This window comes from Periplaneta americana, chromosome 8 (genome assembly GCF_040183065.1).
Source record: "Periplaneta americana isolate PAMFEO1 chromosome 8, P.americana_PAMFEO1_priV1, whole genome shotgun sequence".
Lineage (NCBI taxonomy): Eukaryota > Metazoa > Arthropoda > Insecta > Blattodea > Blattidae > Periplaneta > Periplaneta americana.
This window is the reverse complement of record NC_091124.1, coordinates 150,715,141-150,787,229: the sequence shown is the minus strand read 5'-3', so window position 1 is coordinate 150,787,229 and position 72,089 is coordinate 150,715,141.

The window sequence follows — 72,089 nt, the reverse complement described above, 5'->3', positions numbered from 1 at the left end:
GTTATTTACATTTGACTGAGGTTCTGTCTGATATTATGTACGTCTATTATCAGGCAGTACAACTCACTTGGCAATATGTGTTAGAGGAATAACAAATTATTTTATACATCTCAAGTCTGATTAGTGTCATATGTAGATAGTTGGCGATGTATCCAATGGAGGGGGAAAGGAACTGGTCACCCTACCCAATTATCTCCTGGCCTAGTTGCCTCAAAAGTGGTGTTGGTATCACTTTTGAGATTCAGAACTGTTTTCAGACAGTTGACTGAACAATAAGTTATTAAACGATTGAATAGCATATACAAGACAAATATGAGCAGTAAATATTGATGTATTTCTCATATAGGATATCTATTTGTGAAACATACTGTGGAGTCAATATGGATGGTGCCGACGTGTGAATTATGACCGAAGTTTCTCAGATGCTTCCTGTCCTCCCAAAACCGATTTCATTTCCACTTAAAATAGAAGAGGCGCCCATTTCCGGTCTAGAATCACGGCTCACCGCCATGGAAAAGAGCTGACTTTGCTAACACGTCGACACACGGCAAAATTCAACACTCCTCCGTCTCTAAAATGTGTTGTTATTTTAAATATACGACAGGAGAGGCATTTATTATTAATATATGTCCAATCTGGGTAACCCTATTTTACTCGAAGGTACATTAGAGTTTTAGTTTAAGCAGTGAGGGAAGTGAAAAAAATTAAAGGCGATATGCTACCCCAAGATTTTCCCTCGTCATACCCCCGCCCTTACAACATACACATACATGATGTATACAATAAATTATTGCTTCATGCAAGCAATAAAGCGAATCTTTGAAGTTTACGCAACATATTAAATTTCTTAATAAATAATTTCAAGTTACTTCAGTTATTTAGGCCTACTAAATTATTTTGCAATGTCCATTGAGACTTATCATTTAAAATAATGTTAAAGCTTCAAAGTTCCTTACTTAATTATTAATAAAAAGTGCAACAATAACAAAAATGACACAGGCACTAAATTGGCAACAATGGCCACCACAAGCTACAGACCACAGCCTTCTTTACTTGAAATACTACAGTTGTAAGCATTCCAGGTGTTGAGCTCATCAAATAAACGTGTCTAAATACACGTTGAATACAGTTCCAGAAGGCTGTGGTTTAGATTTACGAAGAAAACGGGTAGTACTCTTTTTTGTGAAGAAATATATAAACAAATTTTTATGGATCACATTTTTTTCAGTGACGGTTTGTCGTTTTCACTGAAGGTATCTTTTCGACCCATAGAAACCAGTGGCGGTATTCCATACCGGCGCATACCGTCTCACTTCACTCACTGATAAGACATTGTATCAATTTATATTTGTATACATGCTAGTGAACCAGTGCTGGTCATCGGAGTGACTACTACCGCGGAGGAATCGGATATTACGAATAAAGCTTTCCACCGGTGATCTCCGGTACTATCGTAGGTGGAACAGGAGACATACGGAGGAATGCGGTGGTTCGGAGCGAAGCGACAGTTAGCTCAAAGACGACCGGCGCGTACGGACTGACGGTAGTTGTGAGTGGAATAAAATGACACCAAATCGGATATCCGTCGCATGGAAATTCTTTAATTTAGTTGAATGTAATAATAAAGTCGCACATTGTTAACTTTGTGGGCAAATTTACTCTATGGGTGGTGGAGCTTCGAATTTGTTAGACCATTTGAAGCGATCGCACAAACGCGAACTTGATGAAAACAATTACGCAAAACATTTGATACGATTTCTTTTTCAATTGTTTAAGTGCTATTGTTCCCAAAGGCCCACAGTATAGAAAAAAAGTCTTGAAGTTTCTCTTAAACGTAACTTTCGAGGCAATAAAAAACATATGAAATATTTAAAAGACGACTTGAGTTATATTTTACTGTTTGGATTAAAATACTGAACCCGGGTTTTCAGCTCTACGTGCTGATGCTTTATCCACTAAGCCACACCGGATACCCACTCCGGCGTCGGACAGAATTATCTCAGTTTAAGTTCCAACTATTGGGTTCCCTCTAGTGGCCGCCCTCTGCACTACGTCATAGATGTCTATGTTCCATTACTCTTTCATCGTATGATGACGCAGAATATCTACATGGAAATATCATATGTACTTCGGTACATTAAAATAATATATATAAATTAGTCTTAAGTTGATATCAACATATATTTTTATTACAGAGAAAGAGTGGCGCGTTTTAGAAGAGGCAGTTCAAATACTGACACCCTTTAACACTATAATCACAATCCTGTCCGGTGAAGAATCTGAATAAATTATGTTGGACAGTAAATTTTAACCCATTGATAGCCCACGTTTCTTTTGTTCCATTCTGAAGGTCCCTTAATATATTTTACGTTAAACTAAACCGAATAAAATAATAATTGACAAAAACTGTTTGCGATTAAACGAGAGTTTCTAGGAGAACTACAGTATACATGTTTATATTAGCTACCGAAAAGCTTTACTTCTGCGTTAGTTTTGGAGTTAGATTGAATGTTATTAATTTGATCAATGACATAAAACTAATACGCCTTTCCACATAACTATGAATTTTAAAACTAGAAAAAAAAATCTGTCAGCTAACGTAGCACTTCAAGCGAAATAAGAAAAAAAAAGAGCCGAAGAAAGAGAGAGATTAACATAAAAGAGAGAATAAACAACAACAAATTACAACTTATTTTAAAAAATACGCGGACGTCAGCGAACTCGAATCACTACCCTATCCGAATAAAGGAATGCTCAGCGGAAAGAGTATGCCTGCGCCACAGCACATATACAACATGCCCGGCATCAATCGGAGGTAATCCGGAAGTCTCCGATTGAAAGCGCGCAAACAACCTCTCCGGAAAAACCTATTCATAAGCAGCACTATAGTGAACTAAACTAAACCTATGTGAGAATGCGAGAAAAGCAATACTAAAATAACTAACGCATAGGTCTATAATACACAAATGAGTAAGGTGAAATATACTGGATAAACTCTAAGAAAAATTAAATTGCTATACTTTCAGAGTATGTTTCATCCAAATACGAATATGGTTCAATACATTACAATGCAATACAAAACAACATGATATAATACAGCAGAATAGCCAGTGATCGAATACCAAAATTGTTTAGGTTTCTATATAATACCGGTATTACGAGTACTTATACCGCTGTATTTGATATTATTAAAAGCTTTATTTTTACCGGTAAAATAGTCGAAAACGTATTTATGGGTTAAATAACTTTATTTAAAAAACTTTACTGACAGTTTGCTACAATTACCAAAATATTTATCTATAAATGTTACTGTGTACGTTCCAGAGGTGTGGAGAAAGTATGTATTAAAGGATGAGAAAAGTCTTTGAACAGTAACATGTATTGAAGGAACTACCTACTAAAACTACAGTAGCTACCTTGTGCAATAGTAGTCCAAAACATTTTCTTTGGATTTCAGTTGGGGAAGATCAGAAACTGCGAGAAGCTGGCACGAAAATCTACAGCAGGAAAGGAGATTTCGATGTTATTTTCTTTTCTCTCTCTAAAGCTTGCATCATGCTTTCAAATTCATCGGTGTCGCAATCAGTGTTGTCTTACTCGTCGTGTGAACTTGACTGACAATGAAAATGTATAATTATTCCATGTGTTAAACAAATACTACTTAGCTTAGTCAGTTTCTTCCTGAGAGAAGACCTCGTTGTATCTTAAATCGAGGAACATTCCTGCAAGGAAAATGTCGTTCTCGAATAGATGTCTTGTGTGAAAAGAAAGTCATTAAAATCCTTTCACTAGTTTACGCGAAAAACTGGCATATATGTCTCAGTGTTTTCAGTTTTTTCAGTACACTTTTAAGTAGTCTATTTTATTAAAATTATTATACGTTTGCTAGAATATTAAACTTTTCAGGTTATGCTCAATAAAATTTCCTTAAGCTGACTTAAAAATTTCAAGTGGATAGCTCTAAAAGTTGGTAATGTGGGATACTGTATTTCATAGCAAATTTATTTCCCTGTTAACTTAATAAGTAGTGCTTTAGAAGCCTCAATCGAAATATCCCTAGTTTAAGGCTCGATCCTTGAAGTGATTACATAACCTTAGGGCTATTCCATCTCAAATCGAACGAAATACAGAGAAAATTGACCTTGCAATTTTTAAATACAATGAAACTTTTTCTGTCCGTTAACAACTGTGATACAATGCTTTGTGCAAAGTTTGAGGCATCAGAACTTCATAGTGTTTAAATTAAAAATATATAAATTTAAATTAGCAACTTTAAACTGTTGTGGCTCCGAAACCCTTTCACCCAATGATCAAAATCATGGTTTATTTTGATGCTGAGAAATTAAAGTTTATATTGACATGTAAACAATTTTTTTTACTTTTTATGGAAATGGAGAAATTTAGATTTTTCTTCATTAAGACGCCTTTGCCCACGAAAAAATATTTTTGAAATATATTGTTAGATTCCGCATTGAAAGTACAAATAAACACATATTTTGTACTGGTGCACCGTTGATAAGAAAATATTGAAAATATCAAGTAAAGAAAATAAATAGTACGCGCGTGAAGTAACCAGCTGACTGTGAGGCGGGATTTAGCCCAGACAAGCAAGGCCAGGAGACAGACACGTGATGTTTCGTCTAGTAGCGCATAGCTGGGCTAGCTTTATCACAAATTTTCATAAACAGAGGAGTAAAATGACGCCCAACGCTCGCTTATCTTCAGCTCTCGGCCAGTGCTTTCTGTACTAGGCCGTTCAAGTCCAGGCGTGTGAAAATAATTTATTTAATACCCTCCAAACTTATTGCCGAGCCACTAAGCAAACAATACCTAATCCCTCTTAATAATGCAAGCTTTTTTCTCAATTCTTTTTTTCACATTTTTACAAATGGGCAAAAAGCCTAAAAGTAAGTAAAATCAGATTATCTGTCTCTCTGTATACAATAAAACTAAGCATTACTTTTTATCATAACCTACCAAATATCAGCTTGAAAATGAGCTCCCTTTCAATGTTCTGCAGTAAATGATTCCAGAGTTCTGAACGCTGAAAGAGGCTTGTTTTTATAAAATACGCTAAATTTGTCGCTCAATACTACGAAAACCGTTTGACTTTCGATAGTATATTTTTGAAAATGTACTGTCCTTAGCACATTGTATAAATAGGGAAAAATTAGAGTATTAAAAAAATGCGAGGTTTTTTACTGACCGATTTCATATGGAATAACCCCTTAACACCTCTTCAAAATCTCAAAATATTATTATAAATTCTGGCAGTAATATAAGTAGTAATGCTCTGTTTAAGATTCCTGAAATTGGTTCCTAGACTTAAAAAAAAAAATTGAAAATCAGTCACAAAATCTGACTCGAGTATGGGATTCGCGAACGTGTTTGACGAAAAACCAGCGGCTTCTTACAACACAATAGAATCGCTGATAGGACGTGAATAGTTCAATGTTTGTTGTGAGGAATTAGGATGAGTTTCTGCAACACTGATCGGAGGGAAAAAAATCTTTTGCCGAAGGAAACAAGTTAATACTTCTCTTTGTTGAGATACAATAGCGCCTACAGCGGTTCTAGAAACCAATAAACCTTGTCAAGTGAACGATATATCTCTCGCAGGTCAGAAAGTTAATAACCAAAGACGACGTAGAAGTTAAAGTTCCAGAAATGTGGGCTAAACCTACTTTAAGTCTGTTCCATTCATCTCTATCTTACAAAATATAACACAATAAATTTGTGGTGTTGAGTAAACGTAAGCTAGTGTTATGCCTTCATATTCATGTTGTCTGGGGTTCGATGTTAGAAGTGACTGACTCAAATTATTTTAAATACCGATAGTAACACCCGCAACGCTTAAGACACAGTTCTAATCCTGCATGGAAGCCGCAGTAATCCGTCCTAATTCAATGACAGATATAGATTTATATCTGTGGACAATTATATGTTCTGTGTTGTTTTATGTGAGAGCTCAGAGTCGTGCTGAGAGAACCATCGTGGGCCCTTCAAATGTCAAGTTTAGCCCTGTAAACGGAGTTTATCTACACTATTCACGGTTTGTAAGCGCCAATGCGTTTCGCGCCGTAGAGTCCCGTTCCAAGATATCATGTCTGGATTCCATACGCCTTAGTTTTTCTGAACCGACGCATGCGAGATTCAAGGCCCGCCTCGCACGAATCCGGACTACACGAGAGATTGTGAGTGGTTTCTACTGCCTGTTCAGTTCAAAGTGTGTCATGGTTTGCTGTATGCCGTCAATAGTCGTCGAGCCTAGAGAATTCAATCTTCCTATACTTCCGCAAAGGCGTATTACCTATGTGACAGAGAAGTCGCCTGGCAAGTACGGCGTTCATTCTGAAGAGTACTTACCGATACGTACGGTAAGACCTGTAGTGGCAGGAATGTGAACTGTTTGGAAACACGTACTGAGGTGAGTTTTTTTCTTACTGTCGGGATATGTGGAGAGGGTTAAGACTATTACTTACGTATTTGTTGACATTAAGTTCGACGGTCAACATGGACATTTGATTTGTGTTGTGGAATGTTGCCGTACGCAACCGATGATAACAAATATCCTGCGTACGACTTGCCCGCGCAAAACACAGTTCGAAAGAGATTATAGTAGCATACAGACTTTACAGACCGCCATCTGTTGCTACTTTGTTCAAGCTATACAGTACAAGTTCTCAAGTTCAGATTTAACGCCTTGATTAATAGGCAACTTTTCTGACATAAAAACTGAAACTCGCTTCAAATCGCTGACTTACAACAGTGATGTCATGACACAATTTGAAATGAACACCCAGTACAGTAGCGACCTCGCATCTCGCAGCTATAGCAATCACTCACTATCTGTTGTGTAGTCCGGATTTCTGCGAGACAGGCCTTGCACTTGGCACCTCGCATGCGTCGGTTTAGAAGAACCAAGGCTTTATATGGGGACAGAATTTTCTCATGATATTTCGGTCAGTGTATGGGACAAGTGCCATCCCAACATCGTGATAAAATTGGAGAGATAGCGTAATCCGGTTAAGAAAACCAGAAGTGAACGATCATCGAACCAGTATGGAAGTATCATGTGATCTCCCAGCCGTGCTAGCTGCATAGGGACATGAACTTGAGGTCAGTAGTAAGCTGGTCGTCCTTGAACCTTCAAAGATGGCCTCGGCACGGATGATGCTGAAGATTATTATTATCATTACTTACTTACTTACTGGCTTTTAAGGAACCCGGAGGTTCATTGCCGCTCTCACATATGCCCGCTATTGGTCCCTATCCTGAACAACATTAATCCAGTCTCTATCATCATATCCCACATTCCTCAAATCCATTTTAATTATCTTCCCATCTACGTCTCGGCCTCCCCAAAGGTCTTTTCCCTCCGGTCTCCCAACTAACACTCTATATGCATTTCTGGATTCGCCCATACGAGCTACATGCCCTGCCCATCTCAAACGTCTGGATTTAATGTTCCTAATTATGTCAGGTGGAGAATACAATGCGTGCAGTTCTGTGTTGTGTAACTTTCTCCATTCTCTTGTAACTTCATCCCTCTTAACCCCAAATATTTTCCTAAGCACCTTATTCTCAAACACCCTTAATCTCTGTTCCTCTCTCAAAGTGAAAGTACAAGTTTCACAACCATAAAGAACAACCGGTAATATATCTGTTTTGTAAAGTCTAATTTTCAGATTTTTTGACAGCACACTAGATGATAAAACCTTCTCAACCGAATAATTACAGGCATTTCCCATATTTATTCTGTGTTTAATTTCCTCCCGAGTATCACTTATATTTGTTACTGTTACTCCCAGGCATTTGAATTTTTCCACCTCTTCAAAAGATAAATTTCCAATTTTTATATTTCCATTTCGTATATTCTCGTCACGAGAGACAATCATATACTTTGTCTTTTCGGGATTTACTTCCAAACCTATCTCTTTCCTTGCTTCAAGTAAAATTCTCGTGTTTTCCCTAATCCTTTGTGGATTTTCTCCTAACATATTCACGTCATCCGCATAGACAAGCAGCTATTATTATTATTATTATTATTATTATTATTATTATTATTATTATTAAGCGCCACTGCAGGACTAATATTACTAATAGTTATAGCAGCAGTCACAGTGAAGGAAGTCGTGCAAACTGTAACATGAGTAGTAATAATAAAAGCTGTTATCAGTAACAACATCATATGAATAACAATAGTAGAAGTAGTGATACTTTATTAGTAGTATGAGTGACAATAGCAGTATCAACACTATGTATAGAAACAGAGTCCTAGGCATGCTATCTTAGACCACGACGTTACGGCGTAGGACTGAGGGACTTTGTACGAGAGCAAATACTAAGAAAAGTGTCCTTATTAGTTGCTGCGTAACATTGTTGGTCTTGCAATAATCCCATTGGAGATCGCTAAGAAAGTGTATGACAGGAGGGCGTGGCAATCGTGCATTAAGTAACGGTAGAAGCAAGTCGGAAACAAGACTAATGCGAGGAAGAGGAAATTCACTGCCACCAATGTCCCTCAATGACGCAGTAACCTTTTGCAGTTGCGCAGTACATAATTTGTGTTGTCTTGCTGCTCAACCGCTGTTGTTACGTGAACACGTATTGTAAAGTTATCATTTGTTTGCGTGTTTCAAAAACTGTTCACAAACGACTACAATAATATTTCTATTTTTAACTATTCTCCCTAATTCATCACTCAAAAGAACTTTATTTTATTTAGTTTCCTTTGACCCGATATTTGATATATTTGATGTCAACATTTACATCCATTTTGTATCCGGTGCCACAATTACATTCATTACAGCCTATAGGCTACCTTTTGTAGACGCTCTTCTAATTTAGATTCATACGTCTTACTTATATTCCCTCATTATTGTACCCTCCTTTTTCCCATACACTCATTCACTATTTACTATAATCTCTTACTTTTGTCCCCATCTAAAGTGATCCTAAAACCTAACGACTTAATTTAGATAATTAAAAATTGACACTTTCACAATTCTTTTCTTAATTTCCAGTTCACTTTTATCGAACACACTCTTTTTCTAATAATACTTCTTGCTAATCCTTACTGCGTCACTATCCAATCGGATTGTTATTATCCCTATTTCTTAATTGTATCACATTTTCTATCTCACTTATTTTTTACATGTTATGCTTCACTATCCTGGCTAGCCTCCGCCACCATCCTCCTCGCCTATTTTCATTTCCTCTACCTTCTCACTCATCTTCCTACTTAACTTCTCAAATGTATTATCTAATCTACTTACTATATTCTCAATCATCATTGGACCAGACACATTCACTTCACCCACTTCTGTCATCTTCTCTTCACTTCTCCCTATTTCAGCCTTTGCATTCACAGAAACACTTTCACTTCCCCTCTCGGCACTGACCTTCCATCCGACTAAGCTAATTAAATCACTTCCCGAAGTCACTTGAATTTTTACTCGTGTCACTAAACTTCATCGCACTTGTGGTACTTAAACCTGCTCTTATCTGATTTCTTTACATATGATTTCTTCTTATGCATTCTCGATCTCAGCATTTCCTGGTTCTGTCTCGCTTCCTCCGGCACGAAGTGCTTATTTTGAAATTCAGCAAATCTTTCACTCGATATAGCATTTAACATCAGTGGAGTGGACAAAGGCTCTTGCCCGCTTTAAAAATAGTGGTTTACAGTATCGCTTTTCAATGCGAAGTTAGCGATTTAGGTACTGGTAGGTTTGAAGTGTTTGGATCATTGAAGTGTCGTGTGAAAATTAACGTGGAAAGGAAAATGAGGGTCGCTGTGTTCTGTTTAATTCCAAGATTTGAGATGTGCAGTGAAGAACAAGTTCATCCATCTCACTATTCAAATGACACGATTTTTCAAAATATAGATTAAACAAATACAGATCATGCATTTCGTTAAGACACTCCCCCACTCTTCCTACAGACAATGGGTTAGCCTTTGCCTTGAACTTGGTAGACACACGCCCGACCTTTCCTTCTACTCCTACCCCCTCCACTGAAACGTTGTTTCTTTACTGCGCATCGCGAGTGTCTTGACGAAATGCATGTGCTGTACTTATTTAATCCATTTTATATAGTTTCTGTCAATTTCAATCATGTACCGCATTTCATTTGAGTTTTAAATAAACCAACTGCGCACTGTAATTGTAAGATAGATCTATGTGCTCACTTCGGTCGCCACGGAAAAACCTGATATACTAAGGGCGAGTTGAACCCGAAAAGTCTGAGAACTACTCTATTAATAACATATAATTGGATTAAGACAGCCTATATTAAATACGAAACATTGCCTAAAACAGCTGCAATGCTGGGTTGGCATTGCGATCGTTACAGATCAAATACTATGATGTGCACCCGACTGGCATATAAAATTCTATCATCTAATCCATTACTGGGTGTTATACATTGATATACACGGTCATTAAAATTATATATATCTTGCGATCCATTTGATGACATGTGAACGGCATACTAATTTCTCTCGCAACCTCGCAATCTGGGGCACTACGATTCTACTCCGCAGTTTATCATCCCCCAAATAAATTTGCTAACTGAATCGATAGTAATATGACACGCCAGAATTGCGCCTATTTCATAGAAAAACCGTTGCTGCATAAAATCCCCTTTCAATTTGCTTTAAGTTTTGGTGTGATCAGACCATAGAAATCATTAACATTCATACAAATACACAATAATACCAATTGTAATGCGTCTGGACTAAACATTATGATATCACATTTAAAATAGCGACAAAACAGAATTTCCTGAAAGTTCGAATGAAGCTCTTGTTCGATTTCAATTCCACTGCGGAAACGAATGACTGGATATGGTTGTTATGTCGCACAATATTCGCTTTGTGTAATATGTTTTAGGCCTTACTGTGCGAGGATTATACTGCCATTAAACAAACAGTAGAAAAACGTTTAATTGCTTGCGCAATATAATCATATAGACATCGGATTTATATGCAAATGCATATTTAGTTTGTTTTTACTTGTGATGTGGAATTAATTTTTGCAATATGTTTCATGTTCTTCTGTTTTTGTATGTAAAGCTTTACAGTGCATATCAGAGAGACGACTGTTCAGTAATCTCTATGAAGCGAGTCAAAGATGTCCTTTATCACCTACCCTATTCAACATCTACTTCGAGGATTTAGCAATGGAGATGCACAAAGGCGGGAGTGCCGCAGGGCTCCGTATTAGGACCACTACTTTTCTCTATCTACATTAATAACGTATCAAAGAACTTACAGTATTGCCGATATCACCTCTATGCCGACGACCTACAACTTTACATACATTCCAGACCCAATACGATCAATGAATCGATTGACAAGTTAAATTGTGACCTAGCCACTGTCTCCACTTGGGCGGCCAATTTCGGACTCGCACTTAATCCAAGTAAGACTCAAGCCATAATTATTGGACATAAGCGTTTAGTTAACTCCCTTAATAACAGTAATCTTTCAGTTGTTACCCTTAACAACACGCTAATCCCTTATTCATCTGTCGTAAAAAATCTTGGCTTCTTTTTTGATAATAATCTAAGTTGGAATTTTCAAGTTAAAGAAACGATAAAAAAAATCTGTTCCTCCATTCACTGTTTGAGTCGCTTGAGAAACTTCTTGCCCCAGCAACTAAAACTTACCCTAGTGCAAACCCTAGTAACGCCGCACTTCGATTATTGTGACGTTTTGTTAAGTGACCTAAGTTCTGAATTGTCAGTTAAGTTACAGCGAGCTCAGAATATGTGCGTCAGATACGTGTGCAACATCCGACGGTATGATCACATATCACCGTCCTTCGCAAGTCTCTCGTGGCTCCGACTTAAAGAACGTAGAACTTTACACTCTTTGTCTTTACTCTTTCGAATTCTGCACACTTCAACACCAAATTACCTTTCGTCTCGTTTCTCTTATCTATACTCTAACCACGACGTAAATACCAGATCACTTATCTGTGGCACGCTAAGTATACCTCTTCATAGAACATCTCGCGTCAATGGAATTCCTTGTCACAAAGTATTAGGGGCTGCAAGACAATAAACACCTTTAAGAACAGCTTAAAAGATAACCTTATTAGCATTTCACTCCAATCATACTGATTTAAACTATCACTGACTACATTGTTACTTTTTTCTTTAGACATCATCCTGATTGTGCTGTATTTTAATTGTCTCGTAATAATCTCTTTCTATTATCTAATATTATTTGAAATATATTAACATTCTATGTATTTTAGTTTAATTCTGCTACACAGTTTATTTCAGTGTTTAATTAATAGTTCATAGTATTTTGTTGTTTAATTTGTAAATAACTTTTGTATACATGTAACTCTCATCTAAATCAAATTGTTGGATTCTTTGTAAGTTCATGCATATGTATATACACTTTTTGCTGGTTGAGTGGAAGAGAAGGCCTTATGGCCTTAACTCTGCCAGCTAAAATAAATCATTATTATTATTATTATTATTATTATTATTATTATTATATTATAAACAACTGTTTTCAGAACATGGGAGGGGTGATAGTAGTAGGAACAAGAATAAAGTGCATAAGATTTCCTGATGATATGGCGTCTTAGCAGAACAGGAAATGATACTAAAGGATATTCTACTGGAGTTAAATGACATCAGTGAGCAGTATGGGATGAAGATAAATTCAAATAAGACGAGCATTGTCATAGGAAGAAAAATACAGAAGATAGGCCTAAACTTATGAATTTTAAATGAGGCAGTAATGGAAGTGGACAGCTTCAAATACTTGGGGTGCACTGTAAGGAGTAACATGAGCTGCTGCCAGGAAGTCAAAAGGAGGATAGCAATGGCCAAGGAAGCTTTTAATAGAAAAAAGAGCATCTTCTGCTGACCTCTGGAAAAAGAACTAGGGAAGAGACTAGTGAAGTGCTTTGTATGAAGTGTGGCAGTGTATGGGGCAGAAACATGGACATTACGACGAAGTGAAGAGAAGCAAATTGAAACATTATAAATGTGGATATGAAGGACAATGAAACGTGTGAAGTGGACATACAATAAAAAATGAAGCTGTGTTGGAAAGAATGTTGCTCAACCTAATCAGGAAGAAGAAAAGGAATTGGTTGGGTCACTGGCTGAGAAGAAACTGCCACCTGAAGGATGCACTGGAAGGAATGGTGAACGGGAGAAGAGTTCGGGGTAGAAGAATCAGATGATAGACAACATTAAGATATATGGATCATATGAGTAAACAAAGAGGAAGGCAGAAAATAGGAAATATTTTAGAAAGCTGGGTGTCCAGTTAAAGATCTGCCCTTAGGCAGAACACTAAATGAATGAATTACGTATTTCCGATGTTGCTGCATAATTCATAATTTTTCTATGCATCGAGCATATAAGACATGTATTTTTTAATTTTTAATTTAAAACTAATATTTAAACACATTAGTGACAAGATAACAAGGTCCTTACAATACAGGTATCCATAAGGAGCCTCTCTGAGCGCTACTCACAAAATCACGTGATGTTACTGGGGAATAACATTCCTATTAGCAGTTGGAAGCAAGAGAGTTCCCGAGAAGTGGCGTGAGGAGTTACCAATCAGTCACAGCGGCAGGAAGAGAGAAGATTATGTCACCATGTAAATGAAATCATGCAGTCCGTCTCTCTATGGAAGTGACCCGTACGTTTGTGCTGTTGCGAGAAAATAACGTGTTGTCCATGTCTTTATTTATATGCATCACCATGGAGCTCAAACCTCGCCCGGTGAAACAGTTAATTGTTCAGTTTTCAGTAAGGTTAAGTTCGTGTTATAATGTCAAAAGAAAAGTCGTCTAGAAGTTCGCTTTTAAAACGGTGGATTAAAGAATGTGGAGAGTCGGATTTCACTGTAGACAAACTCTATGTGTCATGTACAATAAACAAGTTGCAGTTGATAAAAAAATTTCATTATGCATCTTGATTACACAACTTTTAACACTACATCACTTCGGAAAACGTATTATTTGTATTTCTTGTATTAAATTTTATATTATCTTGTTAACATGTTTCAGCCTGCTATTGGCCATCATCAGAATTGGTTGTTGCTGGTTTTGGCGCCTTACACTACACAAACACACCCCCACAGGAAACAAAAGGCGCCAAGACCAACAACAACCACATCTGATGATGGCCAATAGCAGGCTGAAACATGTTAACAAGCTAATATAACATTTAAAACAAGAAAGGCAAATAATACGTTTTCCGAAAAAATTTCAATAAACTCAGCACACATCTATCAACAGCACATTGCACGTAAACAGAGAAAAGATGCATCTAACCAAACACTACTGATACACGTTCATTCAACTTCACAAAAAATTAATTTTGCAGTGATCTTATGTGAAGCTCTTGTAGCAGCAAAAATACCGTGGAATTCGCTTAGTAACCATAAGTTCCATAGGTTTCTGTAAAAATATTGTAATCGCGCCATTCCTGACGAATTTACTCCGAAAAAATTTTATAGAAAGCTATTGTCGCTCAGCAATTAAAGAATTTCAGGAAATTTAAAGGACTCTCTCGTGGTAGATGAAATTACAGACGCCTGTTGCCGTTATGTGGCAAATTTTCTTGCAGGCAAACTATGTGAACATGAGCCAGGGAAACCGTACTTGGTTGCTTGTAGCTTTGGAAAAAAAATCATTCTAATGTTGTTCACTGTGTGAACAATGCTCTGAAAGTACTGTGGCCAGAAGGAGGCAGTCAACACATATGTTGGGTTCTGCTTTCAGCTGCTGCAACTTACAAGTTGAAAGTTGCTTCAGCATTTAAAGTATTTTTTTCCAAGTCACTCATGTTACGAGTATTGTGCATGGACATCATAGAGTATCGGAAGTCATAAGGGAAAGTTTCCCTGACGTGAACACTTTGATATCCAACAAAGAAGATATTTTGTTAAAGCTCCATCCAGAGTTAGTGCTTTACAAAAAAAAATCTTCAGACCCACAGAGCTAATACTTTAATGCAGTCAAAAAATTCGTTGGTGCGCTAAATACAACTGAAGCCTTGTCAATTCAACGTTCACAGGATATTTTTAATAGTGACTACCACATTTCAAAGTTATAGCTGAAACCACAAAAAGTCTAAAAATGTGGTTTGTCTTTATATGAATCTTTATCAATCCTAAGGAGGTTCGGAGTATACTTCAGAGTGCTCCTTTAAAGTATGCAGAAAAACTAAGTCAGCCGCGGCGAAAATGCAACTCACGAGCACATTGTGGCTCGCAATGATAGCTATGCATTTCTACCTCCCACAACCCCCACCCTCTCACTCACTGGAGTCAAACACCGTTCCATTTGCATTTGCCTCTGATCTACGAGTGGCGTATCGTCGCAAAGTCTCTCTCCAATACATGTAGGCTACATCTACAAAAACGAAAGTTTCAAGTAGGATGGGAGGACGCATTTTTTTGCTGCCAATATGGTGAGAATATTAAATGTATGATTTGTTCGCAAGTATTACAAGGAAAATGGTTGTATATAACATAAAACGGCATTATACTACATGTCACCCACATTATGAAACATTGAAAGGTAATTACTGTTGTTGTTATTGTTATCATTATTATTACTACTATTATTATTATGATTATTATTATTATAACCCTATTACTATTATTACTATTCTTATTATTGTATCAGTCTGTATTTGCGGATGAATAGTCATACTCTTATTTCGCTAACAGGTCTAGACCGAGCAAATAGACTGCTGAAATTGAAAGAAAGAAATGAACCCCAGACTACTAGTAATACACAAAGCATGGCACACAAAAGGAACCACGCTAGTTGTTTGGTAGCTTGGGAAATTGAGAAGAGGGAAAGGGGAATTTCTAAAAACCTGTATGATTAAAATTGCTCAAGTTTTGTGTCCACAGGAGGCTCCTAATTTTTAAAATTTACATCTTTCTCGTCAAATTATCGCCACAAAAATTGAATTCCTTTCTAATGTCACGAGACAGATGGACATAAAACTCAGTAGTTTTGTATATTTTTCTCTTGCAATTGACGAGAGTACTGACGTCACAGATACAGCACAATTGGTCATATTTATTCGTGGCGTTGACGAAGAGTTATATGTTGAGGAATATCTTCTAGATCTAGTTCCCTACAAGGCAATGCTACTGGTGAAGAGATTCTTAATTCTTCCCGAATGAGTGTCGAGAGTCACAATTTAGATTGATCTAAGCTAGGGGCAGTGGCAACAGACGGAGCGAAACCAATGGTGGGCGAAACGAAGGGCTTTCTTGGAATATTGAAAAATGTCCTTGTTCAAAGAAATATACTGAATAAAGTTCATGCTATTCACTGTATTTTACATCAAGAAGCACTTTGCGCCAAGTGTGTCGTTGAAATCAGTTCTAGATATTGTTGTGAAGATAATAAATAAAATAACAGGTAGCGCGTTGAAGCATAGACAGTTCAGACAACTGCTTAAAGACCTTGGAGAATCCACGGAAGAAATGAAATATTTCTGCGATGTTAGGTGGCTTAGCAGAGGGTCGATGTTACGACGTTTCTTTGACCTCCGTGAAGTAGTAGCAACATTTATGCTAGAGCAGGTAATTTTAGTAAACTTCCATAATTTATTGTCACTAAATTTTATTATTTGCTGATTCATTTATTTACTTTCTGATAATTGTATAATTGTTTTTAGGGCATGGAAATACAAGAACTAAGCGACAAAACCTGGATTTATGATTTGGCTTATTTGTGTGACATTTGCGAGCATTTGAACAACTTAAATGTGAGACTTCAAGGTCGCCAGAAAAATGTTGTTGCAATGTACAGCACACTTCAGGCTTTCACAAGAAAGCTGACGCTCTTGATGGAACACTTAAACGAGTCCCAGCTCCAGTATTTTCCATGTTTACAGTCTCTTCCAAATATTGCTCCTCATAAATTAAATAATTACATTGAGATGCTGAACATTCTTAAACAAGAATTTTGTGAAACACAGATTTCATAATTTAAGAAATTTAGAGCATGGCATATCTCTGTACGTCGACCCTTTTTCAGCAGATGTACGAATGATGCAGTTAGATCTTCAATTTGAACTCATAGATTTACAATGTGATGTTGCAATGAACGCTAGATGTAAGGACTTGATAGATGTTGAACTTTTCAAATCTTTGTCAAAAAATAAGTGTCCGAAGCTTCGTTCTTTCGCTTGCTCTGTTGAAGCCACGTTCGCTAAAACATACGTTTGTGAAAAATTATTTTCAATATTGAAAATAGTGAAAACCTAATGTAGATAATGTGACTGACAGACAAACACCTTCGTGATCAACTACGTCTGGTAGTAAATGACATAATTCCTGATTTTGAAACTCTGTCGCAGAGACATTCTGAAGACAGGTAATTTCAAGTCGTGATAATGTGGCCTATGTTTTCTTGTACATTTCTCTTTTCGTTGTACGCACGAAACACTAGTTTGTAGCCTTGTACTGTATAAAATTATATTTAAATGCTGGACGTAAGGAAAATGAAAATCCGTTACTGAGTCAGACAGTTGCTTCACTTCCCCTTCGGGTGTCCGCCTCCCTCCACAGGTGCTATGCACGTTGCAGGTTACACAGTGGCTCGGCGCACGAACTCTTCTTCGCCACGGCTGAACTAAGTTGTAAATTGTGCAGTCTTTTAGAGAGAAATCCTAATATTAGCGTTTTGTGTTCAAAGTGAAAACGTAGTGCTTCCAGAAGAAATCTCCCACAGCTGGTAAGTGCTTTCAAATTTTCCCAATATCATCTATAGACGTGGAAAAATACTTCTCAGCATACAGACTTGTGTTAAATGATAAACGTCATAAAAGTTCCCTGAGAATTTGGAAAAGACAATCGTTGTGTACTGCAAATTAAATTACAGCGACCAGAATGATGTCTAAGAAAGAATGTACAGTAAAGCGTCTCGTTTAGGCACAGTGAAAACGCAAGCAAAGTGCAGGTAACGTGTGGGGGAGGAAGAGCCGTACGATAAACACGAGGGATGCACAAGGTTTCAGTTACAACATTTATAACGAAGCGTTAATTGAAATTATATTTTCCAAAAACACACAAAACAAAAGAACACAAATTCCATAACGTTATCATACAGACCTACACATTTTGACAAACAAGCGATAAAATTGTAACGTTGAAATAATTCAATATAATAAATCAAATTTTGCTATTTATATGATGTTGCTATCAAGAAGCATTTTTTAGGGTCATAAATTTCATTTTCTGTATAACTAACATAATATCACCGTCTTCTGTGACCGAATTAACAAAACTACAATATATTGATCTGAAGTGATAACACTATTTCCTAAACATAATTATCCCCTCACAAAGTGCAATTTATTCGGATACAGTTGAGACCAATATACTGTAGTTTTGTTAATTCGGCCACAGAAGACGATGATTATGTTAGTCATACAGAAAATAAAATTCATGATCGTAAAAATGCTGTTTGAAAGCAACATCATGTAAGTAGCAAAATTTAGTTTGGTATATTGAATTATTTCAATGTTACAATTGCTTGTATTTTAAATGTGTATATGATAACTTTATGCAATTTGTGTGTTTTTGGAAAATATAATTTCAATTAATGCTCCGCCATAAATGTTGTAACTAAAACCTTGTGCATCCCTCGTGTTTATCATACAGCTCGTCCTCCCTCCCCCCCACACGTTACCTGTACTTTGTTTATGTTTTCAGTGTGCCTAAACGAGACGCTCTACTGTACATTGTAAGTACGGTACCAAAATGCATAAGCCTAAAATTAAAAATTTTAGTGCATATTTTAGATGTTTTAGTGCATATAAATCCGATGTCTAATAATAATAATAATAATAATAATAATAATAATAATAATAATAATAATACATTTTAATACGTAACTATCAACTCTAAGTGAATTTTCAACGATTTTTCCACATAGAATGCGGGTACTTGTAGACAATGTTATTCATTATAATATAAACAAACTCAAACGGATTTGTTTCTCCTCATGAAGCATCTGGATATCTGTTACAGTACCTCGAAGTTATATACTTATAGTTAGATCAGGATTCCGAAATGAACTCTGGCATTTATTAGATGATCTACTGTGCAGAACGTGTAGAGACGCACTATTATATAACAGCGTTCTGCAGTGTTCATTAGCCCTGTGTACAGGCTCTTGTTAGCTAACTACTAATATCACCAGACAAAGACTGGAAGGGCCATTAAACGGGATAGCGTCATTGCTGATTCCTAAGCCACACACACATTGTAATACGCGACTAAGAATCTCATTATAATCTACAAAAATGTTAAGTTGTAATAGCCATCACGTGTATTCCACATACCGGAATCATTACCAGAGAAATAAAATATTATGTTTTTACTTGTAACTAATGGTGTTCGTTAGTCTTCATTGCTGAGAACTTGGCAGCAAAGATTTTATCTCATTTTAATTGCACAAGACTTATTTAATACCTATTTCCTATTTTGTATCCTCATACTAGTATTCTTTCTGTCTAGCATTACGTAGGAGAGGTCCGAAGCCTATCATTCGGTCTCTAATGGGCTTATTGTGCCTTATTACTCCGATCGTAATATTGATGTTTTGAAGTAGAAAGGTCGTACTCTTGTGATATCCTGACTCGGCTGTGTGATACCACCAATTTATTCAGCCTACTGGACTCTTTCCATCCCCCGAAAGGTTGCTACGACTTCCTGGGTATGATACATAACTCCCTTTAATAAAGGCTACAGCCAGCTCCACTGGCAACGTCGCTTGTCAGTCGCATACGTTCGACCGGACGGGCCGTACCATAGGTCGTCCATAGGCTACTAGAACTTTAAGATTACAGTAGAGCATCGATTATCCGAAACAATTGGGGACGGTGAGTGTTCGGATAACTGATTTTTCGGATAGCCGATCACTTACGAAAACAAATTGTACCGGTTCATAGGAGCAGTATGAAATAAAAAAACCCTGATATTAAACACAAACCTGTACATGTATATTTTGTATCACACGTCTTACAAATAAAACAGAAGTGACTAGCCTAGTTTGATAGTTTGACAAGTTCAAAATGGCCATTTAAGTAGGAAATACAGTTTAGGAAAAGAAGTCTAAAATTTTCTCTCCTTCAGAGACGAAACCCTCCCCCCTTTTTTTTCCAGATCTCGCAAACAGCACTAAAGGAATTTCTACGTGGCGAGCGCGCAAATTTGAATTTCGCGACTGGAACGCTTTCGGTTAACCGATGTTTCGGTTGATCGATATTCGGATAATCGATGCTCTACTGTATTTTATCTTGTAGATGTATTATTTACTACGGAAAAGTGCGTTCTGTAGTAAATGTGTAGATAGGTATGAAAAAATAAATAAAAGACCGTTTAATAGAATTCATCTTGAATCTTGCGTACACTACTTTAACACTTAAATATAAATGATTGATTAAATGGCAAACTTACTAGTGATAATTATATAAGCACGTGTAACTTACAGCTGTTTCGGTGTATACTGTACACAACCATCAGAGCCTACTAGATCTCGGCGTCATCTCGACATCGCTGCCTGTTGTAGGGGTGCGTTTGCGTGTCGAACAGTGGAGTCAAATAGTGTATGTGTGTTCTGAATATGTGTTAACAATTTGATTAGGGTGTGTTTTAGTGTGTCTGTATATTTCATATTATTCTAGTGTGTTCAATTTTTGGTTTTTGAGTTGGATGTGTAGGATTTCCAAGTCTGTATTTATGTTATAGTATGTGTGGTTAGCATTAGTTATGTGTTCGGCATATGTAGATGTATTGTGTCCTCTGGTTATTGCTTTAATGTGTTCTTTGTAGCGTGTTTGGAATGATCTGCCTGGCTGCCCAATGTAGAACTTGTCGCAACTATTACATGTGAGTTTGTATACGCCGGTGTGGTTGTATTTATTTGTTTGTGTTGTTTGTGTGTTGAGATGCTTTGTAGTGTGTTTTCTGTTCTGTATAGTGTGTTGTATTTCTGTTTTCTGAATGAGGATGCGATCTTCTGTGTGCTTTTGTTTTCGTATGTTAGTGTGATGTATTTCTTCTGTTCTTGTGTTTGTGTTGTGTTTTGTGTGTTTTTGTGTTTGTTCAGTTTTTGTTTTGTCTTACTTATGATGTTGTCTATTGTGTTTGGATTGTAACCATTTTCTTGTGCTATGTATTGTATTGTGTTCACTTCTTCATTGTAGTGTTGTTGGCTCATGGGTATGTTAAGTAATCTGTGTATCATTGTCCTGAATGCAGCATGTTTGTGTTGTATGGGGTGGTTAGATGTGTTGTGTATATGTGTGGTGGTGGTGGTGGTTTGCTTTCTGTATTTTGAAAGTGTGTTTGTTGTCGACTTTTGTTGGTGATGTCTAGGAAATTTATGGAGTTGTCGTTTTCAAGTTCCAATCTATATGTATACTCGTATGTGTTGTATTTTAATTAAATTTTCAACGTTTTGTTATGACTGACATTTTGTCAGTCTCTTTACACTGTAATGTTTCATGACTATGCAGTATATTGCGGGAAGGTGGCGGCTTGGTCGATGGTTACTACATAATTAGCAAATTACAAATCAAGCATTGTTGTTTAGATTCATAATATTAGTGATAGTTTAATTTTATGCTTACAAATATGCAGAAAATAAAAAAATCTCAAAATTCAAGAAGACTTAAGTTAAAAACCAAATGATGTAGGTAGGCCTATACGTAGCCACGTAAGAACTGTAAGCAACAACGCACATCAACAACCTTCATATTTTCAGATTTGCTATTGTGTCAATGGATATAGAAGTAAATACTGTATGTTGGTAAAAAATTCGTAGATATGCGATAGGAGTGACGACGAGTTCACATCCACCTGGCTGGCTTTATGAGGGCTGGACCCGGTCTGATCCGCACACTTAGGCACGCTTTGGTCCATTGTGCGCTCTATATATGTAATTATTGTCCAAGTACGACAGGTGGCCTGTATGGCATTCGTGAATCTGGCTGACAGATGTGCCATCCTGCCTCAGCCCATAATAGTCAGGTTCCGTTTCGAGTAGCGTGATAAGCTCCAGGGGCCCGGAGCCTCAAGCCGCTCCTCATCACCATTAGAATCCCGTACTACCTCCATACTTCATCCCAGCCTATTTTTTACTATTGTAGATGACATATGAAAATGAGGGGATGTGGAGAGCGTTGGTGGAATGATAGAAGGAAACGGGAGTACTCCGAGAAAACCCTCTGCAACGTCTGCTTTGTCCACCACAAATTCCATCATGACCTCTCTGGGAATCGAACTCGGATCGCATGCATGTAAAATCAGGAGCTAGCGCTTGAGCCTGAGACGCGGCGTTACCGCCTGGTAATGCAGGAGCCGCGAAAAGTGCGAGGGGGAGAGAACAAATGCTAAACTGATTTGTGGAATTTTATTGCAATTAGTATATATATATATATCCAGAAACAAAATTTGGATCAACTGAATTTTCGAAGTTCCAGTTATAACATACTGTGCATGCCGAATAATATTATTCTATACTAAAATCAACGCTTTCAATCGAAGATAACATCTAAATTAATAAATATCTATTATTAATCCAGGTTTTAACCCCTTCAGGCCTGAATTTATATTTTAAAAAATTGAAAAAAAAACTGGTCACATAATCATTCTGAGGATAAAAAATTCCCAAATCAAGTCTTCACAGAAAATAACAATTTTGGGAAAATTTTGACCTCTGGGGCCCCAAAATTTTAAATTTTATTTTTGATTCAGGTATAGAAATGTTTAAAAAATAATATTCTCCATTTCTATCACATTGAATTTTTCAAAATATTTTAAAATATCGAAGACATTCCAAAAAAGAAAAAAAAAACACTGTACACTATAATGTACACCAGGCCTCAAAGGGTTAAGAGAAAGAAGGATGGTTTACTAGATGCTCCAGATAACTTCGAGGGTTTAGTGTTAAAATAACGTAACTACAGAAGTCCACAGTTTTAGGTCTTTACAGCAATCGATAATAATTCGTTGTTCTACTTGGTCACAAAAAATCGTAACTCAGTTCCGAATCATGCAAGACATGATGGTATAGTTCATATGAAATAAGCGTATTGCCTGTTAATAATTTTCTTGTGAATAAAACATCGATTGTAGTTACGTCAGTTTCCCATTAAGCCCTCAACTTACATTTAATTAATTAAGTAGTATTCATACACTGTTTACATTGCTGGAGCATGCCGTCGAGAAGAGCTAACTAATGTATTAGCAGGCAACATTGAAGACATACAGTCATCTTAACACATACGAGACTCAGAAACGAAAGTGAATCGTATGTTTACTATTATTAACAATAAAAGCAAGTCAATAAATAAGCTTCAGCTATATAGAAAATATGCTGTATTATGCCCAGTAAATATAGATCGCAAGCGTTGTTTTAATTGAAACATGTAAAATGCTCAAGACAAGCTGTTGGTAAAAACACATTTGGCAAGATACCGTTCAAAGTCGCTAATTGAGGCAATCTCTGGAACAAGAACTTAATTATAAAATCTTGAATTTGAGATAAAGAGCATAAAATAATTTAGATCTGGAACAACAGCTTTGAGCGAAACGACATTCAGATGTTTCTATGGTGCGCTGTGTTTGTTGAAGGAAAATATTTTGTCAGGAGGGAAATGTGTTATTAAGGATACAATATATTCTGAAAACGGAAAAAACGACGTTAAGTGTTAAGTTGTTATTCCAGGTAACGCCTCAATTATTTGAAATGGGTAATCCAGAATATAGTACCCGACAAACCTTCTGGCGTTCATCTGTCACATCACTGCGAGATGCAGGGGCAGAAAGTTTATAAAGCATCAAGTAGGCTGGAAATCGAGTTCAGTAGCAGAAAAGTACGCTGAAAATTCAGTGGAAAACAAAATGAAAATTGCTGGACAGATTTATGGGAAGAACGTCAACTGCATCTGAATGTGTTTCGTCTGCCTCAACGTCTGCAACGAATCGCGAAACGGAATGTGAACTGCAGAAGGAAAGCAATAAACTAATCGAGATTTAGGGCTACTTTACGTCAAATTTTAAGGGGATAATGTATTGATTACTGACCAGTCATGTATAAAGTAGTCTACTTTAATGCTAGGATTTATAATAATATAAACATGACAAATTAAACATTTTCTACGACAGTAAAACCGAATAGAATTAAAATTTAACAATGTTCTTGATGAGATGAATTTACTTATTTATTTCTCAGGGATATGTACTACGGTTTTCTCAACCAGCTATCGAGGGACATGCCAGTATGTGCATACTATAAAACTTGTTAATGAAGACTGGAGTGGCGTACGTCCGACAATTCCTGGTTAATTTTCCTATTTCCGTGTTATCACCATCACCATTATCATTATCATCCTATCATCGTCATCATTAGGCTTCGAGACTTCGGACCCAATAGAGCAGTTCAGTGGTAAATCCGCATAACGGCGTACTGAGTATAGTGGTAAAGCGTACAGTGGGTGGGGGTATTGTAGAATGAATGACAAAAAATACGCAAAGGAAAACGCTCTGGATTTGAAAGTTCTGACGAATATTTTGGTTTTCATACAAACGTATTTTCAAACTGTTTCTGAAATTATTACATGGTTAGAAAAGTCAGAGCAAGAGATGCCGGAAGCCCTCAAATTAATTGAAGAAATGATACAGAGAATTAATGAGACACCAAATACACCGGTTGCTGAACGTGTAAAACAGAAGTAGAAATCAATTTTACGCGAAAATAACGGATATGGAACATTGTGTAACATAAACAGCAAATTAGTGGACATAGAGTCACACGAGAATAAAGGACTGTCTCTTAGGGTGCTGTGCATAGACATTTCGCTAGCCCGCTCTACGAGCGTTCTACTAGCCCGATTACATATAAAGGATTCATATCATATCGCTAACACTGGTTTATGAATACGAAAAACGGTAGTTTGCTAATTATCCACTGGAAGCCCGCGCTAAGAATGTCTATGAATATGGCCCTTAGAGACTGCAATGATGTTAGGTTTTTTTCGTTTTGCTCCTATCACGTCATGCGACGTAGAGCGCAGCATTTTAAAATACAAACTTTGTTTGGCAGATAAACCGAAAGAGATTTACGTTTGAGACACTGAAAATGTATCTTGTAGTACATTGCAATTCGGTACTGTAACTGCACTTTCTAAAGACGACCAATATGATAAATGAAGAAATTAAAATTGCTACATGTTTATTTCCACCATTAACACTGTGCATATTTAAACACAAATGCTTATAAAAGACAGGAGAATAAATGCTTTTCACATTCTTTTGACATTGTCATTGTGTAATGTATATTTACTTTCAGAATGTAAATATGTGTTTCCCCATACTACCGTACTCTACTCTAAATAGCAACGTTGTTACCTCAACACATCTCTACCTTTCACCTCCTGCAGCGAGTCAACAACCTATAGTACATACACAGTAAACTTATTGTATCGGGTCCCAAGTCTCGAGGCCTGGTCATCATATTCACCATATTACTGTTTAAGAATTTATAGACTATCGCGTATTAAGAAATGTTTTTCAGGGAACAAGAAATATTCTGCTTAACAAATTAATGTGAAACATTTTGACATATTAGCACGTTAAAGGTCTATAATTATGCTTTGTAATACATTTCTATGAGAAAACTGAATGAAATTTAATATGTTCGTTTCCTTGAAATGAACACATATAAAATATTACGGTTCCAACATTTCAATCAATTACAGTTACAAATATGTAGACTAGTCATTCGAGCTCTAATCCTCATTAATAATGTGATATAAAGTATTATTAGTATTCCATATTAATGAAATATTTTTATTTCAACTTTTCAAACGCTTTCAATTAAAGTGATGTAAAATATTAGCATTCCATATTTCTCAAGTAGAACATTCTTGTTTCAACGCTTGAACAGCTTCTTGTTATGGTGATGTGAAATGTATCCATTGTAAATTTCATACTTATTTCCTATTTTAGAATACAGTAGAACCCCCATTATTCATCATCCTATTCACCGATCTGCAGATCTGCCTATACTTACCAATATTTTTCTCTCGCTTCTTTGCTGCACAAAAAATGAAGTATCGTACTGTACATTATGTTTCATTCATTCATTCATAGTGTTCTGCCCAAGGTCAAGTAGTTTACTGCAATCACAGTATTCTCCAGTCTTTCCTATTTTCTGCCTTCATTTTTGTCTCGGCATATGATCCGTATATATTACTGTCGTCTATCATCTGATATCTTCTTCTGCCACGAACTCTTCTCCCATTCATCATTCCTTCCAGTGCATCCTTCAGTAGGCAGTTTCTTCTCAACCAGTGACCCAGCCAATTTCTTTTCCTCTTTCTGATCAGTTTCATCATTATTCTTTCTTCATCCATTTTTTCCAATACAGCTGCGTTTCTTACTCTGTCTGTCCATTTCATATGCTTCATTCCTTCTCCATATCCATATTTCAAATGCTTCTAGTCGCTTCTCTTCACTTCGTCGTAATGTCCATGTTTCTGCGCCATACATTGCTACACTCCACACACAGCACTTCACTAGTCTCTTCCTTAGTTCTTTTTCCAGAGTTCCGCAGAAGATGTTCTTTTTTCTATTAAAAGCTTCCTTTGCCTTTGCTATTCTGCTTTTGACTTATTGGCAGCAACTCATGTTACTGATTATAGTACACCCCAATTATTTGCAGTTGTCCACTTATTCTGCTGCCTCATTTAGAATTCGAAAGTTTACCTTCTTTATTTTTCTTCCTATGACCACAGTCTTTCTTGTTGGCATTTATCTGCATTCCGTACTGTTTCACAGCTGTCATTTAGCTCCAGTAGCATATCCGTTAGTATCATCTCCTCTTCTGTTAACGCCATATCATCAACAATCTTACACAATTTATTCTTCTTCCTCCTACTATCACTCCTCCCATGTTCTGAAAACAGTTCATCACTAAATCCTCCAAGTAGATGTTGAACAGGGTATGTGATAAAGGGCTTCCTTGTCGTACTTCTCTCCCAATTTCATTTCCTTCTGACATTTCTTCTCCTATCCTGACTTAGACTCGTTTCATATAAGAGCCTCTTCTCTTTCCAAAGAATGCTGACACTACTGGCAGGGATGGTAAGGGATGCTACTCTAGCTTGTAAAATAGTCACTGCCTGCTTTGAAAGAAATGATCACAAGAACTTCCATACAATTACAATTATTTATTAAATTTTCTATTAATATGGACAAAAATCACGATCCTACTGGCAATAGTTATCGAATAAGAGGGTGTTAAGACATTTTGAAAAAAAAAAATTATGAATACTATGGACTTTCTAGCAATATGGTATTAAACATTTTTGTTATACAAAACATTAACTATTCGCTCTGATAATCTGCAGGATTATTTCACTTCCACCCTGTGTACAAATATTTATCTACATCAAATTGTTAGGCGAAATATCGTCATTGAAGTTACTACGATGTTCAAAATCATGTTGCAACCCTTTAAATTATATTACTGGTTCAACTTTGAACGTAACATTAAATCATTTCAGCTATCAATCTTCCGTTGTTTCTAGAGCGGAGACGTTGAGTTTCACACTCTACACGTCTCAACGGCCTTGTGCACTCCACTGAAACAAGTCAAGTTTGATCAAGGCCTCTTCGTCGCCTAGAGCTGCCGTGCGATTTCATCCCTCATGGGTCATCACCGCAAGGCAGCTCCCATTATTGAGCTAAGGGGTAAAATAGGAGGAGTGTTATTGGTTTAATTCCATCCATTGACGGGTCTATGTATAAACAACGTTGTTACCATATTAGCAGAACTCGGAATTTATGTAATTACATATTTATATTAGTCCTGTAACAGAAAGAAATGTCGGCGAATCACATAAAAAGTAATCTTAACTTATTCCTCATATTTCAGTTACATTTGTTTATATATATATATATATATATATATATATATATATATATATATATATATATTGATGTTTATGAAATATTTTACATATTTTGAAACAATAGCCTCATGTAAAAAATGTACAGGAGGCCTATATATCTTACTTCGATGTCCTTAATTAATACACGTTTGGGAATTTTTATAACGGTCTTTCTCTTTCTCTTCCTCCCTCCCCCCCGCTCTCTCTCTCTCTCTCTCTCCTGCATTCAGAAATTTAACGTATGACTTTTGCGCCAGAGTAAATTCAGATTCTGGCAATTGAAGAAAGGACATCCTTTTGCTTGTTGATAGTTTGTATATCCCTGAGAGAGTTACAATAAATAATGTTTTTGTGAGGAACAAATCCCAATGAAGACTTTTGTTTCCTTTTTCTTGCATACTTATAGATTTTTCACTAATGCAAGAACACAGAGAAAAATTGAGACAAATGTGACAATCAATAGTTTTCAGAAAATCAATAAACTGTTTCAAGCTCACTTTCCTCAAATTAGAATCAGTGTAAACATATCTATTTAATAAAGCCTAGATTTTTAAGTTACCCATTTTTAAAATTTGTTACAGATTTATCTACATGTCTTGCCAATTATGGCTATATTTATTCACTAATGTATTTATTCTGGAATAGTTAAGGCCATCTATTCCACACCACCAGAAATACAAATACAGTAAAACCCCGATTATCCGTCAGTCTATTAACCGATTGATGGATTATCCGACTGTCTTTCTCTTGCCTCCTCCTTTCTTTTCTCTCTCTTTTTTTTTTTTCTGCTACAGAAATATATGAAGTAGGTACTGCACATTACATTAGCACGCTTTTTTCTAGAGAGTGTTATTACAAGCATTTACTCTTACACAGTACAGTCTACTGTTCGAGTTGTACTTCATAGATCCTATAACTTATATATGAATTTTTTTCACGGGTATGAAAAGAAATCGTGTTGTGCTAAGTATCGAAAAATATGCAACTCATTAAATAGTTTGGGGAAAGAGAAACTAAAGTTCATCTTACATCAGAATACGAGAATTACAACTGTGTGTAATTTAATATAAATTAAGGATAAGTTTATAAAGTATGTAAGTCTTGAACACGAGACCTCCACTGTTCCTATCTTTCCACATATAGCCATTGCAATGAATTTTCTTGTTCCTTAGAAACTCGTTGTTAACAACCTGACTTAATTCAGTGAACGCCTGATCCTCTACATAGCGTGTTAAATACAAGATCATGGAGGAAAATACGAAAGTGTAAGTATTATTCACTAAATTTACGAAAATCTTTTACGGTACGGATTATCCGATTTTTTCGATAACCGTTCAGTCCACCCCGTTGATTACCACGGATAATAGAGGTCTACTGTACAATAATAGAAATAAAAAGAAAAATCACGCTATAAACAAAGTAAAGCCACACAAAAATATATACCGTACAGGTTGCAATCACATAAACTTTAGATGAGTGATTATCATAATTTATAGGGCTAGATTTTGATGACCTCTAAATCATGAAAAAATGTCCTAAAATGCATTTATGACCTAAAAATCTAAAAAAATGCCCTTAAAATGCCCTAAAAATTGTTCTTACGTAATTATCTTAGCCTAGTAGGAAAAGAGGTTTTGTACTACTTCATATTTAGACTAGTAATTAAATTAAATTCTAGTTCCAACATTTAAGTTTATTTAATTTTACATAATTTTTTCTAAGTGGTACACTTTCATTAATTATTTAACCTGATGTAGTTTCCATGTAGTCCACCACAAGGCCACTCTTATCCGGAATTAGCAGGTATAGAGGTGTCTATATTAACGGGGTGGTTGGAGTGCACTACGTTAAAATAGCAATATTTGTGTAGAAAAACGATTAAAATATTAGGCCTATACAAAATAATGGGTATTAGTCACCAGTATAGCTTGGTTGATTAAGGCCTGCCGATCCGGAGTTGCGCTCGGCCGCGGATTCGATTCCCGCTCGGGCTGATTATCTGGTTGGGCTTTTTCCGAGGTTTTTCCCAACCGTAAGACAAATGTCAGGTAATCTACGGCGAATCCTCGGCCTCATCTCGCCAAATATATCGCTATCACCAATTCCATCGACGCTAAATAACCTCGTAGTTAATACAGCGTCGTGAAATAACCAAGTAAAAAAATAATGTGTATTAATTGACAATATATGTAGACAAAATATCAAAGGAAATAAACATTATTTTGTATTAATAATGGGGATTTATGGCCAAAATTAAATGAAAATGCCTCAAAAATGTCCAAATAAAACAAAAGATGCTCTTATGAGTTGAAACAGGCGAAAAATGCAAAAAAAAAAAAAAAATGCCCTAACAAATATGTCTTAAAACACTCAGTTTATCACATAACATAATATAAATATTAAAGCAGCCATGTTTCTGGCTTACTAGAAAAAACATGCAATTTCATCAAAATCCTAGCCCTAATAATTAATTATATCCTAACTAATGAATATAAACAAGAAAGTTGCAATTTTGATCTAGAGTAGTAGATGATGTAGGAAGTCGTTACATATCAATAGATAACGTTTCACGTTTAGGAATTTGAAACAGTGAAATGAAAAAATTGACGATGAAATTGAGTTCGCAATAGCCAAAAAAAGCTCAATACTCATAAGTACGTATTAATAACTGGGGAAAAATTGTCTTGAATTAGTCTCTAAATTAATTACGAATGTAAGTGCTAAAGTCTTTGTGAAATGAGTGGAAATTTTTTTAATTTTGTTTTATATTCCTTTGAAATATTCTCTATCTCCCTCTCCACAGAAGCAGACACGTATAAAAAATGTTCTTTCGATTACAACTTAATCTGCATATAAATTGGTCACAGTCTGAAAATGATTAAATCCCAAGAATTTCATAATATGGAGTCTTACACTGCAATAAATTAAATTAGAAAAGATGTCGTTCCAATTCTATATTATATGGTAGAACAGGACTGGAAGGGGCAGAACAGAACACTTGCCACCGCTGACGAATCAATGGTGCGATAGAAGATAATTAACTACAGAAAACGTATTTCAGCCTCGCTGTCGCTAGTAAGGCTCAAGTATTGTCTTTATTAAGCAAGCTATATCTGACAAGAGATGTTTCGAAATTAAACAGCAAAGTTCATACGTAAACTTACGAGATTCCATCTCCACGTCATCATCTGTGAAATTGGAAGGACATTGTGATTTTATTACTTCACTTAAACTACTTTTCGGATAAGGTTTTAATAAACCACTCTCTTTATTATTCTCAGAACCATTAACTGAAACCCATACTGGAACACTTAAGAAAATTCGTAAGTATAACTGATATAAGAAATCTATAAGACCTCTTTATCTTTAATATTAAATTGATTTTAATCCTAAATAATAGGCCTACTAGTATAGCGAATTAAGTTCAAGTTCAGATATTGGAGACAATATACAATTGTGATACAGATTTGTTTAAGTTGTATGAATGTCATAGTTACAACAGCAATTCTGAACGCTATGTCAGACATTAAGGAACGAAGTATAGATAAATTACTTATGATTACAGTGAAGATTTTGCATACCGATACACGATACTACTAAACACTGCAGTCGAATGACGGAATTGCATAAAGAGCAAGGATACATTCACTTTCTTGTTAATTTCGGAGGAAAGGAGACACAAATCTTTCAAACGCAAAAACTTATTTCTGGGACTCAATTTCTTATTAACTTATTCAGAAAGCTTCAGAATTATCTCAATATTTTATCAGAATTCTTTCAGAAATGTGCATGCTAGCCTTTCTTGCCTAATGGTGTCGACAGGAGAAATCACCAATGTTGTTATGGAATTCATTCAATCGGTATCTGAAGAATCACGTTTGCATTTGTGAAGAAAAAAGAAAAGCATGTATTTTACTGTACTGGATATCCTGGTGAGAGTAACTTGGCACATTCGGTGTGAAGTGTCGACGCTACTATCGAATTTTGGATATTAACATTACATATATTTAATAAGAAAACGAAATGTATTATGACTTCAGTATATAAATGAATATTAATTCGTACTTCACTGTCACTAGAAACATTTCATTGAGATAAATAATTACTCTCAATTGAAAATAAACTCGGTTACAGACCGATTATTTAGTCCTGACAGCTCAGCGACACGAAAGAGGGGAAGTAATAGGAGGAGTGGGGAGAGTTCTGGAGTAGAGATAGGGCGAGCGGTCGGTAAAGGCAAGAGAGTGAATAACCCAAACACCCCTTGACGTAACTAAACGGACTCGCCTGCCCCACGCGCACATATCCGGCGACTTACTTACTTACTTACAAATGGCTTTTAAGGAACCCGAAGGTTCATTGCCGCCCTCACATAAGACCGCCATCATTGCAAGATTAATCCAGTCGCTATCATCATATCCCACCTCCCTCAAATCCATTTTAATATTATCCTCCCATCTACGTCTCGGCCTCCCTAAAGGTCCTTTTCCCTCCGGTCTCCCAACTAACGCTCTTTATGCATTTCTGGATTCGCCCATACGTCCTACATGCCCTGCCAATCTCAAACGTCTGGATTTAATGTTCCTAATTATGTCAGGTGAAGAATACAATGCGTGCAGTTCTGCGTTGTGTAACTTTCTCCATTCTCCTGTAACTCCATCCCGCTTAGCCCCAAATATTTTCCTAAGCACCTTATTCTCAAACACCCTTAACCTATGTTCCTCTCTCAGAGTGACAGTCCAAGTTTCACAACCTTACAGAACAACCGGTATTATAACTGTTTTATAAATTCTAACTTTCAGATTTTTGGACAGCAGACTGGATGATAAGAGCTTCTCAACCGAATAATAACACGCATTTCCCATATTTATTCTGCGTTTAATTTCCTCCCGAGTGTCATTTATATTTGTTACTGTTGCTCAAAGATATTTGAACTTTTCCACCTCGTCGAAGGATAATTCTCCAATTTTTATATTTCCATTTCGTACAATATTCTGGTCACGAGACATAATCATATACTTTGTCTTTTCGGGATTTACTTCCAAACCGATAGCTTTACTTGCTTCAAGTAAAATTTCCGTGTTTTCCCTAATCGTTTGTGTATTTTCTCCTAACATATTCACGTCATCCGCATAGAGAAGAAGCTGATGTAACCCGTTCAATTCCAAACCCTGCCTATTATCCTGAACTTTCCTAATGGCATATTCTAAAGCGAAGTTAAAAAGTAAAGGTGATAGTGCATCTCCCTGCTTTAGCCCGCAGTGAATTGGAAAAGCATCCGATAGAAACTGACCTATACGGACTCTGCTGTATGTTTCGCTGAGACACATTTTAATTAATCGAACTAGTTTCTTGGGAATACCAAATTCAATAAGAATATCATATAATACTTCCCTCTTAACCGAGTCATATGCCTTTCTGAAGTCTATGAATAACTGATGTACTGTACCCTTATACTCCCATTTTTTCTCCATTATCTGTCGAATACAAAAAAATCTGATCAATAGTCGATCTATTACGCCTAAAACCGCACTGATGATCCCCAATAATTTCATCTACGTACGGAGTTAATCTTCTCAAAAGGATATTGGACAAAATTTTGTACGACGTCAACAAAAGTGATATTCGTCGAAAGTTACCACAGTTGGTTTTGTCCTCCTTTTTAAAAATAGGTACAATTATGGACTCCTTCCATTGTTCTGCTACAATGTCCTTTTCCCAAATAGCAAGTACAAGTTTATAAATTCCGCTATATAATGAACATCCTCCCTCTTGTATTAATTCTGCTGTCCACACCTGTGGAGTAATGGTCTGGCCGCGAAACCAGGTGGCCCGGGTTCGATTTCCGGTCGGGACAAGTTACCTGGTTGAGGTTTTTTCCGGGGTTTTCCCTCAACCCAATTTGAGCAAATGCTGGGTAACTTTCGGTGCTGGACACTGGACTCATTTCACCGGCATTATCATCTTCATCTCATTCAGACGCTAAATAACCTAAGATGTTGATAAAGCGTCGTAAAATAACCTACTAAAAAAATAATTCTGCTGGAATTTGATCGATACCTGGAGACTTGTACTTTTTCAGATTTTCTATCGCAATTTCGACTTTTCAAAGCGTGGGTTCGGGTATAAATGGCTGAGCAGTTTGTATTTCAATTTCGTCCCGATCATTTCTATTTGGCCTATGTACAGTTTCCCTGGAAAAGGATGAGACGATTGAATATTCCTAAGTCTCAGATGTAAGACACTGCGCATGATCGGAGACCAGAGCACCGATACACAAGATAACGAATATTGAGTTACTTAAATTCAGGCTATTTGGTTTGTTACTAGCATCGTTCCGAAATTCAATTTAAAAACTGCAAAAAATATGATAATATTACGTAAATAAAAGATAAATATATACATAAATCGTGTAGTTAAATCGACAATGGACCTTCATGACTAGATCGACACTCCGCACAGAAAGGAAAGCTTTCATGTCATTTCCATAGCTCAGACGGTAAGACTTCTGCGTGTTGTGTAGAAGAGTGCGAGTTCGATTCTTAGTCTACACAACATTTTTTTTTTGTCTAAATAACGTTGAAATAGCTAAGTCACGTTGAAATAGAGTTTTACAAAGTCCTGAGATTAAGTGTTAATGATCGCAAACAATACAAAATTACAAGTTATAATATTATAAACGTTAATCTAATGAATGCATTTATACACACACATATATAGGTACAATGTAAATGCATATATATTAAAAACAATTAAAATGAAATTAAAAAAATATATAATAATAGACAAACTTTTACAAAGTTTTAGAGTCCTTAGGCTATGTCATTTGTTGAGTAATTATTACAATAATTTATTAATAGCTTTCCCATATGTGTAAGAAATGCACTCGCACAAAACAATTTTTGTTAAAAGTATGGCTTTGGATTATTTCATTTTCACCCCTGCAGTTAATTTTAACTATTTTATCTACGTGTTTGCAATCAATTTTATTCATGTTATGATTGAATGAAAAAGCACTGTTGCAGTTATTGACTAATTACATATATTAATACTAATTATTAAATACATCTGTTAAGTAACCAATTGCAGTATCTTTTGCAAAATCTTCAATGTTTAAGTTGTCAATAATATATTACTATATACCATAATACGTTAAAAGAATTTGCAATAGATTTGGGATCCTCTACTTTATAATCATTGGTTTTAATGAAAAAATATTTTCTTTCTTAGGATATCTACAAGTTTAAATTTAATAATATTCCGAATAGGTTTAATTGCATTATCTGAATTTTGTACTTTTCTACTCAAATATATTCTATTTCCCTCTTTCATAATTTTTGTTAAATTACACTGTACTTCTTGCAGTATTTAAGAACATGAGGATCATTACATTGCAACTCATTACATATAGATTCTTCTTTTTTAATACATGAGATTTTTAAGTCCCTGCGTTATCTACATGTTTTTACTTTTGGATTTTTTCACAACATTGAGTGGAGAGCATCCACTGAAGAGATTATGAAATTAAGTGAAAAATTCAATATCTTTACTCTTAATATCAGTAGTACCAGTATCATACATGTTTTTCCAAGATTCATTTTGTAGACATAAATGTAAATAATCACTAGATACAGCAATTACGATCCTTTCTTAGTTTTTAAATTAATTTTTTAAATTGTTCAGTGACATTGGAAACACTTAGGATTTGTTTATCATGGTCAGACAAGCCATTGATTATAGGTTCTGTCGAATAGGAATTCAGTCTAATTCTGTGTACAAAACATTTATCAATGGCTGTGTTACTTCAGCTTGTATGCTATGGGAAAATGACCCTACGACTATGGTTTCCAGTTTCAAGGAGTGAATTTAATTTACTTTTACGGAAAAGTTCCGAGAGATAGTCTATGTTTATGTCACTACAGATCACAAATTCCATATGAGATTTCTAAGTCTTTTCTTTACAAATTCAATGTTGGCTATAAATATTAATAAATAATGTAAGAAATATGAATGATTGTAGTTATAAGTCTGATTTACATTACAAAAAGCAAGAAGTTACATTCCTCGGCAAGATTCGAACTTTCGATGTTTGGTTTTGTCGTCCAACGCACAACCACGGACCTATTCAATGCTTATGTTAATAACCTACAATTTAGCTGTAGCAATGTGGTGTCATAACTTGGGGTTTGTTTATTTAATGTAATTAGATTTAATTTGATTAGTTTCGCAACAATTGGACTTCCTGTTATATCCTGTTATTTAGATATTTAATTTATGGTTGATTTATTAACTCTTACTATGCAAAATGCCTCTTATTTCAATAATTCTATATCATGTTAAATAGTCATTGTCTACACTAAAGTATTATCGTCATCTCTCATTTCTCATCGTAATGGCGAACCGACGTGACATGAGACAGCGAGTTATAGCTCTAGTTGAGGTTGGATATGGGTCTAGATCTGCTGGCCGTTTGGTCGGTGTTCCTGGAAGTACAGCCGCGAGGTGGGTTCATCGTTACCAAAATTTTGGGGACGTCGAAAATCGCCCTATTCCTGGGCGTCCGCGGATTTCTTCATTGGAAGAGGATACTCTTTTATTCGAGACAGTTCGACAGGACCCCTTTCTGACTGCTAACGAAATAAGAGCAGCATCTAACTTTCCCGGCTCTTCACAGACTGTGATCAGCAGGTTGAGGAACCGCGGTATTAGGAGCCGGAGGGCTGCGCAAATGGAAATATTGGGAGAAGCACAAGCTGTCGACCGTCTTGCCTTCGCTACCAATCGAGTGGATTTCGATTCGAGAAATGTAATTTTCTCCGACTAAACAACCATCTCGAGTGATTACGAAGGTCCTGTCCGTGTCTATAGTGAGGATGGTCTCCGACATGATCAGCGCTATGTGGACCGACGTGAAAGATCAGGGCGCTTTAGCATATCGTGTTGGGGGTGGATGTCTTACGATGGACCTGGCGTTATAGAACGCATTGATTGCCATTTAATGCGGGAACTTACGAGCACATTCTGGAAAATATATTCCTTCCCTCCGCCCGAGAACGTTTTCGCGAAGGAACATTGCTGTTCCAGCAGGATAACCGTCCCGTGCACTATGCTGCAAGCATTCCAAGATGGTTTCAAAGGAGAACCGAGATCGAAATTATTAATTGACCTCCGAAGTCACCTGATTTGAATGTCATCGAAAATTTATGGGCGGAATTGAAAAAGAGAAGGATACCCACCTATGCCCACCGACGCCCTCGAAATCGAGACGAATTGTGGGATCAAGTTGTTGACACCTGGGAAGATATCGCCTGGGATCAGAACTTATTCCACAATCTCGTGACATCCATGCCGGATCGACTTAGAGCTGTAATAGAAGCTGATGGCATGTGGACAAGATTTTAAGTTAACAGGTCTCTTTTTGTTTCTTATGGTTTTTGTTTGAGGAAGAATACTTTTAACTTCCAAGTAAGATTTATTTTTTTGGCGAGGTTCAGCCCACTTGTAAGACCCAGAAATTGGGCATAAATTATTCCATATTTTTCGACAAATTAGACAGTCGAGGAACTCTGAACAAATTAATTACACCTCAATAAAAAAAAGTTTTACCTGGAATCGAACACGAGACGTTTCGGTTATACAGTGGAACCGGCACGCTACTATATGAGCTACCGAGACAAGACAGTGATAGCAGCAGTCCAGAATGTAGATCCCTTAGCAGGCATTTGCCATTCGGTACAGTGAAGCAATGATATTTTGGGACTCGAGCTATGTTGTGAAATCCTGGCCTTAAATGGCAGTGTTATTCGTGATCCTTATTCTGGTCCTTGTCCTTGTTGTGGTCCTTGTAACAATTCTTGTACTATTTGTCATGTTATGTGTCGTTACGTCGATATCGAGTGAACCGCGCTGTAGAACTTTAACTTCCGACGACCAAGAATCGTCTCATTCTTTTTAAGGGTAACTGTACATTTAGTAGTTGCGCAAAATAGTTTTTCCATCTGTTTAGGATTGATGGAGAGTCTGCAAGCAAGTCACCATTCTCATCCTTGATCACGTTTACCCTTGGCTGATATCCGTACTTAAATTCCTTTATACCCTTATATCAATCTCGAATGTTTTTATTCTTACTATTTGTTTCTACCTCATTCAGTTTTTCCTTCAAGTAACCTCTCTTTTTATTCCTAAGTGTACGACTTGATTCCCGTCTTTCATTGAAATAATTATCTCTCTTCTCCTCAACTGGATCCTGTAAGAATTTCAATTTTGCCTGTTTCCTTTTTTCTACTACCATGCAACAATCTTCATCAAACCACGGTTTCTTTTTCTTAGTGTCATAAGAACCTATACTCTGCTCAGCTGCAATTTTGATAGTATCTCTGATATTTTCCCAGACGCTATTATCTTTCTCAACTTCGTCGGAACTTTCTAAAGTGGCAAACCTATTCGAAATTTCGACCTGATAATTTTGCTTAGCTTCCTCGTCCTTTAATTTCAAAATATTGAATTTAGTAATATTAACTTGTTGCTCTACTCGCTTGGCTACTGATAATCTTTCTCTTAATTCTCCAATCACCAAATAATGGTCAGAATTATAGTCTGCACCCCTGAAAGTTCGAATATCTACTATACTAGTATGTCTCCGTTTATCTATCAAGATGTGATATATTTGGTTGTGTGTCAATCCATCTGAAGAAGTCCAAGTATATTTATGTATATCCTTATGGGGGAATGTTGTACTTTTGACAATTAAATTTTTCGATGTGGCAAAGTTGACTAATCTAATTCAATTGTCACTACTAGTTGCGTGTAGGCTCTCTTTTCCAAGTTGGTCTAAAAATATCCGGCGACTATCAGGACTAAATAATCGTACTGTACATCATCATATACATCAACGTTGTAAGAACTGTCTAATCTCTGGTCATCTATAAATGATTTGTAGTAACTTTGTATCATAAGGATACGGGGAAAATGATGATTTCCATACACATGATTATGTATGTAGGAAAATAACGTACGTGTGAAATGTTTTAGTTTACACTCTTTAATAACTCATAATTAGAGCGATCTTCGTTATATACTGGTAGGATAATGATAAAGTAAACGAGAGAATTTCGGAAATATTTTCGAACTTCATTTTTATCGAAAAATAATTCTAGTTGGAAGCAGAGAGCTTAAACCATGTATCCGGTATAAAATACTGATAAATCTGCAGAAAGAAGGATGGCTATTGGAAGAACCACATAAAGGCTTAGGAGTACACTCTTTTGTTCGCAGTAAATACACGTGAGGTTATCTAGAAATTGAATTTCGATTCTTCGATGCAGAATGACGATTTTGAAACTGTTTATTAAAAATATTATTTTCTTTCAGACAAAGGAGAGACTTTTCTGTTACATAAAGTTTGAGAAGCTATACGATGCACCTAGTTCTCATTAAATGAGTACCTACATTTCCCTCAGGAGAGAGAAAAGCGGCCTGCATAGACCTAATAGAAAACAATGAAATCACTTACCCAATCTGTAATGAAGGGTGGAAGAACATCAACGTGCTTGAAGTTCACATGCTTTTATAATGTATTGATGCGGCAACCAGCATTTAGTTTACTCTGAGAAATGGTCTTACCTGAAATTAAGAGAAAACTAATGTGAGGTCAAGATGCAATCATTATGACATTATAGCATAATGTTAATAGCAATGTATATTTTCAAGAACATCACAAGCAGGTGAAAATATATTCTCTGATTTTAATTTATTTCTTTCGCGTCAATTATATAAAAAAATTGCATATATTTTTAAACTCGTTTATTGAGAAAGAGAAGAAATACTAATATAGCTTTAAAAAGTAATAATGCAGAATAAAGAAAAAAAGTCGAACTTTCAGGTGCCCATATTTAACGAACAATAAGTGAAAGTGATTATTCTCTGAATAAACTTCAGTAATTGTAATCTCACAGCCATCATTGAGAAGCGAGTCCTCCGAAAATAAAGTTCATGAAGTCTTCTTAAAGTTATGAAATACACCTTAATCCTCTCAACTATCTGGGGTCTTTTCTGAAGTACGCTTGTAAGTTGTCAGAATGTAGTTCTATTCATTCAGCATTCTAGATATGCTTCTATTACACTCTCTCAATTATTTAGTAATGTATTTGTTTCTTTTACATATTTATTTGTACTTGAATTCCGAATATTTGGACTTGGGGCCACAAAAGACCCCAGCTAGGATGTGCGCTATTCCCATTGCATTTCGTTTTCTTCAATTGAAGTACGGTAATTTAAATTTAAATGTGTTATGACTGTACTAACTCAAGGTGTTGCTATAATATGCAGCTGGTACTTAAATCCTTTGTTGTAACTAACACTTCTTCAATAAGATTCTGTACTGGATACAGTTTCAGTCATAAGGAATACCTGATTGTATTCAATAAAAGAGAAAAACAATACGACAATAATATGAATAAATATAATTATAATAAATTATACAACACATCATATGACATATATAAAATAATAAGACAACAAAAATTAAATTAAAAATTAAAAAATTGTCCGGGTCAGAAAGGTCCCCATGTAGGTTGAACAGTACGTAATTGTAGACCTGGTAGGTTGTGAGGTTTAAATAATGTCATATATAGGTTGAATCCATTTAACTGTGCAAGAACTACAGTATACAGGAAGGAGAGTGTGTCCTACTGAATATTTTGATGTAGGAACTTAGGATCTGTGACACCAGCTTAAGGAGGTTTTGGCTTATACATGAGAGAAGTGAGCCTGAAGAGTAAGCAGCCAATGTACGTTTAGCTTTCAATATTTTGATCGGAAGTGTCAAAGATCATCTAATTGGGCCGTATTTTCTATCGTTTGACCGGCCACATTTCTGAGGTTCGTGCAAAGAGCTTACCTGAGTTATTAGAAGAAGCAGCCTTAATAAATTGTCCGACAGAGGATGCGGTACAGTACGAAGGAAACGCGCCTAACTTCACTGTGACTGTTCTTGACCACCTGGATTCTACTTTCCTAGCTGCTGGATTGGAAGAGAAAGTTCTACCCCATGGCTTGTGAAGTCTCCTGATCTAGACATTGTCGACTATTTTTCTTGACGATATTTAAAATCAATTGTGTGTAAAACCACAATGGATACAGTAGAGGAATTTGTTGCAAAGATCACAGTTGTCTGTGATGTAATTAAAATACGTCAAAGATATTGAAAATAATGCGGCAAAATCTCGTACTCTCTTACAAAGCTTGTGTCAAGATTGATGACGAACATTTTGAACATCTTTTCTAAGTTTAAAAAGTAATCAATAAAAATCAATGTTCAAATTTTATAAGATCATAAATAACCAACCCCCACAAAAAGCCTATATCTTAAGTTACAGACGATGACTTGTTTATATCAAAATATTTAGTAAGTCACTCCTTCCTTCCTCTACAATTCTGGCACGGTTAATTAGATGCAAACTATATATTTCATAAAAACATAATGGAAAAGTACTGAGAAAAAATTTTGGTCTTATCAATAAGAATTGAATTTAGTGAGCAATAGAAAATAAGGCAGACTCGGCTAATTTCGTGATATTCAGGTTTTGGTGCAAAGGAAGCTTCAAATTAAAAAAATAGTGTTTTTTAATGTGCGTACATTATAAGATTTCAGGAAGTTACATGTCGGCATTTTTAACTCAAATAAATTTATACAATCATTACAAAAAAGCAATATAAATAAACGAAAACATTTAGCACTCTAGAAGGTTTGCTATAATTTCGTGATAATAGAAGAGTATTTTCATGATAGTCCTTAGATTCAAAATATTTAGGCACATTTAGTCAAATTTTAAGTTCCTCAGTCAGATTCATACCCACAAATCAAACAATTAAAATTCTTTCGGTATTTTGAAAGACCTTGACATATTTCATGAAACCACTGATCAGAATTTACGCACTGAATCCACCTTTCACCATGCTTGTCGTCCTCGACATTTCCTGAGAAAGATAGCAACATATCATGCGGCTTTTCTTTAAGCATAGATCTTCTTTATTTGACTCCTGAGGATGATGCTGTTTCGTTGTATACCTTTTTTTAACTCACTGGAGAGGCTAGAAAAATCGTCCTCATTGGTCCCTTCTGGTTCTCGTCGAACTTGCCAAGAAAAAGACGAGGTTTCTCTGCGGCAGTTTTTCTTTGTTTAAAACACAATCAATTGCCTCTTTCATATATATTGTATTTCTTTCACATTTGATTATCTGTCATCTGTGACATGCACAATATGTCAGAGATGCTTAATACAAATATTTTACGTTTAATGCATTTGATATTTCTTCCACAAGAGAGTGTTAGAAAAAAATAGCCTCGTGGAATTAGAAAAACGCTAAGAAAATAAATTTCCAAGATAAGGCTCTGTTACATAATCAGTGCAATGATAAGCATATTTTTTTCATCGAGAAATATGTATAGAATGTCGGTAGTTATCGTTGAAAACAATTCAGTTGGACAATGGAAGTTAGCCGCATCTCCCGAGACCTCAATCGCTGGTCCAAATCTCCCCAAAGGTGCTCTATGGGATTGAGATCAGGACTCTGTGCAGGCCAGTCCAACCGGTGAACATTATTGTCTGCATACCACTGCATAGTAGCTGCCGAAACATGGGACCAACTTCCATTGTCCAACTGAGTGCCATGTTGCAAGAGGAATGGCGACGCATTCCAGTGGATATCCTACACAAATTAGTGGAGAGCATGCCTGAGAGGGTGGCTGCTGTTATAGCAGCAAGAGGTGGTACCACGAGGTTATAAGGGGCAAAAACAGTGCCCAATTACTTTTTGGTAGATAGTGTACGTGAAGTAATAAATTCCATGATTAAGGGAACGCTTCAGTTGATTGCAATGAACATTCTGAAACGTTGCGAAAAGTTCTTGAACATTGAACATCATAGGCTTATTTAGGAATCCGCTCCTAAGCACGAGTTCTACTCTTTCAGGGGTGAGCTAAAGTTTTATCTGTTTATATTATATTTTATGTTACAATTATTATTAGCAAAATAAATAAATATATAATAAATAAATAGATAGATAAATAAATAAAAAAATAAATAAGTACATAAATATTCAACATGTTACATGCTTCGATAATGGACACTGCAACGACACGGAATGCAGATACTAGAGGCTAGTTGATAAAAACATCAAAGAAACGGGTTTTCCTTCTCAGTGAATCCATCTGAAGAATTGATATTTTCCCAAACAATGTACTGAATGAAGTTTCTATTGCGCTAGAATAGTTCCTATTGATTTTACGATAGTAGATAGATGTATAATGTAAATGATATGTTGCTCCACACAATTTTATCACGGAAACTTGTTTACTCGTATAATTCGTATTTCTTCACTTATGTTACACAATTTTTCCTAGTAGACACCTTGCTATTACTACTATAGTATACCGTTCTCCAACCAGGAGATTAACCGTGAAAGGAATGTGCTTACTACTGCGTCATTTATTGAAGCGAAGTAGAGAGATATTACCGTTATAACGTCAGTTTAAAAAACATACGCTCTCCTGCATATGTTATTTCCTGTATGGAGGGAGTAAAAGACCACGAGATTAACCGTGATCTAATTTTGTAACTAGGGTAGTATAAGTATGTATCAGTGTTATCTTTACTTTAGTAGGTTATTTTACGACGCTTTATCAACATCTAAAGTTATTTTAACGTCTGAATGAGATGGTGATAATGCCGGTGAAATGAGTCCGAGGTCCAGCACCGAAAGTTACCCAGCATTTGCTCATATTGGGTTGAGGGAAAACTCCAGAAAAACCTCAACCAGGTAACTTTCCCCGACCGGGAATCGAACCCAGGCCACCTGGTTTCGCGGTCAGACGCGTTAACCGTTATTCCACAGGTGTGGACTCAGTGTTGTCATTTGTGCTGTGAGAGCTAGCCAATGGAGATGCGTGTATCCACGTGTGTGACCTTATGACATCAATATTCACTCACAGCATTAACTCCCTGCGTCTCATTCCCCTGAGACTTTCTCCTGGTTGGAGTATAGTAGGCATCCGACAGAGAAAACTCAGTACTAGTAGTTGTTTTATTATTTATGAAAATTGACTTTCACACGTTGTCAACGCTCCCTATAAAGAATACTGTTAAACAAAGCATACAGAAAGTTAAACTCCAATATCAATTGAAGAATGGTAAACGGTATCACTTCAATATTGCCTTTATTAAACAAATATAGCTATGGAGAAAAATGGAGCTTGTGAGGTGGACAGACAGAATAAGAAATGAAGTTATGTTGCAAAAAGTGGGTGAAGAATGAATGATGCTGAAACTGATCAGAAAGAGAAAAAGGAATTGGCTGGGTCACTGGCTGAGAAGAAACTGCCTACTGAAGGATGCACTGGAAGAAATGGTGAACGGAAAAATATTTCGTAGCGGAAGAAGATATCAGATGCTAGACGACATTAAGATATGTTGATCATAAGCGGAGACTAAGAGGAAGGCAGAAATAGGAAGAATTGGAGAATGCTGGGTTTGCAGTGAAAGATCTGCCCATGAGCAGAACTCTTGTCCTGTATGTATGTATGTATGTATGTATGTATGTATGTAAGTATGTACACCTATTACCTTTGGTTATTTCATCTATTGCTGTAAAAACACTGATAAGGAATGAAATAAAATTTCTGAGCACTGCGACCTTTCATGTCTATTGCGCTAACCCTCAAACTAGGTACATTCCAAAACCCACACTGGTTGACTACACTAAAGTTCGCTGCGTAACCAAGTGGGCAACCCCACTCGCCCCCCTCCGTATGTCGGCAGTCTGCGTTCGGAGAATGCTATGGAATGAGAACAAAATGGAGAAATGTTGACGTAATTATGTAGATGTCTAATATGGGGAAACGAGAGAACCCAGAGAAAAACTTCAACCGCAATCTTGTCCATCACAATTGTCACTATAGATTTTTCATGAAAAATCCCAGGCCTGACCGGGACTGAAATCCTCCGTGATAGGCTGGTTTTGATCACTCAGCCATCGCAGAGGTTATATTTAGGCTTACTAATTAATGCATGTACGATCCATGATTATAAATAGAACTGCATAAGCAGCTTGTTTGCCAACACATTTATGTCGGCGGTGCTCAAACGTAAATAGTCAATTTCCACATATCAATATTCTCTTGACCTTTAGATTGGAATACATACGTAAAATTTTAGTGTCTAGCCTACTCGGTCGAATGCAATAAATGAATACGACGCTAGCGGAGCGAAATCTATACACGCGTCATTGGACTGAATATCCGTCCGTAGGGCTCGAAATTTATGTGACCCGCAACTCTCTTCCTATTTGACTGGACTGCATACGAGAGAATCTCGCGCTAATTGAAAGTTTACCGGAACATTATAAGTTCTCAGAACATCTGAATATACGTATACAAACGCAATACAGTACATGACGTCAATGTACAGAGTAAATGAATATTTATGCTCGTCAAATAACACGGGATGAATCCGATTTTGAATATTTTAAAGGAAATGGGAAATATTTTGTTGTGTGAAGCAGAAGAGTCTTCTTATATTTTTCTACATATTTTTAACCTACGTTTCTCACACTTTCTTAATATAAGATCTGAATTGAAAAGTTTTTAATTTTCTCCAGTGTATTACAAGGGAAGAGGTTTTAAATTATTGTCTAAATAAGTTCAATTTAGTCTTCAAAAGAATGCTTCGGGTTATTTATTACAACAAAAATACTTAGATTATATTATAAACTAAAAAAAATTGTTTATATAGGGTTTTAAAAAAGTATTCAATATTTTAGGAGGAGCTAGTATGAATCAAAACAAGAAAATAAAGTCTAATAAACATGGGTCCTACAACACATACTTTCTGAAATCTGAACACGTCTTCATATTGAGGTGCTCAATGTGACGTTTATTCATGGCAATGCATTCCTCTGTCGTTCGGAGTAAGGAATCACGAACGATTTGAAATTGACCTGGTTCTTATATGTGCTAACATGCTTTGAAGACACGATCCTATAGTGTCTGCACATTGTTGATTGGAGTGGCGTAGACCAATTTCTTCATGTATCCGCATAACCATAAGTCTAGGGGATTTAGGTTTGGGAAACGAGCAGACCAAGGTGTGGGCTTCCCCGAAAAATCCAGCGGTAATACGTAAATAAGAAAGTCCTGATAACGAGTCCCAGACAGACGGATAGACAGACAGACAGACGGATAGACAGACAGACAGACAGACAGACAGATAGATAGATATATAGATAGATAGATTTATTTGTTCCATAATATTCTTACATTTGCTTTACAGCATAGAATAAAGAACATGTCCAATTCTTACGTTTAACAATAAAATGCAATACATATAAAATGCAAATATGAAATATGTACAGAATGAATACCTTAATAACAATAATATTTTATACAATGTAATATCTTTACCATCTAATATTATTATAATATTTACACAGTACTGTGAAATGTCAAGAATTCATCTACAGAATAGAAAGTGTGAGATATTAAGTAATTTTTTAGTTTTGTCTTAAATAATGCAGGGTTTTGGCTATGATTCTTAATGTCTTCAGGAAGACTATTGAACAATTTTATCGCCATGTAACGTACTCCCCTTTGAAAGCATGATAAATTTGATGATGGCGTATGAAAATCATTCCTTCTGCGGGTATTTATACTATGTATGGCTGAGTTAGTTGGAAAATTTTCTTTATTACATAAGAGGAAATTTATTGTAGAGTATATGTATTGATTTGTTAAGGTTAGAATCTCTAATTTTTTTTAAAATAATCTACATGATTCTCTAGCCTTTGCTCCAACTATTATTCTAATGGCTCTTTTTTGTAATAAGAATATATTTTTACTATCTATAGAATTTCCCCAAAATATTATTCCGTAGGACATAATGGAATGAAAATAGGCAAAATATATTGTCTTTAAGATACTTTAAGATCGTGTTAGCACGTATGGCCCTATTAATCTATCACCAAGAACGCCTGCCTATACGTTGATTGAGAATAGCTGCTGATGCCTTGTTTCTTCAACTGCATGGGAATTTTCATCAGCCCACACATGCTGATTACATTAATTCACAACACCATCTCTGCTGAACCCAGCTCATATCCGCAACCAGACTTTTATTTCCAGTATTCCTTGCGACGTATCACTATTCCATGCCAGGGGTGTCAACTACGGTATGATTATCTGGTAGTCTGCTGTATTGTAGAGCAGAGGAATGCATTGCCATAAATGGACGTCACATTGAGCACCTGTTATGAACAAGTGTTCAGATCTCAGAAAGTATGTGTTGTAGGACTTATGTTTATTAGATATTACTTTCTTGTTTTGATGCATAGTATCACCTCCTAAAATAATGGATACTTTTTAACACCCTGTATATTAGATATAGGATAATACCTCTGAGTAAGTTTCTGACTTAGATGTACTTATATTATAATTCAGTAAGTTCATTTCACTTGTCGATATTTGTCAAATGAAGAAAAATTGTTTCTATATGTACGTCTGAAGTCTTGTTAGTGTAATTATTATATCATTTCATAGTACTAAAGAGAAGGAGATTGCTACAATGTACAACGAATAATAGTGTACAAATTTTTAACATTCACATACACCTGTAACATTTTTCTATCTGCATTGTCACTATCAAATTAACCGATAACTTGCACACATTTGTTTAATACAGCGCTTGCGTTGTAATAGAAAAACACCGAATCAGTCTTATCTTTCTTTCTAAGCTATGTATTTTTGTATTATTTCAGGAAACATATTTTACAAGAAGCGTGAAATAGAACACGACAATGGTATCCTATATAGGCTATGTCCAAATCATTAAAATAAAATATATTTTATCCTCGACCATGCCGAAATGTAGTAATTATACACCTGGTAGTAGCCCTTTAATGCGCCTCATTAAAGTACACCTATTCATTAAAGTTCAGGTGTTCAGCCAATGACAAGTCAGCTTTGTACCGTTATAAAACCGCAAGTATCGATATTCTCGGATATGCAATCGAAAGACAATTAGCGATAAGTCACGCAGGCTGAAAATCCAATACTGTCGCAGAAGGTTATGTTCTGTTACTATAATAATTAGCGTTAATTGTAAATAATATTCAAATAAATTCAATTTATCATCTAGTTTTTCAATTCTAAATCAATTTCCAGGTTATATCAGACTAATGTTCATTTTATTCTCTGTCAAGAACAATGACATTCGGCCTCAGAAAAAATCAATACTTTCGCGTCTGTGCACATCTCACAATTCAGGTCAGTTCGCACATAACCATAAGAACACCTAATTTTGAATAATTTCAAGTTAGAAATATGGTCGAGCATAAAAAGTCGTATGAAACTTGCCTATAATGGTAATTAAGACGCTCGTATGAAAATTATGGAACTCGCTTGTGCTCGTTTCATAAACAAACATACTTGCGTCTTAATTACTACCATTATAGGCTCGTTGCATAATGTACTATTATGAAATTATTTCCTCTAAGTATGGAATGACCAGTGTGTTGACAGTTACAAATTGTGAAATTTACAAACAAATTTCAAGTCGACTTTATTCTGTCCAGACAATGAAGACTGGAATTATTACTTATATAGATATTCAAAGTTACATTTAATCGGAATTTTCGATAAATCAAAATTTAAATATAAAATTAGTAAACCTAAAGGGAAATATCGATGATTTTTTTTTTGCAATCCGTCCTACAGATGAGCAAGCGAAATGGATTTGATTATGTTCGGCACTTACTTTGGTAACATATTTGTACTCTAAAGTATGTAGTGGAATTCTCATTAAGTAATTCTAAGAATTTCATTTATTTCGAATTTGAGAGGCTGACATGCACATAAAATGAAACACTTGAAGTGGATCTGCTATTCCACATCTATCTCAAAGCCCTGCATCATCAAGTGGCATTGTGTATATACAAATAAAAACAAACAAAACTTACCAGCTTTATAAAAAGGCTCGTTTGAATTGAATTCTGTACAAGAGAGTACAAGAAGACTGGCGATTTTTTAATTTTTGTAACAAAACATATTTAATCTTTTTTCAATGAATATTACCAACGTAAGCTTAGTTCAGTTTTAATTATGGAAATTATAATCCTCAAAATCACTTTTTAGTTAATATGAAATAGGATAATTTGATTTAATTTTCAGATTCTCTTATTGTTTAAATTTAAAACATTCTACTGTATACAGAGTGTTTTACAATTATAGATATAAACTACAGATGTGAATAGAGAACTATAGGAAAGGCAAAATGTCCTAATAAACAGCCGTTTCAGATATCAATGGGGCTTTATTATGTCTCGTTAGTATAGGTGCTCTGGGGTAACAGAATACACGATATGCATTGGAGGACGAGAGCGTTATAACATGTGCTTAATACGACCACCGTTCATGGTAAAGCAGACATCAGTACGTTTCCTCATCGACAACCGTTCACTTTAGAATATGCCTGGGGTGTTTCTAATGCATTGACAACCATTGTCAATGAGTTCCTGGAGTTCGTTATTATAAACAGGACTGAAACACTCCAAAAATATTTCCCATATCACCAGTCCAAAAATATCGGCATAATGAAGTCGGGGGACCTAGGAGACCATGTTGTTGGTAAGCCAAGGTCAATACACTTGTTGTGGAATCTTTTGCGTAAGAACTCTGAAATGAAAGTGAGCCTAATCTCCGTCATGCATGTACCACAGCAGCCTCCTTTCCTACAATTTGACCCATCAGCTTACACCTTAGGAACTATACTTTCCATTTGGAACAAAATGTATGAATAATAGGACATACCTAAATTCCAATGAATTGTAATGCTACATATTATGTTTCGATTACGAATACTCTATTTCAACTATATAAAGTAAGTTGCCAATTCATAAAAAGTTATAGCACATTCCACTAAAAAAAAAGTATTTTAATTTTCAATTAATTTGACAGTAATAAAAATGTAATGTTCGCGGGATAAATAATGGATTCTGACCTCTTACTCCATCTGAAATCATAATTTTTTAGCAGGAGCAACAAATATTAACGTGAAGAACATGCTGCAGAAAGCTTTCTTGATAGAGCTAAAACGCTCTCTCTCGCCACAACTCGCCTTTATAGGCCTACAAATAAAATGAATGCCACAAGAGTTCAACAGGAAATCACCAACCCCTTAAAGTGACACCTTTACTCAGTGACGTTATATGTTTAATGCTTCCGATTCGGTTGGCTAATGGTTCAAGCCTCGTGACCTTGACCAGCGAGTTTCTCAACCCTACAATGTTACTTATTATAAAAAAACAAAGGATTTACATGAACCATATTAGGGTCTTATGAAAATCTTTACAAATGTAAAAATATTGAAAGTGCTGTACCATTTACTTAATATAATTATTCCAAGTTGTTTAGTAGTGCGTCCTAAAGTAACATTAATATAAAAATTAGCATTTTCATGACGCTAAAACATTTTTGTACTACTGTATTTCTATGACTTGTTATAAACCATGAAAATTATACCGTCTGGCACTTTTCCAATTCCAAGGAGATGCACTATCACTTCTACTTTTTAACTTAGCTCTAGAATATGCCATTAAGAAAGTACAGGAAAACAAAAAGGGTTTGGAAATGAATGGGTTACATCAACTGCTTGTTTATGCGTATGGCATGAATATGTTAGGCGGAAAACACACGAACTATTATTGAAAACAAGAAAATTTTACTTGAAGTAAGCAAGGAAATATGTTTGGAAATAAATCCTGAAAAAAAAGGTATGTGGTTATGTCTCGTGATCAGAACACAGTACAAACTAAAAATATAAAAATTGGAAATATATCCTTCGAGGAGGTGGAAAAATTCAAATACCTTGGAGCAACAATAACAAATATGAACGACACTCGAGAGGAAATTAAACGTAGAATAGGAAGTGCCTGCTATTATTCGGTTTAGAAGCTTTTGTCATCTAGTCTGTTTTCAAAAAGGCTGAAAGATAGAATTTATGAAACAGTTACACTATCGGTTGTTCTTTATGGTTGGAATTGAATACGTTACATCAACTGCTTGTTTATGCGGATGACGTGAATATGTTAGGCGGAAAACACACGAACTATTAGGGAAAACACGGGAATTTTGCTTGAAATAAGCAAGGAAATATGTTTGGAAGTAAATCTCGGAAAAAAAAAAAAAACACGGTATGTTATTATATCTAGTGACCACAACACAGTACGAACTAAAAAATATAAAAATTGGAAATATATCCTTTGAAGAGGTGGAAAAATTCAAATACCTTGGAGCAACAATAACAAATGTATACGACACTCTAGAGGAAATTAAACGTAGAATATTTTCAGGAAGTGCCTGCTATTATTCCGTTCAGAAGTTTTTTGTCATCTAGTCTTTTTTCAAAAAAGCTGAAAGGTAGAATTTATAAAACAGTTACATTACCGGATGTTATGTATGGTTCTGAAACTTGGACTCTCACTTTGAGAAAGGAACAGAGGTCAAGGGTGTTCGAGAATAAGGTGCTTTGGAAAATATTTGGGGCTAAGAGGGATGAATTTATAGGAGAATGGAGAACGTTACACAACGCAGAACTGGACGCATTATATTCTACACCTAACATAATTGCAAACATTAAATCGAAACGTTTGGGATGGGAGGGATATGTAGCACGTACGGGTGAATCTAGAAATGCATATAGAGCGTTAGTTTGGAGGGGAGAAAGACCTTTGGAGTGGTCAAGACGTAGATGGAAGGATAATATTAAAATGGATTTGAGGGAGATGAGATATGACTGTAGGGACTGGATTAATCTTGCTCAGGGTAGGGACCGGTGACGGACTTATGTGAGGACGGTAATGAATCCTTCTGGTTCTTAAAAAGGAATTTGCAAGAATGTAAGTAAAAGACACAAAGATGTTTCATTTCCGCAATAATTTTTTTTCTTTTTGCAATTCAAGGTTTTATTATGAAGGTGCAGAAGGTTTTCATTATAAGGATGTGTAATGCCATCAATATTGTTCAAAATATGCAAACATTGGAAGAACATCTAATACAGGACAAATGTCTTTATAATTGTGGATACTTTTACGCAGGATAAAAGACAGTTTTCGCAAGTGAAATGCTAACATAATGCGATAGATCATGGTACTGTGTGGGGGAGACGTTTCTAAGAAAATACGAATTTTTAACTGAAGGTGATTACTTAATGATAGGAAATTGATTACATACTCATAAACCTATCATTAAGAAGAGAAAATTAATTAATTACAGTACCAGTTATAAAAATGTATTTTTTCTATGTTCATATTTTAAGAATCAGTGAACTTGAAAATTAAGAAGCCACGGGTGTAGCTCAGGCGGTAACTTATTTATCTGCTGATTCAAACTGCGCTTGAGTTCGATCCCCGCTTTGGCTGATTACCTGGTTAAGATTTTCCTAAGACACCTCATGGTGAATCACAGGCCTCATTTCATCAAATGATTAGCGGCTTTTCGGTCCCAATTATTCGGTAAACAGACAGATAAATGGATACCTGACACTTGGACCACGGTTTTTCGGTCATTGGTATCTTTAGGTCACTGCATATTGGTAATTATTTTTTGGGTAACTGTGACATATTGGTACCTACTTCGGTCATTATACTCTCAAAATAAAATGAAATGGAAGGAATAATTATTTTTATTGTAGCTATTGTACAGGAATTTACTGTATGAGTAGGTACTATTCCATTTCTTTCTCTTTACTACCACTCTCAGCCGCACGCTCAATGTGGTAGATCTTCAGTTTGTAGGCCAGTCTCCTTAAATAAACATCCAACTGTTCTCTGGTGTTGTTCTCGTATCTTTCCACAATGGACACGATTTCCTCCTGGCTCTTGATGTACTGTATGTTTTGTTCAGGAGAGGCCTTACGTTTCTTTGCAAATAGTTTTTTCCGTTACTAGGAAATGATTTTACTTCTACTTATTGCTTATTTCATAAGCAATGACCAAGCAAAGTCACTGAAACAAAGCAATGAAATAAATGATAAGTGACACAAGTGATCGAAGTGCTGTACCAAAAAATTCGTGGTACGGAAATGACTTATTTACTTAAATAGCCTAGTACCAAAAATGAAAAGTGACCCAAAAAATGGACCGAAACAGCCTGGAACGCATCAAATATCATCTTCCTATCACCAATTCCTTGGTCACTAAGTATCTTAGTATTTGACATAGCGTCATTAAACAATACATTAAAAAGTTAAAGACAAAATAATATTGAGGAATGAAAACAATAACGAGTGTATATAACACTAAATTATAATGTACCGCGTAAAAACTATTCATAAAACGAAGTGACTGATATAAGGTAATAATGCCTAATGTGACAGTGGAGATGAAACATGGTCATCGAAACAGAAACACAGAATGAAACATTTAATTTAAAAAGGTACTTAATGCGTTCAGCAGACGCCGGTGTATTCCAAGAATATGACTTAGACTCATGAACCGAGAGTGTGCTCGCCCAAGAGTAGGACTATGTCGTTTGGTCTCACTACCTCGTTGCCATTTTTCTAAAGGATTTCCCAATTGTAAGGCAAATGTCAGAGAATAGTGTTGCAAATCCGCGGTTACATTTCGCCCATTTATAATCTCGCTATCACAAATTTAATCGATGATGGATAAGATCGTAGTTGGTAAAACGTAATTAAATAACCGACTAAAAAAGGAGACGTTAGCAAAACTTTCAGGTTGGATAACATAAATCATATACATTTATAACAAACTGATTGTTAAGGAATAATTTATGGAAAATATAAGAAAAATTGTTGAGTGAATACTTCTGTGTCATGCACGACATCCGATAATAAAATGAAATCCACAAGTGGAAATACACTGGTTAGACATGTCAGTACTCTGAGAGATGGAAACAGAAAAACTATGAGAAAATAATTTTAAATTCTACATCATACAGGCATCTGGATCGAGAGAGGGAAAGAGTGTAGGGTCTTTATCCTAAGGAAAACTATGAATTTATTAAAAATTCCTAACAGATTCTCTCAGAAACGGTAACAAGAAAAGTTGTTCGTTTTTTAACGTCTTATCGTCGTACAAAGTTTTCAAATATAAATACAGGTTAAACACAAAACCTTTCTCTGATTATAAACATTTATGACTGAAAAACTACACTATGATACCTTAACTTGCTATATTTTCATGCACAGACTTCAACACTGTGCTCCATTTTTTGTCCAGAGAACATCTAATCGATAATCAATTTCATGCCATGTTTCTGCCAAGATCTCGCTTTTCCGACCCCCAAAACTGGACATTGTGTCTGTTGACTTTTCCGAAGGTGTGAAAGACTATCTCATTAGAAAATCAAACTTTCTTAAGGCAATCGTTATGTTGTTCAATTCGTTCCAGAAATGCAGCAAATGCAGCACTTCGAAGGAGGTCCTCTGGCAACAAAGCTAGTATTATTAGTAATTTATATGCATCGAACTGCAGCCGTTTGTGCAAAATTTTAACCACAGTACTCTGAGGTACATCAAGTTTATTTGAAGGACAACGCTTCGATTTTTTCGAACAGTGTTCAAAAGCTGTGAGCAGAGTAGCTATCACTTCAGGTCGACCACTTCTCTGGTCTTCCGTACTGCCAGTCTTTTTAAATTTTACATGCCATCCTTTCATGGTCCTCACATATGATAGATTTCGTCCATACACCCTTCGGACGTGTCCCTGATGGGCTACTGCGTTTCATGATACTACTACACATGCACTGCGCTTTAGCTGCATAGACGCCATTTTGATACTGAACTGTAGTGTACTGTAGTGCTACATGTAAGGAAAAATAACTCTATGAATCAGACAATATTAATGCCGCAACTTTCATTTTTCTATCAGAGGTAGTTTTCAAGTTACTATTATTCACAATCGGGGAAAGACTTCATGTTCACTCTATACCTATATTTAAATTCGTAATTATGAATATGGTCTCATAAATTGTTATGAATGGAAACAATTGAAATAAAAAGATTAGGGTAACTATAAATATAATATTCATCAAGAAAAAGGACACTTCTGCATTGTAGGCCTTATAACTAATACGGCCCTTAATTAAACATTCCCAAATTTACTAGTATATTACTAACTTGGCTAATACATATTGTATAATGCAAAGTACTGCTGGTTGAATGAGAAAATCTGCGCGTTCAGATCATTTTTAAAAATGTTATGACAATAGAAAACATTTTCTTAGTTTTTCTATTCTTAAATTCTCAGGCTTACCTTACATTAACTGGTTAAAATCTTTTCAAACATTGTTTACAAGCGCTCGTTAAAGATCATCATTACCTTCACAGTTTAAGTAAAAATTACATTAATTTTTATTCTCACTACAAATATTGTCAACTATGTAAATCAGATTTTTTGTTGAAATACAAAGAGTATATTTTATTTTTCTAAAGACCCTATTCCATGTAGTAGTTCCTTGTTGTTCTTTTAACAAAATAACGATAAAATTAAACAATTCAAATGTCTGAAATGTCCCAAATTATACTGAGGGCTGATAGGTATCGGTACCTTTATGGTTTATGTTTGAAATTCTCTCACTTTTGTCCACTGAAAATTTATCGAAGAAAATACTCCCTCAAGTTTAGCATTATGTGTTGAAATATAGAATAGGCTTCTATCAGTTTTATCAGCTCAGAACAACAATTAATACTTAGTGAATTCTTGAAACATTTTGACCAAACATCATTTGATAAAATCTTTTCAATTCTGTTGGAAGTGTCACCATCATGAGATTTATAATCTGTTTTCAGTATGCATGAAATATGGCGCGCAATTTTTTAATTAAAACTTTTGATGAAATTCTAAAAAAAATGAGGACATTTTCTGATTTTCCCAAAAATTCGCCGAACATTTCAATTGGCATAAAAAGGAGAACGTATCCTGGAAAAAGAGGACATAATATAGTTAACCTATGAACCATTCTGTGGTATTTAAATTACACGCTATAGGGTAAAGGTTGGTAATACTGTGATAGGAGTAATATTGTGATAGTTCTCTTTGAGAATTTAATACAATTTTACTGAGCGAGAGAAGGACCGATTTTGTGCAATAACTTCTCCACGAATATTTCCTTGACGCAAAAAAAAAAAAAAAAAAAAAAGATCCTCCTCTCGCTAGGTAAAATTGTAATAAATTCTCAAAAAGAACTATCACAATATTACCAACCTTTATCCTATGTAATCATCATCATCATTTTTCGTTAATTTGGGACAAAAAATATTAACGTAAATACGTACTATTCGCCTTATTATGTGAAAGGATTCTAGTTTCGCTGTTACAAGTAAAGGTTTCTGAATAAGATTGTCACCAGTGGGGTAGAGATTTATTTGGCTACCGCAAGAACTGAATGTATTTCTTATTTCATGTTTGTTTTGCGTTGTCTCTAGCGGTGTTCTTTCTCCATTTTGACCATGTGACTAGGAGTTTCGATATTTGTAAATATCTAATGTTAACTCAAGGAATAGTAAATGTGGAAGGAACACGCCTATGAGACCAAAACTTGAAAGTACATGATGACAACAGAAGGTGTTAAATAATTTGCATATTTTGATCAAAGTCCAATTTTACAGATGTTATAGTATGCAGAAAAGGAACATGAAAGGTATCTTTTGGATAAAGAAACATATAAAAAAAACAATAATATCCTACTTAATGAACGATGACATGTTAAATTACCACCATCTGCTTCGAAGATTTGGTCATTTTAGTGCATTCTGTACCAACGCTTGTTAACGTAATCAGAAGTGCGTATTGAAAATAATAATTCAAGTGATCAGCGCTAAGTCGGATGGAAGCAGACGAAAAGCAAACTATCTGGCCTTCAGAGGGAAGAAAATCTGAAAATCTCTAACCCTATGTCAGAAATCAAACGCAGAATCGATCGACTTACTGTCATATGTGTACTACGAAAACTAATTAGTAATTTTTAACTCCGTTGTATAATACGGAGAGAACAACAAATCAAGCGAGACAAAGTTACGTAGAAGTGATGGACAGATATGGTACATACGGGAATGCATCTAAATTTATAGACTTCCTGCCAATTAAAGTTTAAAATAATGAATACATACGACATTATTATCACAGATGTCAAAACTCATGTCAAAGCTGTCTCTTCTCTATCTGCATTATTCTGACACAAAATGTTGAACTTTTCTATGATATAGGGGCAAACGTCCGAGTGTATAACCTGTACTTAATCACTGATATTAAAATTCCACAATAGAGATAGCTAACAAAATTAACCGAAAAGTCATTATTTATTTTCAACATAATGGAGATAACAATGCGAATGTTATATAATATCTATTCTACGTTGAGCGATTCACAGAATATGCCATTTTATTTTCAAAAACAAACCTTATCCTAATATTGATTTCCTAACACTTCCAGTAATATTATAGCTACAGTCTATACAAAAGTATAAAGATATCGACAGTTCTCTCTCTCTCGCACGCCGCCCGCACGCACACGTACGCGCGCACACACACACACACACGCACGCACGCACGCACGCACGGGAAGAGAGCGACGTTGTGAAGTTGTGCGATGCGACTAATAGAAGCCGCCTATCTGCCGTATCGGAATTGAGCAGCGACGCGAACTCGTAAATTTGTATCATATGGACTCTGTGACTACACAAATATTATAATTATAATAACAGTAATAATAATAATAATAATAATAATAATAATAATAACAATAATAATAATAATAATCATAATAATAATAAAAGTAATAAAAGACTGAATGAATGCAAATATGGTACATAGTGTGCAAGCGATATGTAAGCTTAGTATAAACTGTAATCAACATTTCATGCTGTAAATTGAAGATATAAAGAAAAGAGTTTTTAGCTGCATGGACTACCTTACATCAGCTAATAATATCTCGTGAAGAAGTGTCAGGTCTATAAATCTGAGCGTCATAATGTGGTGAACAGTACAGAAAATAGTGAGACGTGTAGTATATCATATATTAGCATCAGTAATAATGGCTCGGAATCAATTCGGCCTCTTTCATTTTATCACTTAATTGCAGATTATTCACTTTTGAAATGAGATTATTTACTATCGAAATTTGATCCACCAATTTCACGCCAGTCTTTTCAAGACATTCGATTGTAGATGGGATAAATCCAAAATTAGAAGAAATATATTCAAACTGCTTTTTAATATTTGGGTCACCAAGAAGAGTTTGGGCATTACTTTTGGAAGTAGCATCGTTTCCGTCAAACATATGTATGACTCCTTTCACCCTTGTATACTGTGATTGTATTGTCTTGACTTTATAATACGCAATAATCATATAAAAACACGGAAAGTTCTTGCTTAGGCGTGTGTCAAATTCGCTTCCGCTGCCTGTACTTGAAATACGTCCGGCGTTTTGTGTTCACCCTCTATCGATCTGAACTAATACAAATATACCGATGTCACGACCTTAATAATGACATCCAAGGAGGAGTATATAAGGCGATACCTAATGGAACTATTACAAATTACTATGTGGGAATACATATACTCCCCCTATAATTTTATTGTATTAAGCGAGCAACGAGGAAAAACGGGTAATCTGAGATAACTAAAATATTAAATGAGTAATATATATATATTAAATATATTAGTGATCCATTTAATACTTAAATATACATGATAGAACATACACCCTTTTGTCATCATTTCAGTCGAACACAATACACACGCATTGTCTACCGATCTTCGTGTTCAGTCAACAGCATCAGTCTCCTCTACCAACGACACAATAAATAATCAATCCCACTCTCACTTCTCAGATCTTCACTTGTCATCGTACGTTTCCAGGGTGTCAGCAAGTGCTCGTTTTCTCGCGGCTTCTTGCGCTGGTTCGGTTTCTTACAATTGTGGGGTATCGGCTTCTTGAGCCCATGATCTTGCATTGAGTGGATTCCTTGTTTCTCCAGATATTCCTTTATCTTCAGGTTATCCGTGCTCTCAACTGCCACAGAACGCCAGAGTTTCTGGAACTCATCGTCCACAGGCAGAGCTGCTGTCTTGTTTGTGAAGAACACAATCTTCTTCTTGTCAATCGGTCGCGATATGTATAATGTTCTCATTCTGCAAAGCCTTGAGGGTTTTATCACAATGTAGCAGAAATTCCTGAACGTCTCCCAACAGAATTCCTTCAAGACTCTTCAAGTCATGCTGCTTCAACAAACGCAGTAGTACCGGTATTAGGCCAATATTTTGAATTTCAAAAATAAACTATTTCCTCCAAAGCCAGTATTTGAGGAAATGTTCCCATAACATTGGCAGCATTCCCACGCTGGATAGCAATAGCGATTCTTGTTAATATTATTATGTATTGCTACTATTATTTTATTATTAACATTATGAATTTATTATTAATTGTAATTATTGAGTGTAATTAGTTACCACTGCCACCGGATGTTTATCTATTTGCAGTATGAATAAATATATAAATACATACATAATTAAACAAAAGAAGAAAACTAACAAAATAAAAAAATGACATAGGAATATGAACAAAATAGAAAATAAAGAAAGGTAGATACTGACAAGATAAAAAAATAGGAAACCAGGAAAAGCGACGTGACGTATAAGCGTCACAATAATAATAATAATAATAATAATAATAATAATAATAATAACAATAATAATAGAATTCATAATATTATTACAAATTACAAATTAATTTACAAGTAAAAATACAAATATATTATTATACGAAAAGACATTATCATAGAACACAAATACACAATTATACAAGAGCTTAAACTTAAACATAGATAAATAAATACCTCAAATGAATCTCTAACCTAAAACTAATCTAATGTAATAATAAAAGTAAAAAGAGAAAGCATACACACAGCTCGTGCTCGGTGATATTGTAGAAAAAGCGTAGAATCCTAGGACAGACGTGAAGTGCCAAAAAAGAAGACAGTTTTGCCTTACCGGTACTATTCAAGGCTCATAAACATGCTAGAAACAAATTTATGTTGGACTGATTCGAAAGATAAATTTCATTTTTCCCTTAAGATAATTAATATTATCATTAGTATCAAATGGAGTTAATTTTGTATGACTTTGTTGTAATGTATTGGGCCTAAATTTGCACTAAGTTTTGTTTCTCTAGTAGTTTTAAACATTGGTTCTCTTAAAGTTATTGTATCATTACGTCTAGTGCAATAATTATGAATATATATTACGGATTTTCCCCGTTTTTATGAATAACATTAATTTATATAATTGGTTTATATCTAAGACTTTAAATTTTGTAAATATCAAATTGGTTGATAAAGTAAACATTTATTTAAACAAATTATTATAATTCGTTTCTCAAGCAAAATTAGTGTGTTAAGAGCGGTTTCCGAAATTGTTCTCCATCCTAATATACCATATTGCTATACTGCTTGAACCAGAACTAAGTATGCTAGACGTTATACATTAGCTGGTATAAAAGAATGAGTATCACACATTTTTCAATACATAATTTTCCTCAGTTTACTGCATTCATAGTTAATATGTTTGTCGTATATTTGTCTAAAAGTTATGTATATCCTCAAATATTTCAACACATTGCTCCGTCGATTTAGTAGAAAGTTCACCTATTTAGATACGACACTCAAGTCCCCTGCAATCGGCAAGCATCATCTTTTCGTAGACAGAACAAGAAAGTCGAGGATTATTACGTACAGTAAATAATAATCGATCATACTGGAATGAGTATTTAAGAGTTGTTAATTCTTTCGAAAAAGCGAATCTCATACAACGTTAATACAAATTAATTTTATTTCTTAGAATATATACAGGGTGTTTAAAAAATACGGGGCATAATTTCAGATATGTATTTCCCTCATGTAGACAATCAAAATAGTTCATTACAACATGTGTCCGGAAATGCTTTATTTCTGAGTTATGGCCTTGACAACATTGAAATTCAACGGAACGTTTTTCTTTCCGCAGGTCGTTTGCCGTCAAAGGAGACATTAAGAGGGCACTCTGACAGTTCATTTCGAGGCGAAGGTTATATTCAGTGTTGTGTAGGCGTTAGACTGTGCGACATGTATTCAAATCAAGAGCTGGCAGAGATACACTTCATGTACGGTAAGGCGGACGGCAATGCTGCGCTGGCTCGTCGTTTGTACCAGGAGAGGTACCCACAGCGACAATGTCCAGATCGGAAGACATTTGTACGTCTCCATTACCGTCTGTGGGAGTATAGAAAATTTACCTCTCCTGGTTTGGGAAGGGAAAGACCAAGATCTACAACTCCAAAAGTACAGGAGGAGATTCTGGAGGCTGTGAACATGACTCCTTCTACAAGCACACGAGGGTAGCGTTGCAAGTCAATGTTCCTCATACGACTGTCTGGAGACTGTTGAAAGAGTATCAATTGTATCCTTATCATTTGCAACGTGTACAGGCTCTGTCACCAGCAGATTACACTGCACGAGTTACGTTCTGTCAGTGGTTCTTGCAGCAGTGTGGTGTAAATCCGAACTTTCCTGCCTTAGTATTATTTGCAGATGAAGCACAGTTCACACGAGATAGCATAACAAATTTCCACAATCAGCATGTATGGGCGTATGAAAATCCACGTGCAACTGTTCCATCTCATCACCAGGTGCGGTTCTCCCTCAACATGTGGGCCGGTATCATTGGTGATTGATTAGTTGGACCCCATGTACTTGTAAACAGACTTACGGGGCAGGCGTACACAAACTTCCTGGAAAACACCATACCTCATATTTTAGAAGACACTCCACTGATCAATCGTCAACACATTCACTTCTTGCATGATGGCGCTCCTGCACACTTCAGTCGTACGGCTCGCCGGTACTTAGATCGAAGGTTTCCTGATCGATGGATAGGTAGAGGTGGCCCAATTGCTTGGCTTCCACGCTCACCTGATCTGAACCCTCTCGATTTCTACTTGTGGGGCCATTTAAAATCATTGGTTTATTCGTCTCCGGTGCCTGATTTGGAATTCCTTCGGAATCGAATTGTGGCATGTTCTGAGGACATACGCAATACTCCTGGAGTTTGGGATCGTGTTCGCAGGTCAATGAAACATCGATGTGAGGTCTGTATTCAAGCTGGAGATGGACATTTTGAACATCTTCTGTAATGACAACGACCTGCGGAAAGAAAAACGTTCCGGTGAATTTCAATGTTGTGAAGGCCATAACTCGGAAATGAAGCATTTCCGGACACATGTTGTAATGAACTATTTTGATTGTCTACATGTGGGAAATACATACCTGAAATTATGCCCCGTATTTTTAAACACTCTGTATATATCACCGAGCGGGCTAGCGGAGTGGTAGAGGGCTGGCCTTGCATTCAGGAGGTCCGGGGTTCGATCCCAGGGGCCGGCAATCCTAACTGAGGTTTTTCATGGTTTCCTCACTTATTTCCAGGCAAATGCCGGGATTGTACCTCTTGAAAGTTCGGCCATGGACGGCGATCCTTCCCTTAATCCTTTCATATGTATGAGTGAATGCTGTGTAATGTCTTAAATGTTTGTGTTGTATCGGAGGTGGCCCTGGCACTGAGCTGATCCCTCGTCCGGGGAGGCCCTCCATGTCCTTGTGTGGTCAAAAAAGTATGTATGTGATCCATAGATTAATTCCTCTCCCGACAGTTCGCGGCCCTGTAAGGCCCGTGTGGCATGGGTCGTGTAAATGAACCTAAAAGAGAGAGGTTAAACTAAGGGAAAGAAAGAAAGAAAGAAGGAAAGAAAGAAAGAAATAATATATATATATATATATATATATATATATATATATATATATATCAAGAAAATATAATAATAAATAAATAAATTAATTAATTAATAAGTGAGTGAGTGAAGTTAATCTCTCCAGCAATATCATTAAAATTAGTGTTGGTTCCAATGTGTTGAATAGCTAATATTTCCTTTATTAGAAATAATAATCAAACATGAAAGTGTTTGTGACACGATGCCTTACCGATGTACGGGGACTTGGATTCTCGTCACAACAGACCACGTTGTACCTACCGTTTTCTGCTTTTTGTTTAGACTCAAACGCATTCTACTAAACCGACAGAGTAGTGTAAGCAGATTTTTTAAGATAGGAAAAAGACAGTTGGTAAAAGTTGTACAGTTACTAAAATGGATTTTTACATTTATTTCTCCTGGTTTCTGCAATCCAGTCAGTGTTAAAGCAAATAGTAGTACTACGTACTGTACATATGCTTTTGAGATATTTAATAATAAATCTTCATCCATCCAATATTTAATAATATATACACACAAATTCGCATTGTCATGTAAGTCTTCCCAAGTTAACCACTAAAGATAACAATAGTATCGTCAGCATAAGAAAAAAAAATCTTCTGGTCTTTCATGTTTAGTGTTCAACAAATGATTAATACAATATTAAAAATAAAATTGGTCCTAATATGGCTTCTTGGAGCTCTACGAATATTCCCTTTTATCCTATATTAATCTTCAGTATCTGACCGGTAATATCTACTCCATTTCAGTAAGGATTGTAGGTCTCCTAAGCTTCATATTTCTACGAGATAAAATAGAACATAGTAGCTAGTATGTCACATATGCTTCATTTTTCTACTAGACGAAATTATACGAAATGGAGATTATTACGTCACTCTACACTTCAGTTTTCTACGAGATGAAGGGAAGAAATGGGAGGAAAGAGGGTGAAAGCGCACGCACGCACGCCCACACACACAAATGCTTCATAGTGCTACATAGCTCGGAAAATTAAAACAATGCAAGAAGCTATGTCTTGGTCTCTCTCAGATTTTTCACAACGAGGCCTCCTCCTTGTCAACAACTTATTCAAATATGAGCTTACATTCTGAAGAAGTTGCAGTGTAAACCTGCGTAACTGTGGGATATGGGAAAATAATTAGCGATGTCGTACCTTTGTACGGGAAAGAGGTTAAACAAAAATTACTAAGTGGCTTTCAAGGAATTCTTTGTGAACATCCAATGCATTTACTTTTTAATATCTTGCCAAATAAGTCGAACCTTTCATATACGAGTAATTAACTTAGATAAGAAATTTAATTTACGCTGAAAGATTTTCCGTGCATTCCTTTTACTGCTCCTCTTTCAATTTTGTGAACAAAATCATATGATTTATTTGAAGCAAACTAAATCGAATGGTTATTTTTTCGGGGACAGCATGTTTGCGGCAGGACGGCTAATCAGGAGGATTAAATCGCAGCCAGTTTGCGTTGGTTTTGGAGGACCCGATCGCGGTATATCGAAAAACATCTTTTAAGCCTGATAAACTGAAAGAGTGCCCAAAAAGTAACAGCAACACCGATATCGTAATGTTCGTTTAACGCAAAAAAATAACACTTAAACTATCGATAAAAAAAGAATGTTGAAATAGTTTTATTTACATGCGAAGAAAATTTAAATATATTATGTAAACAGAGAGTCGCATTTGGCGATTGCACATTTTCTTATTCACCAGCCAATTTTGCTCAGCTATACACAATTCATGTTTGTGTGAAAAATTTTAATATATCAGTTGCATACTCCTGCTTAAAATACAAAACTTATACAGAATATATGAACATCTGGATCGAACTGAAAAAATTATGCTTATCTCTAACTGGACAATACATTATTATTGACTGTTTCTACGTCGACTTTGAACAAACTGCCCATGCTGCTATTTTATCTTCTTTTCCAGACTGTAGTATTTTATGCTGCACATTCCATCTAAGACAAAGTATTTTCCGTAGAATTCATAAAAATATGGTTCTTCGTAAGGAATACTTAAACAAAGATTCCGAACTTGATCATTGGCTTAAATATTCCTTTTTGACTATGTTTCCTTCCATCTCCAGAAGTAGATGATGCTTTTGCAGAACTTATGTAAATAGTCCCCACTAATGGTATGATGGAAGAGAAAGCCTTATGACCTTAATTTTATCAGATTAAATAATAATAATAATAATAATAATAATAATAATAATAGTAAATAATTAATAGAGTTTGCAGACTATAGGTATGCTGAACACATATGTAGATAGAGGCGCCCTGTTTCCTCCTCCTCTCTGGGAGGCGGAATCATCTGATGGCCCACGAACAACAAGTGGGCCTGAATCCTTTCATTCATTCTACAATGCTCAATTTTATTCGCCACATCCCAACATTTGTATAACCATCTATGTTCTACTGGAAATGCAAATACTTGTCCGCACCAAGATAAACTCTGTAAATTCCGGACTATATAAGGAAAAAAAGCACGATCAACAAAATTAATTTCATTGTGTCTCTACGGGAGGAACATCAGAATGGAGATTTTGGACTCTTGCAGTACATTAAAGTGTTGCGGATGAAATTCTATGCAACAAAGTTGTAGATTTTTATGAACATGAAACGACATGGCATTATTTTCCCTGAAGTATAGCCATATTTTTAACCAAGCCTTGGACAGTCCTAAGCCTGTGAAAATTGGGAAGGAAAATGCGTTATATAAAGAATTTACACACCCCTAAGTCAGTCACCAAGTGTTGCTGAGTCTTGCCGCAAACATGCTCTTGAAACTACCAGAACCATACTGCAAACGGGTTGCCTTTTTTGACGCAAAAAGTTTACGATTCTAGAAAATAACCGCAAAGGTGCTTCCCCGATTTTTTCATGTTGTATTAGCTATAATGAAACATTTTGGACATTCTATAACTGATTTGGAATCGACGTGAACCGCAAAATATTGAGAAATATGCTTTGAATTTTGTGGTTCTGCTCAAACCCAACACCATTCCTTTTCTAGGTAGATTGAGGGAATTTCTAAATTAAGCTTTTTGAAACGGAATTAAACCAAGCCACGTACCTCTGATTTTATACTCAAGACATTTTGTGTTAGGACTTCCATGAAGTCTATCTCTTACAATTTCACACTGTTAATGAACTGGATCTCAAATATACAATACATTTGGGACATTATAATAAACGCGCTGCAACACGTGTTTAGAGAAACTGAAACTTTGGAAATTATGCTTTGAAATATGAGGAGAAAAATCCATATATTTTGCGTTACATTTTCAGTACATGTGACATTATTTAAATTATTTTCATATTCATTATCAAATCTTTTGGACCAACCCGTATATTTTTTAATTAATGGCAGTTTAATTAGATTGTAATAATCCGTTTATTCAACAATAAATTCTAATTGAGATACATGACACTACCGCGAAGTGACAACTAGGCATATACTGATTTTGAATATAAATTAACAAACTTTTGTTTACAAACGGGAAAAACTGATTCAGTTTTAGAGTTTTAGTTTGTGTAGCAAATCTAATAGTGCAGACATAATGATTTTCCAGTTTCTATTAGGGAATTATTTTACCACGGACATTTGAGCGTAGTGAAGGGATGGACTTTGTACATAAAATATATCAGATAGCACTTTCCTCTGAAAGAAATGGATTGCTACAATATAATATGACCACGGTATGATTAACGACTGAATGAATTCGAGTCTCTGTTATAGTTTCCCTTCCGGCACTACATATAGAAAAATATTTTTCTTCTCATTCTACAACCAGAGTCCAAGCCTGCAAGTAACTTTTGATATGCTGGATTGTTTTGTAAAGGAAAATACCGGCACATATTTTATTGGTGTTATAAAGAATGAACCGTAAATAATGTCATTAATATCAGGGGATTATTCTTTAAGATATTTCGAACAAATGAGTTTAATACAATTTTGCTCGTTTTTCTTCCTTTTTGAGATAAAAACTGTTTTATGTTAAATATTTCACATAGTGTTTCGGGAAAGGCATTGATTTAATTTCCAATATGCTCAGTCAGTTTAAGGGAGCAGTGTATTATGGAAATTATTTATTTATTTATATTTACTTAATAGATGTACTTCTATTGCCAGAGTTAAGGCCATAAGACCTTCTCTTCCACTCAAACAGTAAAAGAACAATAGCAAATACAAAAATCACAGCAATAAAGGTGCAATATACAATTAATAATAATAATAATAATAATAATAATAATAATAATAATAATAATATTAAGACAAGTTTAGTTACATAATAATTCTAAGTGTCAAAAAATATTGCTGCAACAATGTGAATCGAAGTAATAAATTATTAAAATAATAGAGAGAATTTATATATTAAAAATAAACATAAAATATTATAAAAATCACATTTTAAAGAAGATTACAGTCTAAGCACTCTATTTGACAACCGGCTTTTGAAAGTAGTCAAGTCAAACAGCCCCTTAAGGTATGATGTAGACGTAGAGCGTTCTAATGACGAGAAAATGAAACAGTGAATGGTAAAGATTATTCTCGAAAAGTGTCATGATGAGATTTATTCAATGTGCCAGTGATCTAAGATAGAGTATTTAGGTTTTTATTGGAACATAAATACACAAGACTAAACGACAGATAACTTGGGGTTGAGGTGCGCAGAATTTGAAATAGAAGAGAAAGACAGTGTAAAGTTCTGCGGTCGTTGAGCCGGAGCCAAGATGAAGATTCGAAAAATGGTGAAATATGATCGCATCGTCGGGCATTGTATGCATATCTAATATACATATTATGAACACGTTGTAATTTGTTCTAGAGTTCGATGCTTAAGTCAGTGAACAACACGCCACAGTGCGGCATTACGAGTGATTGAACTAATGTTTGAGTGGCGCGGAAAAGAAATGCTTGAACCGGCTTAACGAGTGAATAGAAGAGCATATTTTTTTTTTTTTTACAAGTGTGCTTTACTTGGTAACTCCAACTTAATTCGTTATCAAAATATATTCCTGGATTTTTCACGATAGATGAGTACCTATGGAAAGAATTTTAGTTTGGTCCTTTAAATGTGCACAAATTTGCAAAACGAAAAGTTACATTTGTTCGGCTCATAAGAATTTCAAAATGTTACATCTGTTGGGATAAAAATGTGTGCACATTTAAATGACAAAACTAAAATTCTTTCAATCATTTATTATTACAGTACACTGCTCTCTTAAATTGACTGAGCATACTGGGAATTACATCAATGGCTTTTCCAAAACTCTCTATGAAATGTTTCATATAAAACATTTTTATTCTCGAAAAGGAAGCACAAAGGAGAAAAATTGTATTAAACTTTATTGTTTGAAATATCTCAAAGAATAACCCTTTGCAATTAATGACATTATTTACGGTCCATTCTGTATAAAGGAAAGTAACACATTTTTAGCAAGAGTGTTTAAAATGGTATTAAAATTATGTACTTGAAGATAATTGACATAAATTACTTCCATTACTTCTACTCATAAACTAGAACTTACTGATACTGATGCATTTGTCCCAAAGACTGAACAGTTTATCAACAGCAGTATTAAATAATTTAGTGCCCAAATTCATTAATCAATGTCGCAACTGTTCTACTGTTAAACTTCTCGAGCAGTAGTGAAAATTCTTTAATATTTCTAGAGTGGATCCAACAAACGATTGTCTGAAGAGTGCAAGTCTAGGCTGAGGGAGACGTGTGGGATAGTTTCCAAATTTACGAGTGGACTATGATCTGCATGCTGTAGTGTTGTCTGGTAATCATCACGCCGCTTGTCAAGTCCTAGTCTTTTGCCAAGAATTCAAGATTCCAGTTCTCCTGATATTGCAGAGTAACGGTAATGTTTTACATTCATCGATACATCAGACACTGAGATATGACACGGACTTGTTCAGTGCTGGTGATGATTAACTGTTGTGTCTGAGACAAGAGTAGCAACAAATTCAGAAATTGTGGATAGAAGTAAATAATTCACTTCTTTCTTTGAATTCTAGATGAACTATCCTTATTTCACCTATAATAATAATAATAATAATAATAATAATAATAATAATAATAATAATAATAATAATAATAATAATAATAAAGGAATTGCGCACAAATGTGCATTCAGATGTTACTTTCACTACTATATTCACTCAGTGATTTAGTTCTTTTTTTGCACACGCTGAAGTATCGCACACACGCTTTGTCACATAGCTTGCATTTACAGTACAATCCGGTGCTGGTTCGTGGAAATCGGATCTCTTACGTCATAGTTTATGGTGGAAGCCATGAACTGCAAGTATTGTTATGGCACTGCGGAGCTTGATGTTTGGACCAGTCCAGCTTCTGTTGGTCATGGCGTCCCGTCGGTCGAGTAGAAGTCGTCCATATCTCTGCTCTCTTTTCTTCTCTGATCATCCGTAGCTTCGTTTCTGCGTTCGTAGCTGCTAGTTGAAGTCTGGTGCTTAGATCTTCTAGCAGGAATGTCTCACGGGCAAGGCCTTATGCCAGTCTTGAGGGACTAGGCTATTAGCGACAGTATCTTAGACCAGTAGAGCAAAATTTCCATTTATAAATACACATAAATATTATCGCCGCGGCCTCATGCTTAACATGCCGGCATCATACAATACCGTGCGGTGTGCTTTTAAAACATAATTTTGCCGACCAATTGTTGCTCCGTAGGTTACACTCAAACCTCACGTTGTCACGTCTACTTACTCGATAAGAATAAGCACTAGTTGTTATATTGTTAAATGGCTATTATTATTATTATTATTATTATTATTAATATTATTATTATTGTTATTATTATTATTGTTATTATTATTATTATTATTATTATTATTATTATTATTATTATTATTATTGTTTCATATATGAGTACGTTGACATTCTCAACTCTTAATAATAACTCTTTAATAATAAGTTTTAATCACATAGACCTTAATGTTCGTCCTCAGCACAAGACATTGCAACCTCGGTTTTAGTCCACGCGGATTAGACCAATAGATGTCATTTTATAATGGAAACAGTTTATTGGTTGCAACATTTAAATTGAGGCGAGTGATTGGAGCGGCGACATAAGAAATTGAAAACAATAATACAATTAAATTTCAAAGACCTGCCGAATGTTACGCACGAGGCCGCTCAAAGACCTGCCAAATGTTTAAACATGAGACCGCGGAGATAATACATAATTCATTCCATACATTTTTCGGCGTCTGAGGGTTAACCACACACCGAATATCACAGACAGTGTTGCCAACTCAGCGGTTTTCCTGCTAAATCTAGCTTTTTTTTGGATAACCGTCTCGCGGGTAAAATATGTATTATCCCGCTTAGCGGGAATACTAGCGGGCGGTTTTTAATCTTGAAAGTTTCTGAAATGAAATTTATATTATCGTTATTGTTGTTTTTGCAAGTTTAATACCGGTCATTCTAACAATCGGACAGTAGGCCTAATAAAATGTAAGCGCGACGGCATTGTAAACAAACGTTAAAAATCGAACGAGACATTCCTAAAATATCTTGCAAACACCTTACATTTTTTAGTATGGAATACTGGAAATTAGAATATATGATTACTGGGAGAGCCATAATTATGTCCACCCAAATTCGCCACAAATACATACCTTACTTATATAATAAAATCGATGTGCGTGAATGAAGAACACTGCCATATTTCGTGAATTAAACGTATTTGAGGGAGAAAATGGAGGGGGTTTCAGTGTCGTCAACATAGTAATAATACTACACACCTACTGTAACCTAACCTAACTTAACCTAACCTCTCATATAATACTACACACCTAATCTAACCTAATCTGTAACATAATACACACCTAATATAACTTAACCTAACCTGTCACATAATACTACACACCTGTAGTAACATTCCGTTTGCATACATTGCCATCCCTGCTAGATGCCGTGTCGGGTGCCACCTAGTGGAAGTGGATCATAATGTCGGGAGAAATTTTCATCATTACAATTAGGCCTATTTATTTTTAAGTAGGTTATTTTACGACGCTTTATCAACATCGTACGTTATTTAGCGTCTGAATGAGATGGTGATAATTCCGGTGAAATGAGTCCAGGGTTCAGCACTGAAACTTACCCAGCGTTTGTTCATATTGGGTTGAAGGAAAACCCCGGAAAAAAAGCTCAACCAGGTAACTTGTCCCGACCGGGAATCGAACTCATTACATTTAGTTCGTTCAGTGTGTTTTGTAGAATAACGAATGTGTTGATGCAGTGATAATTCTATGTATATATAACTTATAGTGCAATAAGAATTGAAATATGTTGTGACATTATTATTATTATTATTATTATTATTATTATTATTATTATTATTATTAAATTGAATAATAGTAATAAATACGCATTAAAATCTAGAGATTTTTGTTGGAAAATCGCGGGTTTTCGAAAGCCATCTAGCGAGATTATATGAACAACTGTTGGCAACACAGAGTAATTTTAAAATTTCATTATTTGCTTATAAGGAAATATCTAAAGACAATAATAATAATAATAATAATAATAATAATAATAATAATAATAATAATAATAATAATAATAATTTATGTATTTAATCTGGCAGAGCTAAGGCGAGTAGGCATTCTCTTCTGTCCAGCCAGACTAATTCTAACTGAATACAATTGGCTTTTATTACAGTAATATCTAGATCGTAAAACAACATGAAAGTGAATAATGAAAGTAAAAGTAAATAATGAAAGTTATATAAGTAATGTTAGTGAGACTATAATAAATATTGGTAAGAAATAGTAATAATAATATTAGGCAACAATGGAATAATATTATATCAGCCACCGGCGTGTCTCAGTCGGTTAAGGCGCTTGCCTGCCGGTCTGAAGTTGCGCTCGGGCGCGAGTTCCTTCCCCGCTTGGGCTGATTACCTGGTTGGGCTTTTTCCGAGATTTCCCCCAACCGCCATTTAATCTATGGCGAATCCTCGGCCTCATCTCGCCAAATACCATCCCGCTATCACCAATCCCATCGACGCTAAATAACCTAGTAGTTGGTACAGCGTCGTTAAATAACCAACTACTCTTTTGGGCTCTGACGAAGGTTTCCGTTTCCGTAATTTTGTGTTGAGAGTTGCAGTAACAGTCGTGAAAGTGTTGTTTACTGAAAAAGATTGCGCAGTATTCAGTTCAGCATCATCATCATAATCACTACCACCATCAT